The 72,089-nt window shown below is 37.6% G+C and overlaps 1 protein-coding gene across 1 annotated transcript; it reads right to left on the bottom strand.

The window, feature by feature from the left end:
- Positions 1-27,803: 27,803 nt before the first annotated feature.
- LOC139743217 (ATP-sensitive inward rectifier potassium channel 12-like) lies at positions 27,804-47,222 on the bottom strand. The gene is made up of 2 exons (XM_071653714.1): positions 45,780-47,222; positions 27,804-29,835 (listed from the first exon to the last, which is right to left on the bottom strand). The coding sequence occupies exon 1, from the start codon at positions 47,220-47,222 to the stop codon at positions 45,780-45,782; it is 1,443 nt and encodes a 480-aa protein (XP_071509815.1). The 3' UTR covers positions 27,804-29,835.
- Positions 47,223-72,089: the final 24,867 nt, after the last annotated feature.

Here is a 72,089-nt window from a genome sequence, read left to right on the forward strand (position 1 = left end):
TGGATCATCATCACTCTCTCCCCTCCTTTATTGCTCAGTTATCCCCACATAGTTGTACTATTATAGGGCATAGGGATGAGCTATCCACCATTTGTCATCCATTGGACACAAGCACTCTTAAAACTATAATGATGGCAAGCATGCATTAGTCACCCCCATGACTCATGCACTGCATCTGCTCCGACACTGCATGTATGATTGATCCCATGTTGTACTTAACATTTAGAACATAGGTTGCCATGCCACTTACACTTACATGTATTTACAGTGCAAGTGGTTTAAATTTAGAGTCTAACGTACTTGTAAGTAGAGAAATGGTAAACAGTCAAACTCAGACTCAGAGGATTATATTACACTCAGTACATTCCATATCACTAGAGATAGAGATTTTACACTCACATCATCCACAATCCACACACTGACTTACAAATTTCTCACCTTCGTGTATCTTCCCAAAATACTACACTCGTGCAGAACCTACTGATATCCAACAACAATGCACAAAACATAAAATGGGTCACATGGAATTCTACTTGCTGGAACCGACAAAGCCCCTTTAAAGGGAAAAGAACGAGAGGTTTAGGCATCTCGCCTCCTCGAAATTCAAATCACAAATATACATACGAACAGTCGAAAAGGAGGGAGACATCGCCAGTTTATGAATCACGCCCACAGAATTCATGAATGAAATTGGTGCACGTGGTGGAAGCAGCAAGCAGTTCGCGTGTACACAGCTACCGCAGAACAAAGCGATGAGAGCTCGCGAGGAGCGGAAACCGCCCAGTTTTATGCCGGCAACTTCGGCGTAAGGAATCGCACTTCCCATCCCCCGACAAAGCCAGCTTCTCTCACTACGCTGCTGGTTTTAAAAGGAGGAACGTTACGTTACAACCAAAGTACAAATGTACGGTACCAGACGTTACATCGGGTTGTACTTACTTATGAAGTGATGTTTTTGGTATATCCAAGGTATAATAAATATCCAAAGAGAAAATGTCGAATTGATAGTACACTTCCGTATCTCCTGCCCTGGCGGTCCTCTCGTATTAGTCACCACCAGTATATTTCCACCCACGACGCGGCGTCGGTCGGTCGTGGTTGTGTGTGTGCTGTCGATATCCAAACCTCGCTACACCGCCGCGCGCCGGCGGGATTTGATTCGAAGAGGCGCTAGTGGAGGCCCACGGGAGCTGGTAATGGTACGAGCATGAGGTATGTGGCCGTGTTTGCACCGCAATCCGCCCGCCGCCCGCACTATTCAGTCTAACGTCACACCTGCTGTTTCGTGGACCAAGACGTGAGCTGTATCTACTGAAGCAGAACCTGTCTGCTGCATGATACACCAGCGCACCGTACGGCCGGGGCTCTTGGTTGTTTTCTCCATGCATGCACTGACAAAGCATGTGGCTTGTCGTCGCGCGCAAACGACAAACATTGGCGCGAAAAGACTAGTCGATTATTATTTCAAAGAGTGAGCACTATTGTCAATCTTTAATCAATTTTAATGATTCAATCACTAAATCTTATAATCGTCAATATTTTTCTTTGTAAAATGTTTTATCAAATTAAGATCTAAAGGGACGTAAACTAAGATGCTGAGATGTTGTAACAAAAATGCTGTCCCTGTCGTCAATGTTCACGCTGTAATAATGGAACACTCCAAAACTTCTTTCGGCCAACCAACTCTCCTCGTCCTCAGCTCAGACACCGCGCACTCTACAGGTACACGAGTACTAAGTACTACTGAGCTCGTCCTTCGTCGTTCTAAAACGACTGAACTGTATCGAGCTATATCACATACATCTCAATAGAGATGTTTACCATCTATGATCTAACTGTAATAATTACCGTCAACCTCCATGGTAGCTCATTACTGGAGGTTTAAGGGCGTAGGTATTGCAGGCAAAATATCAGGATTTCAATAAGTTTATATAAACGCTTATTAGTACGTTAATTTAGTGAGTTCAGCTAGTATAAAAAGTTAATGAAACTTTTAAATGAAATTGTCACAAATGGAAGAAAGAAGAATAATCTGAACTTGAGGAAAAGGGATAAAGAAAAAAAACACTCATTGAAAATCAGTTCAAATTCGGTGCTCCAAACATTCAACGAGCACTTGACGTAGCTCCGTCATGAGATATAGAGAATCTATTGTACAATTACTGTATTTCCTTCATTTAGCTCAGTAACGTGTCACGTGAACTTTTCATATAAATTTAGGATTTGTAATGTTACTTACATTCTTTTATATACTATATATGCAAGCATAACACGATATACATAATATATTCAAATGGCAACTATCAGTGACATGTGTGTGTGCTTTTTTTTTTTTCAAGTGCTACAGATGAGTGAAATTTCTTTCACACATACTTATCCATTCTACGGTGCCTCACGATTTGTTGTACCGTCCCCGTCTAGAGAGGGCGGCACATTCCGTGATGGAACAGACGGCTCTGTGATGGAATACACTATGACAGTTCACAGTAGGCCTCCATGATGAGTTGCGCTTGTCTGCAGCAGCGACCTCTGGAACTACCAGTCATACTATACGAGTATACGAAAATATGGAATACTCTTTTAGAGGAGCAGTTGGAAACCAGCTAAGCAAGAAGAAGCAATTTACATAAAAGTGCTGCTTGAAAGTCTTCTGTGAATATAGATAGTTGTAAAGACTTCACATTCACCTGCACATTCCAATATGCACCTGGTTCATACATGAATATATTTTTTTATACCATAGTTTTTTAATGAAGACCTTTCCAGTTTTAAAAACACAAGTTACTGGTAAAATTCAACACGGTTCGACATTGACCTTGATCTGCTTAATTATGCACAGAGTGTAACTATGAAGTGGCTTTTTAGCCAAAACCTTACAAAGTTTTAGCTTGTCCAGTCTACTTTTTCCAAACTTTCATTGACCATCTCATTAAACTTTAAAGGGACATTTCAGACGATTTTCATAAGTTCACATCCTGTAGTACATAAATCGACAACTCCATGTATAGATTTGTGGAATTTATTGTGGTTCTTGAGCAGAGAAACAATACTTTGAACAACCTTAAACTAATTACACTGAACAAGGATGATGACATAGGAGGTTCACATATTTCAGATATGTAGCAGTGTAATTCCATTACAATACCGCTTGCTTGCGAATTATTCACTTGTGTATAATCTATGCATGCCTTCTTCTTTTGTTCTGCTTCCTTGAGCCCCAACTCATGCATTCTTATGGTGACTCTGCCATGTCATCATCCTTGTTCATTAGCATAAACAAGAAAACTTAGGGAAGAATCCCCTATGTCTAAAGCTTTAAAAAAAAATGTATTTGCAACTAGGAGGATACTGTAAACCAGATCTGTGTTCAGCTCAGTAATTTTACTGGAACCATTTTAACTATTTCCATGCCACATTAATTACTTGTTCAGAGGTTTGTGTGAAAAAATTTGTGTACAGTGAACTCATTGGCACTGAAAGGGTTGAATGCTCTTGGTAAGCACTATTTGGGCACCCGTCCCGCTTCATCATGAATATTCATCAGGCAGTAAGATATACTGTACTAGTAAATGGCAGAACGCTGGATATGTGCTATATGAATGTAAAAACGTATCGCCGGGAAATGTAAAATTCTCGAAAATTGCATCAACGAGGAACGTAAAAACGTCTCGCCGGGAGATGGAAAAACGTTCAGTTTTGCCGAGAAACTTGAAAACGCTGCCGAGAAACTAAAAAATTATGTATTTCCACGGTATTACGGCTACCTGTTTATAGATGATGAATATTCATGATGAAGCGGGACGGGTGCCCAAATAGTGCTTACCAATGCTCTTACAAAGGGGAGTTGAAAAACAACGATTCAATATGTGTATTGAGTGAATGCAACTATCTAGTAGAACACGTTTGGGTTTCATTCTCCTCTAAAATGGTACAATTCTCAACAGTATAAAGTTCCAATTGTGCAAAATTTTCCCGAATCTTTAGTAATTGTAAAAAAAATGCAAACATCATTAAATAATGGGGAATTTTCTGACCTTGGAAAAGAAAATCTGTAAAATGTAGCTCAGATGTTCAGGGGCAAACAATTATGATACTGGATTCATGAAAATAAACAGGAAAACATTATGTCGAATGTCACTTATATATTGGGTATACATGTACATGTACTAGTATACTAGTATACTAGCTGACTCAATTGCCAACTTAAAAAAAACAAAAAACAAAACTTGCAGTTTAGATCTATACCTCCCTGAGAAATCCATTCTCCATTTTAAGGCCTGTAGATTTACGCGAAAACAAGATTTTGCAGTGAATTTCAAGTTTCCCTCATATACTTTTCCAACTGCGAGTAACACGAAAACGTCGCGTGTAGATGTCCATTTTGACAAGATCCCGTTATCAAAATACTGCCAGCTACGTCAGCGGGAAGAACAGTCATGTTTCTGAACAAACAGTTTTTCTTGTTCTTCTTTTATTTGATGGGCTGTTCATACCATTTCTTACGAGTGATGACATAAACCATTGGCAGAATGTAATACCTTTTTTTTTCAATTATTTCATCAGTATGCCATAATCGATACTGATAGAATTAATATGTGTAAAACTTCGCATGAGAGAGTCATTAGGTCATACATGTACTAAAAAAAGTCAGCATCAGGTTTAAAAAGAGGAAAAACACGATATACAAGCAGCCTAATATACACATAATAGCGAAAAGGGGTCAAATAAAAGACTATGGGAAGGTAGTATCAGTAATGAGATCACCACGCATAACACACCAAATTCCGCTCTCAGAATCTACACTATGTTACCACGTAGAATTAAAATCTATCTTCCGTTTAATTATGGGCTATGTTCACTCAAGTTGCCCTTCTGCCTTGTCTGCGCTGGTGGGAAAAACGCCCTCTATGTACATCCGTCTTTTTAACAAGAACTGGCATGGCCAAAGCAACGGATTGCTTAGTATTTGGGATGTTTGTGAATTTGATCACTTTTTCTTTCCTTTTCTCTGTGATATTTCTACCATTCTCTTTGGGTTCTTTTTTTTTTACATTCCATTTTTTTTTAAATCACATAAAATGGTTGGCATTACACTGTATATGGATACACTATACAGATAAGTAAACAGAGCAGACCAAGAAAAGCAAAAGAACAAACAGAGGACATAAGTGTGATAAATAATGTAATGGATCCGACATTTAAATCCCTATCCTGAAAGATACGTCGGTTATTACCCAAAACGTCTCAATTCATGGTTTATCTGGTTCCCAATGTATAGGTAAACGGTGTTGATGACCGCGGCAGCGCTAACTTCAGTTTAAAAATATTTTAGAATTTGTGCACAAGATTCTTCTAGACTTTTGTAGTTATAGTTGTTGTTGTTGTTGTTGTTTGTTATTGTTGTGTTACATTATTTACCCCTGCTTTATAATCATTAAGAAATGCATGTTTTTCACTCATTTGGTGTTAATTTTGTATTCCTTTCTCTAAAAGTCCCTCTGTGGGTTTTCCCCTTTAATTCCCTCTTTTGTCTTTGCAAGCATTATACAGCGCTATGATTGTACAGAATCAGTCAAGCTTAATAACAAAATTTAATTAGGCTGTTTATGTGCTTGCATTTTGAGGAAGTGTCTGGTAGAAAGATAGGAGATTTTGATAAAGCTTACTGGACATGCAACAATTCCTTTACGCTTCGATGTATAGATGACCCTTGATGACACCGCTCTCTCAAAAGGCATGCATACAATGTGGTGTATATATCAGATCACATATCCTACCAGGATTTCCCTTCCTCATTCAGGGTAAATATACCCTCCTCAAGATGTGCTTCTTTCACTTTCCCTTTCACATTTAGAGAACCATGCACAGAGTATAGGAAAAGTGCGGGACCAACTTTTTTGCGCTCTAAAAAACATTCAATGTGTATACATCTGTGTGGAATCGGTGAAAACGTCATAATACAAGAAGAAAACGGTGAAAACGCGCTTACTTCTTTTTCCAACTGGATGGCATCAAAAGAATGCTATATTTTATCATGAACGCGAGAAGGGCACGCCATCTTTCCACCCTGACCTTGACTTACCAAGTTATCATCCTGGTTGGTTTGGTCACTCTTTCTTCTGGTTCGGGAAATGTCGGTAGGTAAAAGTTGCTTAAAAACTTTGTAATGTATATGAGACGTTATTCAAACAGTATGCTCATATAAAGAGTGATTTAATGTCTTGGTGTATTTCATAATTATCTTTCATGTCTTGGTGTATATTATATCGCGTCAATACATATCTTTAGGAAACTTCTGGATTTTATGCATTGGTTTTAATCATGGATTACTTTCAAAGCCCAGAGACAGAATACTATTCAAAACCAGTATCGCTTTACACGCAGCATGGTTGTTGACCAGATCCACAATGAACATGAACAGAGAAAAAACATAAGCAAAAAGAATAAATAAAGAATTGAATGAGTAAATGAACGAATAAATGAATGAATGAATGAATGAATGAATGAATGAATGAATGAAGGAATGAAGGAATGAATGAATGAACGATTTTTTTTTTTGCCGTACGGCTGGGTAGTAAGGTTGAGTCTCTAGCATTTTCTCCCATAAATAACATTGTGTACTGATGCATAATAGTTTCACAATTGCGGCGTATAACGTTTTCATCTTGTGCCAAAAATGAAGTTCACCCGATTTCAGTATGTACTTATTTGCATATTACACGCAAAGAGTGATTACTGACAGAAACCCAGTACATAAGTATACGATCTGATGGAAAATATTTCGTATATTGATCTTTTCGAATTTTCTGTTAGTCTGGGAAATGTTTTGATGTAGAAATTGTAATACAGTGTACTAGTTTGTATAATCCTTGCAAACTCGAAGAAGTTATGGTCAGTTTTAAAGGTGATTGTCTCTCCAACGAGCATATTATAGACGTTTGTGATGAACATAATATATCGGTTACTCTATTACACATTTTCTTCTCATTTCCCAAGCTGTTAGACTGGGCGGAATAGAAGGAGCATCCGAGGGCCAAGTGGAAATAATGCTTGACGGCAGCCAGTGGAGACCGATATGTATCGCCGAGGATACAGTCTCCTGTCCAGACTTCGGCCCCACCGAATTGACCGTCGTTTGTAGACAACTGGGATTTCCCGGGGCTAACCGTGTAAATCGGGCTCCGCTGTTAAATGAGCAAGCATATTTTCCGAGAGATTTCACTTTCTCATGCCAAAAAAATGGTGAGGACCAAACTAATGTACTACAACATTTGTGCTTATCATCGACTACAGTGATACTACTATTACTACTACTACTACTATTACTACTACAATTACTATTGTTATTGTTGTTGTAGTTGTATACAAATAGTGAATGGTCACGAGTGCAATGCGCCTCATCTTTCACCGAGTGCGAAATCTCGTTCCATTGCACGAGTAAAGACCATACACTATTTGATTTATACAACGTCCAAGAAGATCTTTTTGGTCTAAGTAGGCCTAGAAGTCTATATATGTATGAAAAATATAGCCATACTTACATGTGGATCCAGTGCGATTCTCTTTCTGGCTTGTGCAATCACAGGTCACATTATACCAAAGAGATTATACCACAAGAGGGCGTAGTCCAGTGGGGAGGCAGCCGCGCGAGGGAGCTGCCATTTCGCGTTGTGGGAGCCGCCATTGCACGGATCCTGTACAGTTATTAATCAGTAGATGGCAGCGCACTGTTTGATGCGCTCGACTTCAATATTCGGCGCAGTGACCTTGCGTTGTTTTATTGTGACGTCACAATGGTCATGTTTAAGCGTCATAATGGTGCTGATGTTGTTTGATTTTATGGCGTGAGTGGGAATGTACGCGAAACAAACGTCATAATGCTCAAGTACTGTCTAGTCTGCACCCAAGTTCCCACTGTTTATTTTGCGAACAACAAAAAGGTCTGGACTCTACCAAATGGTTCAAATGATATGATATCATCGTAGAAACTAATATTTAAACAATTAACCACATTGTGATTCTGAAAATGAAAATGTGTAATGAAGAATAACATATCATTCCAGATATGATATGAGAAGATATGACTTGAACGTAGACTTAGATCCAGTGCCAGGAGCTGAGTGTGCGCCACCGAACTAAAACATAGTGGAATGCGTGTTCACCCAGGAAATACGCAGCCACCAAAACTTGCTACCACCGCCATTTTGATAGGTCAATTTTTCCTTATATGGAATGCACGCTATGTGGATCCAACCACTCTCTCATTTTCGATTGTTCATGCACGCGTCATATCGCGCACCCCACCCCAACTTCCTAATCAATCGCGCACACACTGGTAACACGGGAGGTATATGGTATGATCAAGGAGGTATGTTCAATTCGGTGTAACAATGGAATAGATAAAAATGGCAGTGGTAAAAATGGCAGAGGTAAAAATGGCAGAGGTGAAAATGTCAGAGGTAATAATGGCAGAGGTAAATAATTAAGACAGTGGTACAAATGTCAGAGGTAAAGTTGTCAGTGGTCGAAATGTCAGTGGTCAAAATGCCAGAGATAAAAATGTCATTGATAAAAATTTAGTCGTATAAATGCAAGATGACGAGGTAAAAGTGACAGAGATTTTATTTTCCTTCATGTTTATGACCCCTTTCTAGCAATACGCGTTTTTCGTGCCTTCTCCTGAAATAATTAAAGCACGGGGGAGACCGAGGAGAAATGGGACACGGGGAGAAATATAAACTCATGTATATAAGTTGAAAAATGGTCGGCAAGTCAACAATCCAATTATATCTGTATGAGCCTCGGTACACCCGAGAAAGGACATATTGACTACCATACAGCTCTACAGGTATCTTGTCAGTAAAATATCAAACTTAGATCTCGTAGGTCCTATACTATGTTAATAGGTATTTTAATAAGTGTGCAAACTTCTGAAAATAAAATTGCTTGATAACAGACATGCAGGTATGACAAATTGGCAGGGATCTTTTACTGTTTTTGTTATCACTGGGAGAAATTTAATAGGGCATAGTGTTACATTTCTCCCCGCAGCACATGTAAATCCTACTTTGGTCATGATGGTTATCTAATTTCTCTCCAGGTTGTCTCATTTCTCAGCGCTTGATGTCCCATTTCCCCCCAAATTAGGGGTTAAACAAATCATTAATTACACGAAAATGTTATATATATATATATATATATATATATATATATATATATATATAAACATATATATATAACGAAGAATAAACCGGTAATGCAATATTTCGCCAATATAGAGTTTATTGAGCAACTCAAATTTTCGGTGGCTTCCATCCGCCTTCTTCAGGAGTCTCGACGCGGAGACTCCTGAAGAAGGTGGATGGAAGCCACCGAAAACGATGTATGGTTCAAATTTAGATCTTTGATAATGTCATTGTGCTATTCTCACTTTTTCAATTTCCCAGTTTCTAGCTAAAAGTTGGACATAAAGAGATTTCTTCCTCTTTTCTATCTCACTTTTTCCTCCACAAACACTCACACACGTAAACACAGATCTTGAACATTTCAAGGGGTGAGGGAGGGCAACTGACGGGGTAACACCCTAGCAACTCTCCTTTTCCATCTCTCATATCTTCCTTTTGCCATTATCTGGACACCCTAAATAATAATTGGTCTATAGGTGGCGTTGTACATCCTGTCCGCCTTGTGGGCCGTCTTTGCCTATTATCAGTGTTGGTCTCATGAGCCTCTTTCGCTGAGTGTCAGTCTCGTGAGCTTTGTTTGCGTAGTGTCAGTCTCGTGAGCCTTTTAAGCGTACTGTCGGTCTCGACATGGCTTTGGTTGCGAAGTGTCGATCTCGTGAGCCTTTTATAGTGTCGAACTCATGGGCTATTCAACTCGTGGGCATATTTTATTTGATGTCGAACTCGTGGGCTGTATAACTAGTGGGCTGCATGACTTGTGAGCTGTATGACTCGTGGGCTGTATGAGTTGTGGGCTGTATGACTCGTGTGTGTCGGTCTCGTGACCTGCACTAACATGTTTCCTATTTTTGAGTGATGTCATGATAATGGTCTTATATAATTATGAATCATCTTCACCATCTTCGCTGCGGATATCGGTGACTCGTTTAAAAGATAGACCGTATTTATAGTATTGTACGTCAAATTAATACGGCATTATGACTGATTAGAATATAATTATTTTTCTCTATACTGTAAATGTACGAATATGAAATATTGAGTGCGATTTGCCTTTACTCGCAGACTCTCAACTGGACCAATGTCAACTTGAGCAAAACCAATGTGACTGCGAAAACACAGTAAGCGCCAAATGCTTCAGTAGAGGTAAGCTTGGTTTATCAAATAAAAAAAAATATAATGTTGGGCCACCAAATTTCCAAAAAGGCTATCATTGGGTAGCCAAAATTCAAAGTGATTTTTTTGTGCGTTCTTTTATTTCGGGATATTACTCTTTTTCGGGCCAACAAAATTTTAATTGCAAAGATGGTTAGCGGCAGGACTTTATTTACCAAGTGTTGAACTTATGGACTATGACTCGTGGGCCCATTTAACTTGGTGTCGAACTCGTGAGCCTTGTTCAACTCGTGGGCTGTGTGACTATAGTGGTCTATAATATGACTTGTGGGTTGTATGACTTGTGGGCTGTATAACTCGTGGGCCGTTTATGACTCGTGGTTGTCGGTCTAAATGACGTGCACCCATATTGTTGTTCCCCTTGCATTCTGAAAGAGGTGAATCAAAGCTCCTTTATTCATTTGTTATAGAGATATGAAAACATGTAGATTTTTATTTTTATTTTCTTTTAACATACAGCAGGACATACATGACGTCACAAGTGAGAAACGGCGTTTGATGGCCTTTTATATTCACGCGTAGTAATTGGAACATAATGACATCCGTGACAAAGCAGAATTCATTATTTGAATGACGGGGAGATAGTGATATAGTGATAGTGATAGTGATAGTGATATATAACTACAGAAAGGATTATATATCTCTTGTCTCGATATTCATCGTTTCCCTTTTAAACAACAACTGCATGCAAACATGCCAGTTTTTTCTCTTCTTTTTTGTTTTTGTTTTCAGGTATAGCACCTGTTTGTTCATGTTTTCAATAATATCTTCCTTTTTATCTCAAGAGAGTGGCTTCGTAGGCTGTTTCTCCCTGAACGTCACAGGTGTCAGCCCGTTGGCAGCCAGAAGGGTTGGTAGTGGTAGCATGACATACGATGGCTGCAAATACTTTTGTGAGAGGAATGGATACAGATACTATGGATTGGAAGCTGGATTCGTGTGCCGCTTTCTAAATGTAATCGAAGGGCTTACAAAATTCACTGACGAGGGTCTCTGCCAGTCGGTCGCATGTAGTGGTGATCGGTCTTCGAGCTGTGGAGGCCAATACAGTCTGTTAATCTTTGAAGGTAGTTGTTTTTGTGTTTAAAAAAAGAAGAAAGAGAGAAAAAAATGGGGCCCTATACAACAGATAATTTTCCCCAGACAATACCGACACAAATCAAACATGATAAATCTTACAAATATCAAACCAGAATATCAGATATATCATTAAAGGTATTCTTACTCTAGAATGCTTGATATCCTTCAAGTTGTCGATCCATTGCATCACATATTATAAATGCTCAATCTCTATTCTCTATCAAAACAAATATGCAATGCATATTCATTCACAATGTATTAAGCTCATAATTTATAATGATTATGGCCAAAAGAATATCTCAATGATTATATTTAGATATGCCATATGCGTTGAGTTAATTTTCCTTTTTTTCAGATTACCTGGATACACCCACTTTAACCTTCCAAGACAATATTATTTGCTAAAGCGCAGATACAAACGCACGTGCAAAATCAAACACTCACCAAACCACACGCACCAACTGACAAACTCACACACGCACACACATTGACACAATCGCACGACACGCAATCTTACAAGCTATAGCATGTCATGATATGCACATTCTCTTTCTTGCCATATTTTCCAATTCAGTTTCAAGTTTATTTGACCAAGTTGGTCAAGCCGTGCATATATATATATATATATATATATATATATATATACAAAGATATGAACAAAAATAATAATGGTAATAATAAGCAGCTGTATTCTTCTCTCTTTTGCTGCTAATCATTTTTTCCAACATACAGTACAATATATTTTGGGTTTTTTTGTTCAAATCATACCATGTTTATATACGAGAAAGGACATGAAATTCTGCATAACTCACAGAAAAAAAAAAGGTATCTTGATTAACCTAATCAAGCCAATCCATATATAATTGCTCATGCATAATGGCAGTCTCCTATGTTTTCCTATTTTGTTTTATTTTGTTTTGTTTTGTTTTGTTTTGTGCTGTATTTGGCAAGATGCAAGGAGTCTGTCATGATGTGTAATAAAGTACCTTAGAATTAGACCGATGGAGCCGCAAGTCGTACAAGTACATGTTGCATCATGACTATTGTCATTCACATCAATTTGTATGTGTAAGTTAATCGTTATGTTTCCTTCATGTTAATGTTTTTCGAGGAAGAAAAGCAGAAATAAGGCAAAGCAAACAAAGAAACATTGAAACTCTAACTCTTTTCCACCTATGGTATATAAACACATCCCAAACACGCTATACATACATACAAATATGATATATATTATGCAGTGTGACGCTACAATAGAAAACTTTTTTGTAAGATTTTTCATCTTGATAATATTTGGCCATGTTTAATCGCTTATCTAAACTTTCATTCCTTTTCGTTTTTCATTTTCTGTATAAGTTTCTTTTCCAAATTCTTTTCAAATAGTGCAACCAGCAAGTAGTACGCAGGAAACCCCATATTCCCATCGAACCCAATTTCCGACTGTGACAACCTTGCAGCCGTCCAATTCTACTTCTACAACACCAGCAACCATGACCACAGCAGCAGCATTAGCATCGACACCTGAAGGTATAGGACCAGAGTGTTTATGATTGTACTGTAAGTACCCCCCCCCCCCCCTTCCCGGCCTCACATACACACAAACACACACCCACACGCACGCGCACATACTTCTTTTATTATGATATTCTTTATTTGAATTTCATTCAATATCAGGTCCATGTTAACAACGAAATTGATATGAACAAAAACAATGATAATAATAATAATAACAATAATAATAATAAGCAGTATGTGTATTCTTCTCTCTTTGGCTGCTAATTATTATTTTTTAAACATAACAATACAATATATCTTTGAGGGTTTTTCTTTTGTTCAAACCGTTCCATGTTTATGTAAGAAATATGACATGAAATTCTGCATAACTCTCAGAAAAAAAAAACTAGCTTGATTGACCTAGTCAAGCCAATCCATATCTGCCACACACACACACACACACACGCTCGCGCGCGCGCACACGCACCCACACAAACAGACAAACAAATGGAGGCAATGACGAGGAATCTATGCACCATAGGAAGAATATTTGAGTGTCACTTTCACTCATTTACTTATTCGTGTGGACTCTTCAAGAACTTCTCTCCACGGAAATGTATAATTCATTCAGAAAAAAAGAAAATATTATAGCTTATATTGCATGTTAAATACTAGTACAAGAGCAACTATCAGTGAGAATCGGCTACTCGACAATTTAGAACTCAATTCAAATTAATTCAGTTATGCTTTATATCCGCCCCAGCGTTATACATCACATACTGTACATGTACCCCCCCCCCCAAAAAAAAAAAAATGCATTTGAGAATTGATATTGTTTAACAATGAGAAAGAAGCACAAGTCACAAGGTAAAATACAATATGTATGTACGAATGAATATATTATTTATTATTTGTATGTAATGAAATGTAAATAATGTATACTTTGCAATGGTGGCAAAAGTAATATAATACATGACAGAGATGGAAAAGAGTGTTCTACTTAAAAATGGATCTTGCAGATCGTGGATCACTCGAAAAACAATAATTTATGCCAATAACATATTTCAAAAATGTATCCATTATTGTGCAATTAGACCATTAAAATGACTGATTTACACAATGCAATTAAACATTATAAAACAAAAAACATGTTGCAAACAGTACTTGTGGTGCAGTACAGAGGAAGTAGGTACAAAGTTTTTAAATAAGATATCAATTTTACGGCCGAGACACTATTTACTAGGTCGTGTGTATACGCTGTACCAGGAAAACACTCTGTTTTTAAACTATTGCAGTAGGCATGGATATAAGTACACTCTTAGGAATCCAAAGCCCATATGTGGATCAATGCAGTAATATTAATAGAACACATCAGTGAAAGTTTGAGGAAAATCGGATAATTGATTAAAAAGCTGTGAATTTTTAAAGCTTCGGTGCCGTAATTGCTGGTTAAGGAGACTATACTTCGTACATTTCATTACGTCATTTTGGATGGAATACACAGGAAATATATAGACTATTCTATGTATTTTAATTTTGTAGCATTATGAACGAGCACTTGACTTACCTCTTCCTGAAAACAGAGGCAATAATATCACCTTTGATTTGTGTCATGGTATGTGTGCTTTTCAAGAAAATAAAATCTTAAGGAACTCTCCTTATATTTTCCTTCTATTGTTGCCCGAATGACGTCACAATCTGTAGCAGTCTTCTTATCTACTAGTGACGGCACGGATATGCTCTACAATATTTCATATCTTTTTGAATTTGTTCGATCTTCCTCAAACCGTCACCAAGTGATTACTAATGTTTCTGCTTATCTGCTAGCATTGTTGATTTCACTCAATCCACATTATCATACTTGAGATTTGGTTTCTAACGTCTTTCCTTTCCTATTCCAATTCGTAGCATGCACTCGGATTGGGGTTAATACTGGAGCAGCTATAACCGGGGCCGTGATGATTGTCTGCTTTGCGCTCATATTGATCGTGATCATTCTCGTATACAAGAAGTAAGTGATTCCTTGGCAATAGACGGCGCTCATATTGATCGCGATCATTCTCGTATACAAGAAGTAAGTGATTCCTTGGCTATAAACGGTGCTCAGTGAGATAAGATGTACTCAAGACAGTCACTGGTTTTCTTTTTATTTCCTAGAAAAAAAAAACAACTTTCAAACATACATGAACACCTACTGCCCTTAGCTTCCTTAGGAACAATAGAAGAGTTTGTTCGCAAAAACCGATAGGTCCATTTTTGAAGATTTTGAAGTACGGTCTCTGTCAAAAAGTACAAAATAATACCTTTTAAATGATATATTGGTCACTACATAATAAATAAAGGTACATTTTTGAAGTTATGGTAAAAAGAAGCAAAAATTGTCTTATTATTCGTTTTATTTTTCTTGACCTTTAATGGCAAATATCTCCATTTGGCAAATATGGACTTATCGGTTTTTGCGAACAAACTCTTCATATTATGTCATAGGTTGAGACAAAAAAAAAGAAGAAAAAAAGAAGAAGGAGGAGGAGGAGGAGGAGGAGGAGGAGAAAAATAAGTGAATGACAGTGGCAAAAATAGCAGTAATCATGGTAATGCGAACACTCCGTATATCAGTACACTGTATGACATTACTTTTCACGATGACAGTAACTGTAATAGTTTTGTTGAGCACATGGTGTGTCTCAAAGTTAAAGCTTGCTTCCAAAAGGCGCTAAATCCATTAAAAAGAATAATGATGGATTTAGCTCCTTTTGGAAGGAAGCTCTTCATATATATATATTTTGTATATATATATATATATATATATATATATATAAGTGTATATTGTGATTGTATATATTACAAGTGTTACGTTGATCAGGAAATTCTTTGCCTTAAAAGTATACACCAAAATAATTTCGATATGAGATTTGCTTTCATTCCCCCCCCCCCCCCGCCCCCTTGAAACAATGTCTCTATTAAATGAAACAGCTCCACATTCTCCTCCCTCTTTTTTCCCCGTCTTTTACAGGAGAAGAGGGAGACGGGATGTTCCTACTTGGGACACTACCGAAAATCAATGCACGTATTATAAAGAGCTTCAAACTTCGTCTGGTCCCGCGTCAGTCTACAAAGGACTAGAACTGAATGCCGAGTCGAGATCCAATGACAATGCAGTTGCCCACATTTACGCGAATGAGGGCGCTGTGGCTCCGCGCGGGAGAAAAGCTCGCCTTCAAGCAATCCCTGCCAACTGCGGTGATACTGAATATGCAGTTTGTGAATAAATGAATTAGTAAGGTGTGACGTTTTTCTTTTTTTTTCTAACGGTTAAAAGAGCATTAGCCCCTCCCCCTCATTAAAAAACAAAACAAAAAAAAAAACCCGGAAAAAATACGATGCAACTCTAACTTCAGATTATGACCAGCAGAAATTTTCTCTAACTGTTAAAGGCATAATTTACCATTTGCAGATGAAACAAAAACTCAGCATTAGTGCTTCAAAATGGTTCTAAAATGTGAGTTAGGGATAGAAACAACCACTGTAAAAATTTGAATCTGTATTATCAATGTCAAGTATTGTTAAATGCACAAAATGTGAACAATAGTTATAATAAAAATATTTCCAGACTAAACCGTCTACAGTTATGGTTTATTGAGAAAAATACTGATATCTCTTTGTATTTTAGGCTTTATTTTGAAAATTTTATATGGTAGTATGTTTTGTGATACAACAGACCTACACATATGCATCATATGTGATATCTTGAAAAAAATTTTAAATCACTGCTCCCGAAGGTAAACTGGATCTTTAACGTCAGAGGGTTCCGTTGAGACAAACATAGGGCAGATATGATACGATATTGAACAAGTGAGTAAATATGTACAATTTTGCCGTCATACGTCATGCACCTGTCTGGCAACTAAAGTTTGCATATTTTCAGTCAATTCGTGAAATAATATTTTTATTTTCGCTTGCATGTAAACAAAATATCTGTCATGCTCTTAACTGGTATACAGAGAGTGCAATTCTTATATTAGAATTTAATGTATATAGCATTTCTTTTATTGAGTGTGTATTTTTATTGATTTGTTCTATCTGTAGATAAAAGATTAATTCCCGAATTATGCATACAAAAAAAAAAGAGAAATCATAAGCTGTCATTCTATTAACTTTTATCCATATTGGGTATTTCCCTTTTCTGAAATACAGCCCTAACATTAACCAAGGTGGAATGCTAGACTGAATGATATTGGGATACGCACACACTCTGGCATATCGACAAACATAAGTACATAATCGTTGCATGCAAACACACAACTTCACGCACAGACACTGACATACATCCTCGTAGACGTATATTCTTTCATATACTCTGTTTATTATACAGACATCAGAAGGTGTATCGGTCAACACTTTAGCGTGACATATCATAATGTAATGTAATATTTTTCTGTGATTGTTTTTCACTACATGATAAATGTTTTCCTGCTTTTTTTATTGATCAATTTGTTTTCTTCTCTCACCAGCATTTACGTCATACCTGAAGTAAACAATCTATGAAAGTGGACGATATTATTTCTTGCGGTGAATCTGTGCATTTATTTGTTTATGTAATATTTCTAAGTATTTTGTTTCTCATATTCGTCAACAAGAATGTACAATACAGTATGTAACAATAGGCGATTTTTAAAACGAAAAATTCTGTATTTTGTATAATCATATTAGGCCTATACAATGTATGTTATTTTTATGGGAGGAGAGATGGCTCAGTCGGTATAAGTGTGTATCTGCCTTTAAATCGAATGAATCGGGTTCGGGCGCGGGTTGAACAACATTAAAGTGTGCTTTTGTTGCCAGATATACTACATAGGAATGATTTCTACTTAACATTCCTATAATATTGTGAGAGACCGGTTAACTTTCGAGCATTCCATGGTTTCTGCCGAGAAATATCCCATCAGTCGTGCCCTACTCGATTCTTGTTGGCACGATTACAATTTTTTCAAAGTTTGCGTACTGTTATTTTATCTTTTATCACTTCAGTTCTCATGGCAGCGTATTATTACTGCAAGGCTCCACAATTATTTTACACTCTTCTCAGTTTACTTTGTTTTGCTTATAAAACCTTATTCTCTGTTACCAAGGAAAGTGAGCTGTCTAGGCACTATGTTCTTTTCGAAGAATGAAATAATGAAATAGATTTTGAATTCAATTCAACTGAATTACAAACATTGCCGTTATTGACATGATGCAAAGGAGTTGCATGTCGTTATAACCATATACATGATAAAGAATGTTGCACATCTTTGAATACAAATTTAAAGTGAAATCGACCTCGATACCGATCTTCAGATGCAAAAGCGCCAAAGAACCAAGTTAATGAATCTCGTCCTAACCCAAAAATGTTATTGCGCCATCTACGGCAATATGTCCCACACTTTCTGCATAATATTATGGCTTCAGAGATATTACGACTATACAGTCTATTCATGTTTCAGCTTTGTTCGTTTATTTGCTAATGTGTGGATCGATAATCAGAGCGCTTTTTTTTCTTCCAATTTTCTTCCGCCTCTTCTTCAGATGGTTTGTTTTTGTTGGGTGCAGTAACTCCTCGCATAAGGGGTCACCATAGTCTAGATTCTGGCCTGGATTCTGGGACTCTTTTTTTTTCATTCCTTTTTTTCCCCCGCCGAAACAGTTGTTGCTGTTAAAACCTTCTTCAGGCCGATAGGTTTTCGGTATCGCGCCATCACTTGACTTGACGCGTACAGTGAAGTTTTAGAAGCTGATTCGGCGGAAAGAAGACAAAAATGTAGAAACAATGTGAAGAAATAAGTCACTAATGTGGCACCCCGTCATTTCCCCTTCCAGATCACACAGATATCCTTTCCTTTGAACTCAGCCCCTACTGTTACCATTACTATCCATTACTGAATAGAGTACACATAATAAAGGATAAAACAATTTGATATTATGTATGTATGTATGTATGTATGTATGTATGTTCGTATGTATGTATGTATAATTTTTAGTCCACTTATTTGTACTATTGTATGCTGAAAGGAAGAGATTATATTGCATTATTAGCATCTAACAACTTCTAATGGTTGGACCAAATTTTCAAAATGTGATGCATCAGGGTCCAAGACCCTGATGAAAGATCATGTGACATGCTGAAACCATCAAACATTGTTGAATGCTAATGCATTACAAACACTTCATTTTATCAAATAATTATTATCTCAAAGCATTTTTTGCTTGGTTTCAATACCATTATTGTAAAGACTCCTGAAGAAGCCGTGGGACGTCAAAAATTTGAGTCGAATAGATATTTATAATTTATTGGCCAAAAATGCATTTTACCAGTTTGTTTTTTCCTTTCTTTGTGGAACCAATATGTGGAATCTCAACGTATTTATCCCTTTGAGGAGTTTAGTATACCTATTGGTTCCAGTACACATAATGATATGAAAAAGGAGGAAATTACTATGCACAACAATATATTAGCATTTGCTAACTTTCAACGCATACATATAGTATATATATATATATATATATATATATATATATATATATATATGTAAGTGTGTGTGTGTGTGTGTGTGTGTGTGATAAAAACCTAAAATGGCATAGATCTATATAAACACTTTATCCTGGTGAGGAAAGTGCACGTTTTAGAAACAAGACACCAAACAGGTTAGTTATCGCATTCATATATATATATATATATATATATAAATATAAATATATATATATATATATATATATATATATATATATATATATATTTCATATATATATATATATATGTATATGTATACATATATACATACATACATATACATTATATATATATATATATATATATATATAGAGAGAGAGAGAGAGAGAGAGAGAGAGAGAGAGACAGATAGATATGTAATCCCTATTAAAACAGTATTCCGATCTGCCCCTTCTGGATTTGCATACAGCCATAACTCTGTCACCCATTAATGTCTGATGCATTGGTGTGTCTGCTTTTTCTCATATTTCCTTCTTCAGTTTCATCTCCCTTGTGTGTGAGGGTTTGTTTTGAGGTCTTCCTGAAACCTTATAATACATACATGCATGATACATCAATCTTTTGTTTCAATAAGCACCTACCAGGAAATACTATGAGTTGTCGTCGACTTACACCTATCATTCTGCCCCTCCCCCACGCTCACCCGCATGTGTCCTAATACATGTACACTATACCTGTCCATGAGTGTCTATCTTTTTCTTCAATCCCTGTATTTTGTTTTGATCTATGACCTACTGTACGTACCTACATATTCAACTACGTATTATACTTATCAACATTTTAATCTACCCACGTATTTATTCTTTGTATCATTCATCAGTTTTTCCATTCACCAAACTTACATAATGATCAATGTATTGATTTAGATCTCAACTTCCATCAATAATTGGTTGGAGGAATAATTGATATACTTGTACATACACAGCGTTTTAACTATATAGCGTCACTTATTCATAGAACATTCGTACATGCATACATACGTAAATACATGCAAACACACATACATACACACATACTATGTATAATGTGTAAAAAGAGCAGCACAGTTTATCACACATCATGCAAACTCTTACTCACACCACATGAGTAATAAAAAAAAGAAGAAGAACACATTGACACTCCACTACTGATATCTCCACAGCTTCATTCTTTTTATTGTATACACCACGGCAAAGCTCATTAGCATCTTATTTACATTTCTCCACAGTTCATCATTATAGATATGTCCATAATCTTTATAGCATGTGTCATGCCCAGAATATTCTCTAGTTCTCACCCCACACAGTGAGAATGGAATAGAGCAAAAAAAAGAAGAAAAAAAACCAAGAAAATATAGATATATAAATAAATGTAAACATACGAGCATTAAAATATGCCGACTCCTAACAATAAAATGAATTTTCATTTGCCTGAGATACAGGTGAAAATAACAAAATACTCAACACTCACCTATTCTCATCAAAGAATAACAGGGGCTTTCTTTGGCATTAGACTGATACAAAATTCTTTCTTAGTCAATGATGTTACTTCATTTGAAACAGAAAAAATACTATGAATATTCTTTATTTTTTTATGAATCTTTTCAATTCATGACAAATGGACAGATATAATTTGACATGTACTCTGTATTACTTGAATTCAGCAAAGTATATCATAGGATTTATGAACTTGTCACACCCACAATGCAATTTCTCATACATGCTGTGATTGAAATCACGTAACAAGATTGTATCAACAGAATATCAAAATATCAAAGTGAAAAAGTTATTGATCACATATTAGTCCTAAATTAACTCTTATGATATCATTACTTTAACATTTGACAGAACATTGTTATGTAATATTTGACAGACGGAAGCTTTATTCCACACACAGTTAAACTTCATTGCTAAGAAAATATGTGATCTCAGTTTCCAGCAATCTTATTGTTGATTGTACGCTGTGTTTATAGCCAAGGAAGGCAGCAACCTGAAAAAAACAAACAAACAAACAAACAAACAAACTGATATTCGATTATTTTCTTTACATCAGTTTTCATTATCACCCTAATCAATCATAAACTGTAATGGCAAGTTCAGAGGTTTAAAACAAAAGCTGACCTAAATACATGATGATAGTCAAAGAAGTACTATACTGTCCTCTCTCCTGTATACACAATATGAACAATGCAACATCCTAAGTAAAAAGAAAAATGTCATAAAATGCTGAATCATATGTGTACTTGTAATCTTTACAAGGTTGTTGTAGTGACCTGGATTAATTGTCTTTGCCACATGTGGAGGAAATAGAAGGCATCACAAACAAAATTCAAAGCATAGATTCTGAAAAATACTTACATGTACTCCAAAGTTTGAATTACATAATGAAAGAGCAGTAACTTTGGAAATTTACAAACCCAAATCTAAAATGCTCACCACCCCATAATTACATGAAGAAAGACTTTTGCAAGAATGTGTACGAGCGTGGAATGATATGTACCTCATACTGAAGAAGAACAAAGATATGAAATAAGTCTGATGCTTTAACATATAAAATGAGATGAAAGGTAAGTATTTTTTTTTCTTTCCAGATAATGCTCAAAGAAGATGAAGAAGTACTTGTATAATGCATATGAAAGTGTTGCTACAAACAGTATGGAAAGGTTGCATATGATTAAATGTCATCGCTCATCTCAGTTTCCTACATAAGTGAGGGTAATGATGCAACTTTGTCATAATAAACTTGCAAAAAAGGGGGAGAAATTTAATTTGCATGAACTAAGGTTAAGAAAAAATAAAATGGAAACTGTAAATGACCATACATATAACATCATATGATGAGTTTTCACTCCCAGTAGACCACAGTAAATCTCACAAATGAAGCACAGAAGCTACTTCAATTTGCTTTGACGAAGAATATAATAGTTGCACTTGTCATGAATACGCTACTACCATATGTCTCAAATTGATTTGGTATCACCATCCTAACACAATCATCTTTACTGAATACGACTCACATATTTTCGGGGAAGACCTTCATCTGTAGATTCTTTGAAACCACACACACATATAGATACATATAAAAATAAAAAAAAAAAAATTATCAGCCAATGTTACTTTTAACTCACACAGCCACTGTGTGTAAAATTACGACATTCACTTGACATTCCTAATCCTTCAGACTATTCGACCTTACTGTTCACCTGAACCATGACAGTGATCCTTCTTACTGCCGTGGGAAATGAAAAATATTGATACAAGACAGTCGGCAATTGGGGCATAAAATACGTCACGGTCCGTTGTTACGTTTCTTAGCAGATTCATCCAAATACAGGGAGTGACAGAACTGTAATTTGAGTCTACCGGAAAGGTTTAAGGGTAAATTGATTTGATGAAAATCAGATGAAAACTTGAAAGTTATGAAATTACAATGTTCTACTTTTTTTCATGAAAATAGTTCTTTAACAGTCAATATGAAAATGCAAATAGTGAGTTGATGATGTCATTGCCTCTCAACTTGCCATATAGTTGACATAAAATCTTGGCATTTTCATTTTGGGGGTTCACATGTGATTAGGCCACAGCCTCAAATCCTAACATATCTGACAGATCATTTTTTAAAAGTTATTCAGCTAGGAATAACATATTTCACTCTTTTATGGCTGAAAATAATTTGTTACTTTTTTTTTGTATATGACCAATAGAAAATTTATAGGTGATGACATCATACTCTCATTCATTTGTATATATCTTTATCTTTCAGTGATCGTGAATTCGGTAATCTCATTGGTCAATAAACCACTGAATACATCCTGTATTCCGTGATAAGGTAATATTGTGCACATGCGCTAAATCCACCAATGAATATATTCCATATTCCGTGATGTGATGACCATGATATCACATACTAGTAGCTAGCTGCGCGTGAAAGTGCCCGCTAATCCTGTACAAAACAAATGGACAGCGCGAGGTCCTTAAGCGTATTACGCACATCACCTGAGGCCACTCAAAGAAGCTTGATAAACGACAGCAACAACAACAACTTCAAAGGCAACACGTCTTAGGTGATGTGCGTTTTTGCCTGAGATGCGCTGTCTTTGAAGATGTTATCTGGCTACTACAGTATCTTAACACTTTATGGTGTACGTATTGTATGCTCGCATAATCAGCTCGCGAGACGCAAGTCAACATGGCTGACAGCTGGCGATTTCAACATTCACGAGAGGAAATCAGCGAGAAGAAGGTTAGCACAATACACTAAAAGATAAAATCGTTACCCCCTGCTTGTTCTTACGAAATACAGGAAATATCTACGGTCTGGTGCCATATTCCAGTCGGCCTCCGGCCTCATGGAATATGGCAACAGAAGGTAGATATTTGCCCGTATTTCGTGAACAAGCAGGGGGTAACTAATGATATTACATGTCAAGAACTGTTTTGCACAAAAAAAAAAGCAAATCTTTAGTATTTCATAGCTTCCTTACTTTCAATCCGATTTTGATCAAATTTTCAATGTTGTGCTTGTAACATTTTATTCTTTCGAGACTTAACTTATAACTTGCCTGGACTTCCCATTTGAACAGACAATTGGAAGGGGCCCCGAGTGCGAGGCTGGGCATATTTGATCCTTCATTGACTGGAAATGTAGCATAAATGAATACACCTTGATATTTTATATATTATACATAAAATACATGTATATATATCATTTTAAAGGAATACAGAATGAGACAAGGTGTTGAAGAAGAAACTGGGTGCACATTAGATTCTCACACAAGAGGTCATATAGCTACATCAACTCTACTACCTGTGTGGAAGTCACCTGTGAGTGTGCCTGTGTACAATTACTGTATGTTATTGTGGTCTTTGGCTACAAGAATACTGCGAGTGAAGAGAAGAGCTAAAACTTGTACAAGTTACAATGACCCTATCATCATCAAGTCCACTCTATATCCAATGATAGTAGTGGTTACCTTGCATGCACGTTACGACCTCATTTCGGTGAATACTGCTTGTGGCTGTGAGATACGAACAAGTCCACTTTACGGATAAATGGAGGCACAACTGGCCTGGTTCACATGATTTCGTCCCTTGGCGTACCTTTTGACGGACTCACCCGGACTGGCAAAGTGTCATGTTCTGACACAATGACGCCAGTATACAACAGTATCAGATTATTGCTATGTTTCTTGTCATACCAAATATCTCAATATTTGAAAAAAACAAAAACAAAAACAAAACAAAATGAAACATCGAAGGGAAGCACTTCTTCTCTCGTCAATAGTATGCTAATCTTGCTTCAAGCAACATTGTGAATATCCCCCTCCCCTTGCTTTCTCAATGTTTTGGACGGCAGTGACATTAACACAAGTCCCTGCTTTAAAGATACATGTAATATTCATACCTACATTTAGCTCTCCGTGCCCCAAAATAAGTGCCAATAATAAAATGAGCTTTTCTGGGTTTTTTTTTCACAATTATATACGTACAATGCATGTGGCAAATGATGACATTGATACAATACACTATTTACACAACTGTTTTAAAAATCAGTACAAATGTGTCTTCCTTCAACATGCATAGGATATTTTGGTAAATCGGTACATCCCACCTTATGTACATATCTGACAATTCTTGACTGGTACTCTACAATGGTACTATGAAAGGTAGCCAAAACGGAACACCGCTCGTACTGTTAGCCCCAAGTTTCACACAGACCTAGATCCTGGTAAAGGCAATATGGACAAGACTTTTTCCAACATGTCTCTTAAAATTTTGATGGAAAAAAAAAAAATCTCACACATAACACTGACCCTGCCAAGAAGCCTCCATTGGAAAATCTTTCGTGATGATTGAATACTTGGAAGACAAGGTGATCCAAATGAGTCAAATGAATAGAGAAATATTCTGAATCGAGTTTACCTATAGATGCAGGCAAAATAGGCAGCATAAGTGTCATTCTCATTGCAACCAAAACACTTTTTTGGGAGTCGCAATCATGATAGCAATCCAAATTTTGAAACTTTTACAGTGAGAACAGAAATACCATTATTTCGCGGAATTTTGGTCGCGATTAAAAACTGCTCAAGTTTGTGAGATTTTTTTTTTGAAACTTTATATCCCATAATGCACCAAGCTTGTCAGTACAATGTACTCACTATTTTTACCAGCTATGGTGCGCTGTCGGCATGAATTTGCATTGTAACATAGTAAAGATACCATTCATGAACACGTGCAGGTCAGGTTTTCGCTAATAATCTTGACCCAAAAAGTTACGAATTTTTTTACAGTGAGAATGTTAAGTCACAAAGACATGGCCCTGATTGCGACCCAAATTTCGAAATTTTTGCAATGAGAATGGTACTATAGGCACATGTTATTTGTATAATAGTATTGAGTGCAAGTACTTTGCAGTCACGATTGTGGAAGCAAAACATGATAAATGCCACGACTAACAATTTTCCTTGGGTTGTCTCTCTTTGGAGCTACTCATTACATCCAGTATTTCTTTGTAGTGGTGGTAGGAACTACAACAGAACCAGTTTATCTTATTGCCATACACGAAACAAGGTGAGTGGGACTGAAGTGAGGTTTGCTTTGGGGAATTATCCTGTGTGTGAATATAAGCTTCCATTCCTTGAGATGTCAAATCAAGAGGAACACATTAAAGATAAAAGTACCTGACTGAAATCACTACCTGCTGCTTTTGAGGGAAAAACAAATTAAATCCCAGTCCTTTCCGGACAAAATTCTCTCATTATATTCTCTCAAACAAAACTCTCTCACTAAAATCCCCTCCCCCCAAAGAAATGTACCTTCTGACCATGCCATCTTATTAGTTCTCATACAATGTACCCTGTATTTCAGCAAATTTTGACCCGTCAAAGCCCATATTGTGCGACTACAAAATTTCAGTTTCTCTTGCTCCAGAGCAAGTGAGTTTGACCCGGTCATCACGGTTTATCGATGGATCTCGGATGAGATCATCAACCGTGAAATAATTCATCTCATCCCTAAGAAAGTACTACAATGTAATTTTTTTTGTTTGTCTTGTCTCTTATGTCATTTTTCACAAGCATGGATGATTAGTACAGTGAGAAATTATGACCAAAACGAAAAAATAAAAGAGACTTTAATATACAATTAGTACTCAAACACATGTCTATTCCTATACCCACACAAGTTACAGGAACATGATGACCACAGTATCAGGCTTTCATCTTTTGTGTGTTTAACATTGTCAACACAGTGACACAAATCTGACACAAACCTCACTTTTGAAGTAGGGAGAAAATCCCTCCTTTCTAGTAAGAGCATACAAACAAACAGATTATCTCATATAAATTTTCCCAGTCAACCCCTAAAATTAGGGAGAAGCGTCCTCATTTCTGTTCCACTCGAGAGGAAGCGTATGAAAATCTAACACACACACGAGATACAGGATTACAAAAAACAACCCTCATTTGGTTCAGTTTGGAAGGCACACGATAACTTGGTCTTGGACATGTATGAAAAACGACAATACTAGATACATAATTCCACATTATTGCTAGTTACATTCCCAAGATTTCTTTTTGCAGTAGACACAACTCATCAGTGTGTCTGTCTCAAAGAGACATCCTTAATTTCGACAAATGATATGAGGCTTGTTTAGACAACCATTAATAGTCCCCTAGACCTTTCAACATTGTGCAATACTTTGGTTAAGGGAGCATCTCTCATATTATCATAATTTCAACACTGATTTCATGATCAATGAAGAGATGAAGGACGTTGTTTTTTTTATGTATGACGCTGCTGTTGGGGTCTAAATTGCAAAAAAAAAAAAAAAAAAAAAAAGAACATTACTTTTCACACAACAATTCAAAGAGGAGCTATCACCAAAGCATACTGGCACCAACTGACACAAGCAGTACGTGCTGTAGAACAAGTGGAAAAAATTCTGCGATCTCATTGGTCCAGAGCTGTGTGTTGAATATAGCTTGCCGCACGTTGCCTCACCGACGATAGCCACTGTAAACATGTTATCATACACTTGTAGCAAAAGTTTGTGCACTATTGAGGCATTCACACACTTAGTAAGAGATGCCTAATTGGCTGGCTAACTATGCATCAAGTACATTTATCGTGCATCGAGTAATTACTGGATGCATGGTTTGTGTCTATGGCTAGCCAAAAGGAAATGCATCCAGTAAAATGTGCTATCAGGTTACATGGGAGGGGGGGGGGGGGGGGGGGGGGGGAATGCACCCAGTCTATAAAACAGTACTGGATGCATAGTTTGTGTCTATGGCAAAGCCAAAAGGAAATGCATCCAGTAAATGTGCCATCAGGTTATATGCTTTAAAAAAAAAAAATTGATTTCTGACGAAAAAAAAAAATGTACCCATTCTATAAAACAGATGATACACCAGTCTTTTTCTGCATCAGTAGGAATTGTGTGCATAGAGTAACTATGGAATTCAGCCTAAACCCACTCGGTTTTGCCTAATGGGTTAAACATTCCATGCTTAACTTCTGAACGCAATTTCTACCTACAACACCCAGACCTGTGCATCATTTGTATACTGCAATACCAACCTTCTTTTGGAACACCTGTTATTTCTTCAGAAAGCTAGCTGAAATATGAAAATGCCAACTTCTTGTCTTTGAGAGTCTATGGGCAGTTCAGACCTGGTAAACTAACTTCCATATATTCGACATTTACAGATCAGAACGACACAAATGCTCAAATGTGAGTACCTGAATGAGACATAAAACACGAGTGATGTTTGGAGTGGTACTGGAAGTAGAATGGGGGGCGTACACACATTGGAGAAACCCTGCCTTGCTCTTGATTTCCTGAATCAAAGTACCTGTTCAGATTGCAAAAAAATAATCTCATTTGTAACCACATTTGCGAAAATGCACCTCTTGTATTGTGTATCTTCATAGTAACCGGCTGTTCATACACTGAAATCAATCTTTGTAAACCACCATTAATCAAACATGTTTTCAAAACATGATTGCCATAACACAATTCTACTTCATTTTCATAATTTTCACAAAAATACTTTTAGTTGACATGACACCCGTTTCTCAACATGATTACAAACTAGTTATTTTGTTCACTTAAATGAACCCATAGGCATTTTGGAATAAATATTAGTTAACAACCACAACTTTGTTCCTGCCATAAGTGTGGCATCTCATCAAACTGGCAACAGCATTATTACATGACACACCTGATTGGAAGTCTGAGATCTATATGAATTTCACATCATTACCAAATCCTGACAAGCCCCAACCCACCAACAAGAAACCAACGGTAGAGGAGAAACGTTGACATAAAAGAATGACGTGACATTCATCAAACACAGCCCTTTGAAAAGCAAATACGGACATTATTCTTAGGTGGAAATATGATTCAGAAGTAGGTTTTAGTGACATTGCTTACTTATACATGATAGTATTGTGTGGTTTATGCTCAGAACGTGACATGCACAGAAGAAATGTAATGTTTTCTTTCTAGTGCAAGATCTGATCACATTTCTGAGACAATGCATCATTAGCAGATGGATTGGGTTTTATGTGAAATTCAATTCTTTTGTTTTTTATACAGGAAGAATGTTATCTTTAAATAACCATGACACTTTTTCTTCTTCCTGTTCAAGCAGTTCATGGATTAAAAAGTAAGACATGGTCTCCCAAAACACACACCTGCACTCTTGTACTCAGGCAGCAAAGAAGAGCTGTTCCCTGCTGGAAGTCACATTTAACACTTTATAAATGCTGCCGTTGTAATAATGCTTTGATTTCTAATCATAGTTTTGAATGACACTAGCAGTGCTTACTGAAGAACCATCTGAGCTGCAAATATTTACAGCCAGTTTTAATGTCATCAAAATAACAGAAAAATAATGACTCTGATATCCTACTGTGCAGAGGCATTCAATAAGCTGAGCAGGTACAAATTCAATGAATTCAACAGTAGGCATACACAGAATACAACATACTGCCAAAACCACTAGCAGTTACATGACTGCTTCATGTGGCTTCTCAGTTATGACATTTACAAAGAATGTATCTTTACGCAGTGGTTAAATGGCATTTACAAACTTTTCATTCTTATCTTACAAACTAATGGCACCATGCAATTGAAAAATAAAGGAGATAATCATATATTACTTTCTTGATAAACATATACTCTTTTTTTTATGTCCATGCTTGTAAAACATATTTGGTAGCTGCCTTCTTCATTTGAGAGAAATGCTGTCGCACTCTGTGCACGTTGGTGACACAGGCGGTCACTCACTGGACGGTCAGCCCAATGCAGACGACAGCTTAGTTTACTGAAAGTGGATGTGAAGCCCAACATTCCAAAGAGGATGGCTGGAAAATCCTGCAGCAAAAGTTTAAAGAGATAAAAAGAGTGGAAATAAGGTTATCAAACATGCTAAGTATCTTTTTAAAATTATTCACAGAGGTCTTCATAATCACATAATATCACAAAATTAAACTTATCAGTATCAATGATCACATTATTCCTCCTGTGATTATATCCAATAATGAGAGTATGATCTTTGAATGAGTACTTTCTTTTAGATACAACTTCTAGATAAAACACGAATGTGTAATGGAGAAAAAACAATATCTAACATTTAAAAACTACAACATTGAATTACTACATTTTCCCACACCTTCACCACAACAGTTACTCTCTTCTGTGAATTACGAATGTAGCTGTGTGAAGTTTGTATGTCTTACAAGCCACCAAAAGTGAAACAGTAAATGTGTATGCAGGCTTGGCATTACCCTATTCTGAAACTGCGAGAGAAAATATCAAAAAGAAAAGAACACAGTGGTAAATAACTTCTGAGAAGTGGTTTCGATTGATCAGCAAACATCCTGCTTAGTCCATGGGCCAGGCCAGATATTGGTACCATCTGAGGTGGCAAAACCTTTTTGGTGTCATTTTGTTTGTCGGGCATAGATATGCTTATCAACCTATGATAGCATTTTCAAATGAGTAGCTTAGTCATAGTAAATGAATTTTAAACCAATTTGGTTTCGTTGTTATATCCCTATACTTCTGAATCGAAACTAACCTCTATACAAAGAAGAGCACTGTCTTCTGCATGTTCCATAGAGCTGTAAAATGCAGCTCTATGGTATGTTCACAGGTGTTCTGTTGTAAACGCGGTGCGCTTAGTCTTTATTCAAGGCAGCGAAGGGAATGTCCAAAGGTTATAATGTCCACGGCGCTTAGTCTTTATTCTAGACGGCGAAGGGAATATCCAAAGCGTATGATACAGTGTATATCCTTTTATCTAAAAACAACAACAACAGCAAAAGCAATTCCTCGTGAATTTTACCGTATCTTTCAATTATTTATCATTTTCCGGCAAAAACGCTACGGTGAAAACGCTGATACCACACCAATGTCGCTTTATTTCCCTCCAACAATATAAGATAATGCAAAAACAATGTACCAGTACACTACGATACATTATAATGAATGATATTGTAAATGAACAGAGTGAGTTTTGTTTAAAACTGATGTATTTGTTGATAGGGTAGTATAAAAACAGTATAGATAATCCCTTTTATGAGGAACTTTAGATATGATAAGGGTACATTGGTCTAGATAAAGACTACGTGCACCGCGTGACAGCTGTGGACATCATAACCCTTTGGATATTCCCTTCGCTGCCTTGAATAAAGACTAAGCGCACCGCATTTACAACAGAACACCTGCGGACATACAGAAGGCAGTGCTCTTCTTTGTATAGCGGTTTAGTTTCGATTCAGAAGTATAGGGATATAAAAACGAGACCAAATTGGTTAAAAATTCATTTATTATGACTAAGCTACTCATTTGGAAATGCTATCATAGCTTGATAAGCATATCTATGCCCGACAAACAAACTGACACCAAAAAGGTTGTGCCACCTCAGATGGTACCAACAACCCACTTTTCGGGTCTTGGCCCATGGACTAGCTTGCTCGTATTTATCTAAAATTTGATGACGTTACAACAATCTTCAGATCAATCCTACGGAAACCCATGAAAAGGAAAGCTTATCAAAGTAATTTAAGGTGAACAATAACCCACATGTGTGAATTCAAACAGAACATTCATTGCTTGAAGTTAGATCAGAACTTCATGGAAGAGAGACATAAATGAGAACATGTGACGACCAATCACTTTGCCTTTTCGTGTTCCAATTTCATTTGAAGAGACTATGAAGGAAGATGTGTAAATGTGTATGGGCAGGCCACTACAGGACCAACAGCGTCAAGTCCCCTAATAAGAATTATGCAATGAGGATAGGGATAGGCCCAAAGGGTACAACCACTGCAGTGCTGCTAGTGGACTTGAACCAGTGGCCTCAGTATTGAGACTGCGGTCTTACCCACAGGGCCATAACTACTTGTAGGCACTGCAATGACAAATTTTTTGAAGGATACTGTAAAAGCGGAAATTTTTTGCGGTGTTAAAATTTTTGCCCATTTCGCGCAACCAGAAACCAGCGCAAAAATAAAAGCCCGCAAATATTTTTGCTTGCCATATGTTCCCGTGCGTGACGTCTTGGTTCCGCGGAATTAAAAACACGCGAAACTCTTCTGACGCGGCCAAGCGCAAAAAATTAGTAGCGCAAAAATATCCACTTTTACAGTACTTTATATGGAATAGTCAAGCGAGTCTAATTTTTGTGAATCAAGATGCTGTTCTATAGTAATGGATATAATGCCTAATCTTCTTCATTGATTTATAAGTTTTCTGGCATGAAAAAAAAAAAAAAAATGTGTTTGTGCAACCACACATCCTAATTCATAACTGGTAAATTCCTTCCTGTTTCATTTATGAGAAGTGAAAGTTCATTGTTATTTCTCTAGCTAGTGAAAGTTCATTCTAATATCTCTAGCTAGACCAGCTCCCAATATTAAAGTTGATCCATACGCCTATGCTCATCGTGGCATCCGGCATTCTGCAATGGCGCCAACAACTTGCAGTTAGCCCTCCCTCTATAGGTTTTAATATAAAACATACCTCCATGCTTGAAACAAAGCAAGAAACAAGAATCTCCAAAACAATGGCTCATATGGGTTTGGCAGCGCATCAGTGTTTCATATGCCTGTTGGTGGGCCATCTGTTAAACCCAAGGATTAATACACGTAGTCTGGCAGGAATTTGGGGGTTTGTTGTGTGTCTGTTCTAATTTTTTGTTTGTCTGTTGTTGTTTTGTTTTGTTTTTCTCCTTTTCGCTGCACTCTCACACAATTATCCTTTTGACTAATGTTGGGTGGAGTGAAAGATGAATCAGTAGAAGGAAAAAAAGGCTAATAGAGAAGGAAAGATGGGAAAAATTATCCTAATAAATGCAATTATGAATTACATAAACACACATATACATACATACAGATCGATAAGACCACATTTCTACTTCCTCCTCTTCCACCACTTACAACATAAATGCCAAACCACCCCTCAAGCGTACATCCGACAACTTTTACTTTTACTTTTGAGTAGGCCCCATGCCTTTCTACTGCTGTAGCAAACCTTAGCAGCTTTGTGATTACACATTGCTCATAGTGAATCTTCCCTACAGATAAATTGTCACATCCATTGGAAAGCTTAAATATAGATACATGGGCTCTGACTGCTAGAGTGGACTCTTGTAGGTAAAACAAATAACTGTCACATCCTTGACAGGAGACTACCGGCCCTATGTTATGCTATTCATTCAAATTGAAGGATGATGCCATTCGAACCAACAACAGCTACAAGTTAAGTGAACACTCATAAACAGTTTAGAGGGAAAATGAAAAAAGAAAAGACATCTCCTTCGTCCTTTTGAAAAGTATTGCTTGATTCATCACACAATCTACAGTTCAACCATTCTGTCCTTGATTGATAGAAAATCAGCCAGCTGACCTGACACAGCACAACGGCCCAATTCTTTGTGCTAATTTCAGATTTATGGTCTGATTATTGTGCCCTTTTGTGTCCCGACTGGACAACGTACTTAAACCCACTCCATAGGAGGGGGGTGTGTACATACAAGTGCATTCCTGTTATCCCAGTATCATTTTCATTCCTGGTTATGATGGTTTCAGTGTTACCAAAAAGACTCAGCACTGCAATGTACTCTTAGCACAAGAAAATACACATAATCTGCATGGAACAGAAAAAAAAAAAGCAATAACAAACCATAACACCGGTCTCTTTCCATATAATATATACTGCGCTCTTTTCACAAGATTCAAAATACATGTATTCTACATGGAATAGACAAAAAGAAAAATACCAGCCTTCCTTCATATAAATTCCATGACTGTGACGACAATGGGGATTCAACAAAACATGAAATCCATATAAAGTGAATCCAAATGACATCACAGAGTCTAATCTTCAATTTTACAACACCTCAGCCCTTTCTCTCAATGGGCCAAAGAAATAAACACAGCTCTGGGTCTAAATACTGGCTGCAACAACAATACAGGTGTAAATATTGTGATTGAAGGTTGTGCATTGTTGTACCAGAGAAGCAAAAATATTTGGGAAAGGGAGCCATGAAATAGATGTCACAGACATCTATAAATATGTACACCAGCCACAGTTTATTTAGGCAATATTGTATGCATGAAGCTACAGGTACAATATGGCAAACTGGCATTGTTATGGTTGACTGATACCAACACATTATCTTGAAAAAGGGCCAAGGTTGAGTTTTGAGTATGCTGCTATATACTCCAAACTCAATCATCTGGTCCGTCTAACCTGCTGATCAATAAAATGAGGACAAGTTGATTTTGCTATAACACATATTTTCAAAAGATGCCTGCCCGAGCGCACTTGGGACACATCTTGGACGAATTATGATTGTAGGATGAAACTAAAATCCTTAGAGGACTTGCGACGTACACTCCTAGAAACTAATTGCCAGCCATATCACAGTATACAGTCAGGGTGGAATAAACTACCTCAGTCTACATTCAATTCAACAAGCAAAACTTGTAACAGCGTACAAAGTTAATCATAACTATTGTTCACATTTTGCACATTTAACTATACTTAACACTGATTATACTGATTTGACTTTTATACACTGGTTGTTTTTATCCCTAACTCACATTTCATAACTATTTTGAAGCACTAAAGCTGGGTTTTTGTTTCATCTGCAAATGGTGAACAATGCCTTTAAAGTGACACTGCTATTTCTTTTCTTCTTCTTCTTCTTTTTTTTTTTGTATTCTATTGAAGTTGATGGGATCCATAATTCTCATGACATCATGGCCCTAGAAACATTTTTATCAAGCATCACCTCAGCTTGAAAAGGCAGGTAGAACCAACAACAATTCTTCACCCCTCGAGATAAGAATTCAAAACTTTGAGAACACAGGCAGGTCCTAAAAGAGACAAAAATCACAATAATTCCAGCAGTGTTCCAAAAGTTATATACCAGCCTTTCAATACACAGATGCATCAATTCATCCATCAAGGAAATTGCTCCCTTCCAAATGAAATGTAGGCTGTGTGGTCGTTTCCCATACAGCCCTTTGTATAGGGCTCCTGAAGTGAGTTTTTTTTTTCTCTCTCTCTCCTACTAACACACAATGACTATGTTGTTTGCAATCCAGAATAGCTGCCTTGGGCCTTTAAGATTTTCTTTACAGTCTTGCAGAAGTCTTTAAAAAAAAAGAGCCTGAAATGATGGAAAAAACCCAAAGTCTGGTGATCTTGATATGAATAAAGTTAATTTTATGTGTTGACCCCCATGCTCCTGCACTACAGTACAGTTCTTTCAGACCGCAGGCTCTGAAACATGTGGTATTGTCGCTTTTCTCAAACCTAATAGCACGCAATCCATCCTTCATGTGGACTTGCTGGCAAGTTCAGCACAGAAAAGAAAGGAGTGGGGAGGGAAAAAAACATAAAGAAGAAAGAATCACAAATAAAAAAAAGTTGGTTTACTCCACACATAGGCGCTTTTGGTGAAGGGTCTGTTAACATTACACTTCATTTCATTTATTTCAGCATGGCACATGAGTCAGCCAGCATGGCTGTTTTTTCTTCATGACATATATTGTCCAAGTCTGGTGATAATGATTTAGGGTGCGTTTATCTATTAAGAACTTTCTGAGGCAGAGTCGTGATCATACACACGTTTGAGGCATTTTCGGGCTATAGATACACATAATCATGTTTTCAAATGCGTTTGAGAAACGCTAATTTGAAACACCATTCAAAGGGCAATTTGAAACGTGTTTGAGACCACCATTGCCTTTCTGAGAGTAGATAAACGCATTGCCAAGGTCAACTTCCATGCAGTATACAACCTGCAGGTTACAACAAGGGCCTCAGTTGACCTCTGCTTTCCAGGTCGAATTGCACAAAGTACATGTAGCTGCACATTGACAACAGTTAAATCGTGATTCGATGATGATTAGATAAACGCGGCACCCTGAAAATTGTGTTTCAAACCACGTTCGCAAATGCCATTCCAAATGCATTTTGATACGCGATTCTCTCTTTCGAGTTAGATACAATTTGTACCTGCAGCCGTAGACTTCTCTTGCATTTTCCCAACCAGGAGCTCACATGGCACATTAATGAGTAAAACTGAAATTAATGTTACTGTATTCATAAAACAGTCAATACTGATAATGTATGTCTTACAAATACTTCCCTGTTTAAATAGTTAATTGATTAATTACTGTTGTGTATAGTGCGTGACACCCAAGATTTTTTGTTCTCATTTCTGGTCACTGGACAGGTATAGTATGTTGTCCTACATGTTTTCCTGGCAGTGGACACATACAATATCAACTGTAGAAATATCTATAACTGATAAGAGATCGATCCCACTACAAGAAACAGTTTTACAGTACCATTTAGGACACAATTTTAAGTCACAGCCAATGAACTGATCCAAGTTAGTAGTGTCATCTATAATTCCACAAACTTCACATTTCTCAACCTCATCATCATCGCTTTGATTTTCACTTTCACTGAGAACAAGTGCCTTTGGTTCATCAGCAACACTTTCCCCCTGTCTACCCTTCTTCTGTTTCTGGTTTTTCTTGGTCTGTCTCTCCTGCTTCTTTGCTTTTTTACTTTCTTTTCTCTTCTTGTCCGATTTACGTAACTTGTAATTGAGCATGATGTTGCTCGGTTGTTGGCCGGCGTTAAAATTTTGCCGGGAAAGATAACACACCCTGAAATCAAGAAAAATGACAGTACTTGTTTCAATTTGTGATTGATTACATTAATTACTACTAAATTAACATCTAGTAAGTACAATTTTATACATGAATTAGGTGCACAGGTAAAACTACATTCATCAAAAACAGTCATCATAGAGCTTTTTGTACAGGGGGCCTCTTTTGCCCCGTTGGTAGTCCTACAGTCATCCACCCCCAGTCCGAAAATAAAATAAAATTCCATTAGATTAAATATCATGCTAGCATGGGCAATAGTAGCTTTATAAAATACATAGAAAAAATATATGATATTCAGTAGTGTGTAGGTACAGTACTCACTAATCCAAAGTGGACAAGCCACTTTTCGAATTTCAGTTTGGAGATGCCTGTAGTTAACAGCTTACTCTGAACCAAAGGCAACAATGTACCAGCACCTTCATCAATCAACTTCGCATTTTATAAATTGATATTTTTTTTTCTTTTTAAAGGGAAAAATGTATTGGGACTCTACCACTTGACCTTATGATATCATGCTTCTTACTCAGAATACACATTTAAATCAGCACTTTCATTTCATTGAATGTTTCACAGTTAACCCCATTATATTCTGCAAACACAGTATGTCATAACAAGGACTGTAAAGACAATTTGGCAAGTGGTTAAGCTCGTGACAGAGAATACACATCAAAGGAATGAGAAATTTATAAGTATAAACCCTTTTCAAGAGAGAAGTTGCAATTTCTCACCTTGGACACTATTACATTGCTTTTGCACTTAAGAAAACAATATTTTTGTGAAATTAAACAAATAAAAAATCTGTCAACTATATGGTGGATACAGGAGTTATGATTCCCTTTTATGTCAAGATGAGGTTGGTCTTATATGCTCAGTAAAAGTAAAACAAAGCAAAAGTCACCCCTCGCACTGGATTCTTTTGTTTGTTCCATCTGTATTTGGTTGTTTAAACTTTTCATCACTGTATGCAAAATTTTAAGAGTATGAGGTAATCAATGTAACATTTCAGAAATATATTTCATAGTTCTGTTTATGTATCTTACAGGCTAAAGATTGAATGAGTCTGAGAAATATATTGAGTGAAAGTAATAAGGCCATGTGTTTGTGGCAAATTATGGAGATGATGTCTTAAGTTTATTCTTGCATATCTCAAGAGCTTGAGAGAGTTAGATATAAACTTCATTAATCACAATCATCATCTTCTTCATTATTTCAGACATAAAACAAACAAATATAGAAAACAAAAAAATTCACCACTTACTAAACATGATTTATACGATTGGTGTTACAATCCCATCTAAGCAGTGGCAAAAATCAACAGAGCTTGCTAGCACCGCCATCTTTGAGAGTAGGAGAAAGTGAAACAATGTTATATCGACCTTTTTATGGCGGCATTAAACAGAGATGCTACATGTAGGTGTGAATTCTTGGCAAAGGCCCCGCCTATAATAGCTGCCTGCACAAAGGGGAAATCATAGCCACAGTGTGGTGGACTTCCAACTGAAAGAGCTCTAGAAAATGTTGGCAGGAAATCAAAACGCTGGTCACATTCACTTTGATACAGGGCGCATCACGGAGTAATTAGTCAACTAATGTCTTGGTTTTGATTGTATGTATAACCTCACCATAGTGCGTCACAAACAATCTAATACCCTTGTATCATGTTTCGAGGAAGTGCGTAATTATACCTCGTTGGCTCTATTGCTGTATGCATGATACAATCAAGCCAAGTACGTATGAAATATGTATATTAATGCCCTTTATTCTCAACAACAAAGAAAGACAACAAGCACATGTATACACAGATATCATGTGGGACCAGTTTTCAGTATAAGTAGGGAAACTTAAGTTCAACATCACTTTGTTTTTTAATTCTTTTTAAAAATCCCTTCGATGATAGGTAGGGCCTAATATGTGAGGTTTTCCACACTTAATGGGACTCATTTGTAAACCCGATTTTAAACAAGTTTCATGGAGATCAAGTTATGTTACTTTTTATATATACACAAGTCTGTGGCCAATCATGGCTATAGGGATATTTTCCAATAAAGGTTTTAATTTTGTACAAATTTGATAAACTGGATATTTTGACCTCTCTCACAAACTTGAGTAGGTGGGGACTAGTTTAAAGGACAAGTTCACCTTCATAAACATAAGGATTGAGAAAATGCAACAATATTAGTAGAACACATCAGTGAAAGTTTGAGGAAAATTGGACAATCGATGCAAAAGTTATGATTTTTTTAAAATTTTTGTGTTGGAACCGCTGGATGAGGAGACTACTACAGCTTGTGAGTCATATGCGTACAACAGTATAAAGAAAATGTAAAAGAAAATTCAACATATTTTCACTTTTTTCGCATAATAAAAGAGCACTTGACTTGCCTCTTTCTAAAGGCAGGGGGAATAATATTACCCATAACATTTGTCGGTAAGGAGTCAGGGGAATGTGTACTTTTTTCAAAAGATGGAATTTTGTGAAATTCTCTTTATATTTTCCTTATATTGTTGTACGCATGTGACATCTAAGTTATTCATACACTGCAGTAGTCTTCTCATCCAGCGGATACTGCACAAAAACTTCAAAAATTCATAACTTTTGAACGGATTGTCTGATTTTCCTCAAACTTTCAATGATATGTTCTACTAATATTGCTTCATTCTCTCAATCCTTATGTTTATGAAGGTGAACTTGTCCTTTAACTTCATTTTCACTTCAATGATGCAAAGATTTAATGCTTTTGAAAGTGGGTAGGGCCTATAGCATTCCCTAGTAGAGTTGCAAGTTTCACGACGCTTGCTCACAGACATATGAATCTTTGCTGCATACATGATGTAAAACTTACATTCTATTTAAACAAAAATCACAATTACAAAAATGATATTTCTTTGAGGGGGGTGTCATGAGCAAACACTATCTAGTAAAATTGATGTTTGTGTCACAAACCAAAAACCAATCATTCTTGTATGTAAATGGGCCTTATAACAAGGTCATGGTGTTTGTGACCTCATACCCTCTTGTATGAAATGAAATGTCATTTGCAGTTGGTGGCAAAGTGCACTAAAATCTGTGCCCAAACATTCAGTAGAAACTTTAGACATGACTAAAAGCAAGTTTGAAGATGCATGATTACTAATTGAGTTCCTCTTGAAATGCGAAACCTCTCAAAACCCTTTTCCATCTCTCTTTTCTCTCAAGGTTTGAAGAGCTCTGTAAAAACATTGACCTATAAACCCAAGGTTGAAAACATTGCAGAAAAAAACAACACACTTCATTCTACCAAACCATGGCACTGAAACAATTATAGTAATATGGGACAATCAGCTATTCCCTAAGAGTTCACATCATATGCTATAATTCTAAAACTTTATCTCTCAACTTGATAAATAACCACATAAAACACCAGCTACCAGAATAAAATACCAGTATCATTCAAAACAAGATCCTTGTAGCCATACTTAAATGAGTAGGTCTCATGCATTGGAGCTAGCCAGGGAAAATTTTTGCCCAAGGTCTTCCACTTTGCAGGGAGACAAACACACTTAATATGTTTAGCTGTTTGCGCAGGGATGAGTAAACTAGCGAGTGAGTACAAATAGTTTCTATTTTGGCCCTGGACCGCTTTGGTAAAGGGTCTGCTAAAACCTCACACACTGATGATTACCAATGCCTTTGGCACACCGTTATATTTATTATCATGCATAAGACTTGTTGACCTCAGGCTAAGAGAACAGGCACCAAACGAGAGAGCAGTGTACAGGGAAATACCGATACTGGGGAATGATAAGGGAGGACTCTGCTCTTTGAAGAGGATCAGTTTAGGGGGGAATTGTCAAGTCCACAACAACATTGTCAAGACCAAATTGTCGTGTTGAATGTCCTGAAGACTGATGGTTCCTTTAACCCGTGGAGGATGAGTCCCGAGTATACTTGGGCAGGTGTCTATGGAAAATGTGTGTTGTAGCAAAATTAGTCCATCCTTAGTGGGTTAACTCACCCTGCACTCCTCCAGTAAAGACATTCAAATAGCCTGTAAGGCTTACAAAATTTTGTAAACGATACATACGTTTCTATGAATCATGACTATTCAACTTCGACATGAAAGAAGCAAAAATACATTAATTCAATCACTATTCAATACTCTCGGTAGACTGGCGTGATTTGCACACTTGTTTTGAAAAAGTAATGTTGAGGACAAGAGCCAAGTATACTTGTGCAGGTGTCTATGGGATATCTCCAGATTCTATGTTGTAGCAATATCAGTCCGTCCTCAATGGGTTAAAAGTAGTAGTGCTCACGTCCAGCCATTAAACTTGAGGAAACTACTGTAAAACGAGAAATTTTCGCGTGCATTTTAATTTCGCGAATTTCGCGAGCGCCAAAATTCGCGAAATTAAAATGCACGCGAAAGCTTTTGTCTACACTACATGCATTGAATGCCAGTAGCAATTCGCGAAAATTTCATGCCACGAAAAAGGCTTTCGGCTCCAATTCGCGAAAATTTCATGCCGCGAATATTTCATGTTTTACAGTACCAGGCAAACAAAACTTATTGCCTTTAGTTTTGGCTTCAATACAATGTAAGAATTACTAGAAAATCTACAGATGAGGATTACCACAAAATATCATATTTACCACAACAGTTTTCATCATCTTATTATAAAATATAGATGGTGAGAAAATGAAATAAACTCCTTTTTCTTACATCAAACTGCCATACACATTAAAAAGAAAAGATCTGCATTTTTTCTCTTCCTCATGAATTTCAGAAAGTTTCTTTGAGAGAAATGCCATTTAATCAACAAAATCTACTTCGGACTGCTCCGAATGTGTGATGATTCAATAGGCCTAACTCTGCCAACAAGACCTCATCGACATGTTCAATTAAGGACTGAAACTGCGCATTACAAAAGACCTCCCACTTGTCCTGAGAGGCATTTCTAGCAAGGGAATCCTACTATCAATAGACAAAATATATCCATAATGGACATGACTTGCCCAAGATGGAATCCTACTTGACCCAGCACAGGCACGAGGGCAGGTGGATTTAAGAATAGCAGCACCATGTGACAATTAATCCTTTAAATTGATCTGGAGCTTAACAGGAACATATTTTGCCTCTGGCTCTACGTCTTCAGCCGCATTCACATACGTTCAAAATAAACATATTTATGAAAATATATCTATATCAATATGGGAATATTTACATATTTGCAACAGGATGCAAAATCGCTGCTTGACACTGCACATGTAGTTCATGGATACCAAACAATAGTTAGATCTCACATAAATCAGTGATACATGATTTGTAACGCTTGATTTGTTTTGAAACTCTTTATGCAGTTCTGAGTGTAAAAGGTACGGCACTATAACTTTAATTTTGTTTGATCCCACACGGCAACTTGCCATAGTATGTCTGTGCACTTGGATAAATGCAGTCACATTACGGGGTCATCGTTGATGCATGAAGACAATCTAGAGATACTTTGTAAGTGCTTCATTTACAACCATGTGATTTTTTTTTTCATACCAGCTTGATTTCTTTTGTTACTCTCAAAGTAATTTGCCGAGCATGATGTGTGTGAAAGGCAGCAATTATATCCATTCTTCCTTCATAATGAAAAAAAAAAAAAATACCCAGCAATTTTAATCTGACATCATCAGAAAGTGACGCGTAGCAGTGTTTAATTTTCAGTATTTTTCTTTGTTTCCACTGTATTGATATTGTGTTACTAGATGTATGGATATGAGATAGAATAAACCCATTGAGGATGGGCTGATTTTGCTACAACACGCATTTCCCATAGACACTTGCCCGATTATACTCGGGACTCGTCCTCAACGGGTTACATAATTATTTAAACACCAATAACTCCTGTATATATGAATATGGAATCTGTGTCAAAATAATCACAGTATATAACAGTCAAGGAGAAATGTGGTCCCAAACTGGGTAAGGTCCATCTTCAATAGCAACAATTATGACATAACTAATGGGATAGATATTGCATTAAATCGAGTGGAGGTAGCACTAACTGTCACTATTGTGTACAGAATTAATCATTAACAAAGTAAGCAGCCCAGAAACTGAATGTCCCCAGTTAAAGCGATATGAAACTGATATGGTATCACCATTACCACTCAAGACAAACGAGATAAGAAACTATCAAACTCTGCGCACTTATTGTTCCGTTATCTCGCAGAAGCACAACGCATACACCATCATTCCACAGGTATTTGGCGGAGTCATACCTTTGGCCTCAGTGTCTAAGAATACCGCTATGTGAAGATATACACACAGGTGGAAATATTCCACACAGATCGTCTGATGCCAGAAAATTCTGTTCCAGTAACCCATCCAATTCACCAGAGTCACTCTGACTAATCTAGATTTTTTTTTCCCAACTTTTTTCCCACCACATAAGGCTGCTTATTTCTAGCCTTAGCCTTTAGGAAGCACCACGCTGGCACTGTAATAGTCAATGTTCAGTGCAGATCTCTGACCTCTGAACCTACAACCTTGCCACGCCAGTACTTGTTGTTGTTGTTGTTGATACTTTTTCAAAGGCAGAATTATACTCGGAATGGCTATATCTCTTACCCCACTGCCAGATGTTCTCAAAACTGAGGGATTTGACACAGGATGTTACAAAATGAGAACAAAACAATATCTGTACAAATTGGCTAGCATTGTTTCTCCTAATACAGATCATTGCTCACTCTATTAGTACTACAAATCATCTTTTTTTTTCTGATTCATATTCTCATTTCTATTGTTAATCTTACCTTCTTCTTCATCAGATTATCATCACACTTACAATTGTTGTTATTACAATTTATTCAACCATTACCACCACTATCAAAATATCTACTACAATCTTTCTACTTGGATTTGTTTTGTTCTGTTATTCTTCGTCATCATTCTTAGCTCTACAGCAAAATGCTTAGGTGCCTACTTCTTTTTGTGTGGGACTTGTTTATAGGAAATGCCATTCACTAAAGTCAAGAATGCATGATTTTGATTATCAACTACAGGTTTGTTGGGTCCTGCTGAGACAAGATAATGTCTAGAAAGCAAGAAAAATGTAATCAAATTTTAAACCTTAAATCAGGAAAAGTCATACTTCAGCACCTTCCCCAATGAACTTGTGAAGAGTGAGAAAATCTTGAACTTGGAAGGAATGCAGAATGCATTTTTGATAGTTTTAGCCATCTTTATCAGAATAGTGACATATCTATTCATCTATTCATTCTGGTGCTCAACAGATTTTAAGTCCTTGCAATGCAGGCCCTACTTTACATTGAGTTTAACCACTGAATGTCCCATTGACCACAAATGTAATATTTGATCTTGGATAAAGACAAGTCTACATTAGTAGTGCAATTTGATCACATGCTGAAATGTACAAAATCTAAAAATGTAAACGAGCCTATACACATATAGGCCAACTATATCAAATCATGTATAAGGCAGATCTACGCATTCATATGAAAGAAATTTTCCTACATTCATACCACACTTACATATTTTCCATCAGCGCCATCAAGAAAAAATAACAGTGCTGTAGCAAACACCAGATACAGAAATGATCAAATATTTGAAGTACCAGCTAACTACGGTAAAAAAAATAGTTCTACATAATGAGTTTTCTTTTTCTGATATATGTTGAACAAACAAAATGTGTAAAGAAATCTGTTTCAATGTTTGAACTAAACATCAACCATGACCTTTTCATGATAAAGTCCACACTTTTCAGATTCTCTCACATTCAACCTTGAAGTATATATGTCACACCTGAAACAGATATTTGTGGTGGGGGTTCAACTCTCATGAATACAATAAACTACCATTTTTTTAAAGAAAGTAATGAGGCATTGTAATGAGATTCACTGATTTTACTGTATAATATCACAATTCTGATTGAGAAACTGCAGCATTATGGAGAGGAACATGCATTTTCCCTGCTATTGAACCTGAAAAAAGGGAAATGGGAAAAAATGAAGCATCAATTTTAACCTCTTCCTTTGCGCATTGTCTCCCAGAAACAATTTCAAACCACAAAATCTGACCGGGTAAATTCAAAAGCGATAGGTCAGTGGAATATAAACATTCCTCACCTGAATAGTCAAAACCACTCCTGCACAACAACGTGAATAACAACTGATCACTTTGCTGAGAATAACAGATTCCTAGGTTACCTCGTAAACTGCTCAAAAGTGTATATCACGTTTCACTCTCTCGTGCCAATTGGGGATATTTTCCTTGTTTGGCAGACGCACACAAAATCTGCTGGTGGGTGTGTTAGATCACATTGGCGCCAGCATGGACCAGCAAAACAATGTCTACTTGACGAACTGTCCATTGTACAAGAGTTAGTTGATACTTTCGAGAAAACTCACACATGAAAAACTGCATAGCCAACATTCAAAACTAGATCACCAAAGTACAACGTCAACAGAAAAGTATATAATTATGCGCTGATGTGTATGATATCAAATAAGCACCTGGCTCTGTCCATTTTCAACTCAGCATGAATGAATATTAAGCGAAAGAATGAAAGGACTTTTGCGACGATTTTCTGTTCCACTGAATCATATCAAAAAGGTTCATATAAACCTTGAAAATGCTGACAAAAATAACAAGACATCTCCAGAGTATGAAGATCAGTAAATGCAGATCTTGCCAAAAAAAAAAAAATACTAGAGAAAATTTCAAAATATCAATCAAAAAAGTTTTGTTGAAAATTCTACATTTCAGCAGATATGGCAGTGGGGAAGAAAGTCTGCTTTTCTAGAAATTGATATAGATATCATAAACATTAAATATCTCAGATTGCATTTGTTTGTCCTTTTTTGTGTTTCTTTTCCTCTACATCTAGCCCATCATCTATATCTATGACATGTTGCTTTCTATAATACATGGTTAGTTCATCTGCATTGTCTTTGTTTTTTTCCTGTTCACTCCTTTTTTGTGTAAGTATATTATGATGTCCTCTTTTTCACAGAAGCTCTGAACATTTCCCATTTCTTTATCTGGTAGGTTACAGATTTTGCACCAGTCTTTAAAAATCTGCTTTTGTCACGCCAAGAATTATCACTCCCGAGCATGAGGTTTTCCTTACCTATACAGGCGATTCTCTGGACGGTGATCGCTTCATGCCCACACCATTCATCATCGGAACATTGCTAAGAGATTCTATGGATGCCGTAACCGGGTCCTTCACATATTCATCATCCTCATCGGCAAAGCGGATCCTCCCGTTCCCGTTGTAGGCACCGTTGGTTGATTTAGGCAAGTTTGATTGAAAGCAGTTTTTCGGAGGAGGTACTTTCACCGTTGGCGACTTAATGGGCTTGGTGTCCATTATGAAGTCTGAGTCCGGCTCTCTCATGCGATCCAGCTCTACTGCGCTGCACCTCGGCATGTTCTGAATGGGATAGGTGCTGTTGAACTCGCGATAGTCCACTTTAAACTGCTCGCTGTTTTTGATGCTGATGAGATGACTGCTAAAGCGGTGTCCCCACAAAATTTCGGAAGGCAAGTATGAAGTACGCGCCTGGGTGACCAGACCGGTCTGCTCTAGGACTCCCTCTAGGCACACAATGATCTCAAAGTTATTTTCGAGCAGATCGTCCGCTGAGACCGTGTAGAGCGGGCTTTTCTCATCGATGACGTGGCAGATGATGATGGGCCAGACGAGAAAGATGCGGTCTTCACCGGTGTCGTTACCAAAGTTCATGTGGTAGCTGTGGAGGGGGATGCATTCCCCCTCGTCCGTTACCTTAGGTCCTATAAGCTGCCCTCTTATATGGGCCTCGTATATGTGTGACTGGCGGATGTCGCCGAGCCTGAACATCAGGCACAGTTTGCCGTCCCGCTCGGCAATGACCGCATGCCGACTGAACTTTATTGTTGCTGCGCGCTTCTTCGGTCGCGCAATTTTGGCAAATATGCATCCAATCATCACAGCATCAACCAGGCAACTGAAGACTGACTGCAGAACCACAAGGGTCCCTCCAAGCCAACACTCCTCTGTCACTCCTCTGTAACCGTATCCGATTGTCGTTTGTGTCTCCACAGAGAAGAGAAAGGCACCAATGAAGTTCTCAACATTATAAACGCATGGTTCCCAGTTTTCATACAAGGTGTCATTGTTGGACAAGTACCCAATATCACCATGGTACCAGATCAGCCCATACCACGGTACAGTGAAGCCAACCCATCCTCCAATGTAGGCTAGTGAAAACATCAAGAGCACCCACCTCCACTTGAGGTCCACAAGCGTGGTGAAAATGTCAGCCAGAAAGTCCAGGCCTCTGGAGGGCACGTGTGTGTGGACCACATTGCACATGCCATTCTTGTTGACAAGTCGCTGGAGTTTCTGCTTGCGCCGCAGGCTCAATTGCCGCGCAATGTTGTGGATGGAGTGTCTGCGCTTGATGGGACCCTTCATGTTCAAGTGTGAGACCATGCCATCCATGGAATCCGAGAGACTACCTGTTCCACTACCACCAACCACATCACCATTTTGTGCCTCCTTCTCCTTCCAGTTTTTGGTACTCATACTGGTGTCAGTGCCAGCCTCCCTCCACAGGGGGAATTGCAGAAGAGAAAAAAAAGTCTGTCAAATACACACACACTCACAAGACACACACACACACACCTGGACTGCCTTGATTATATATACACTGGGCGCAATGCTGGCTTCCCACCACACAGAAACCACCAGCCAGTCCAAGAAAAGAGATCTGATTACTCTACTGCTTCCCAAACTCCCTAACTCTGCTTCAGCCAATCAGGGGACGAGTTGAGCTTACTGCCAACATGTGAGTTTACATACACAAGTCACACATCAAACACTGGTCTGTCTTTCAGTGCTGCCTATGAGTTTCTCAGCTTTTTGGGCCTCTGTACTCTGGGCAAAGTTCACGCAAATTCTTCCCTTTTCTCTACCCCTCCCTCTCAAGAAGGTAGATACCAACAGCTGAGGGAGCTTGGGGTCAATGCCAGCAGAAGTAGTTGTGGTATGAATTTGAAGTGTTCTCCTGAGCAGGTTAATGTTCCTGATGAGAAACAAGGGAAACCACCTGTTGTTCTTGGGGGGGGGGGGGGGGGGGGGAAATGAGGCTTTTGAATTCTTGTGGTGTAAATTCCTTAAATTGCTTTACATACTAAGAACTAGAAGGAATGTGGCCAGTGATTGCATTCTTTGCTGAGAAATCTCTGGTAGGTGCTCCAAAGCGATGTTGTTGCAGAGGCATCACATGCATTCAGCTTGCACCTGTGAATACTAGCAGTCCAATGTCAATGGAGACCAGAGTTCTGGGGGTCCCCCTTCTGAATACAAAGATCCACCACTCAGCCAGCAAGTTCCCTCTTTTAGGCAAATGCTCCGCGAATATGATAAAGATATAACTGTCACCTTTTGGAGCACACACTGGGTGCACGCTGTCTTCCAACAAAGAAAAACTTTGATGGCAATGCACAGTAGATTTTGCCGATATTTTCCACAGACAAACAATGCTCACGGCAGACAGGCCAAGTTCTCACTGTCTGAGCGCTGCACTTATGAACCGCAGATGAAAAGAAAACTTGCAAAAGAAGTGTGATTTTCTTGTTGAAATGCCACGCTTCAATGGCTCCACATTCGATGCTGCGCAAATCTCACAGATTGTCTCTTTGCAGTGTGATGCAGCCGATTGTGATGAACTGACCAAAAAAATGTCTCGCCTCACTGCAATTCAAATATTACAAGTGACTGAAAGTCCACAAAAGTGTGATGAAAGTTGTCGAGTAATCATAAACAAGTCTTTCTCAAACTGCACTGAAAAGCATCCAAATATAGATAAGCAGATTAGCAGCCCTGTATGCACCGTGAGGAATAACATTAAAACAATGGGTATGGGGAGAAAGAACAGTACAGGTTGCTTTCTTGGCAAAAGTAGTGAAAACTCCAGACTTGGAAAAAGTTTGGCACTGCGATCTTCTGAAGTTCAGCCACCTCAGCATGAGTAAGTGAGCCGAATGATCCGAAAAAGTCGGAGTCTGTCGCTTTTGTGCCGTGACATCCTGCGCTAGGACCTATACGCTATGTATAGGCGCACAGAGAGCCAAGAGTGGGGAGAAGTGAGTAAGGGGTGAGGGGCATTACTTTTAAGACTACCCCCCTCCCCAACCCCTTCCTCTTCGAATGAGTGAGCGCTTTGGTGCAAACTTTCCACAGCCCTGCGTCATGCTCTTGGACCAGAGATCAGACACGGTAACTGACGTCATTGTCGTGTATCCTCCATGAATTGTATCAGAACTTTCTGTAACAATTTGGCTTGAGTGACTTTTTTTTGGAATAAATTAGGTGGCGGGAGGTTATTTGTGCCAAGAAAGGGAAAAGTGTATAAACTGCTGCCTTTGAAATGTAAGCACATAAATTATTTGTCTTGAGCCAGGACATGGGTGGAAATATAGGGCCTACATACTATATATTAATATCGTGTATATGCTATTCATGATTAGCTACTGTAACATGCAATGAATGAAAACTGATTTTTTTTCCATAACACTGGAAGGTTACATGATACAACATTGATATAGGCCTATTGGATTTGGCCTGGAGAAATTTTTGGGAAACTACAAAATTTATATTTAAAAAAATAAACATTTTCAAAAAAGTGGCTTACCAGGAAGTGATGCCCAAAATATGTGATTTGAAATATCTATATTCAAGGGGGGAGGGGTAGTCTCCAATGTGTCCTTACCACACCCTCCCCCCCCCCCCCCCCCCCCCCCATGGTCGATGCGCCCAGTATAACAGGAAGAAACTCGTCATAATCATGTGAGGGTGTCAGAGCTCACCACACTGACCTCAAGCTGTCTGGGGAAGGGGGGATATCCCAATTAGGCCAGAGAGCTACTGTGTATTCTGCCAGGAGGAGAAAGAGAAAGGACGACCCTTATGCCCCTCCCTCTTGGCACCATGCCCTCCCCATCTCCTATTCTTGGCCCCCTAGGTCTAAAGATGGCAACAGGAATATCCACAAGCCTGCATATTGACTATCATGATATATATTTTGGGCACAGCGAAAGAACGATCATACTGATGGTAGCATTAGACAATTTTTTTATTGGCATGGATGGGGGAGGGGTGGGAGGAGGTTCCCGCCATCTTTGCTAAGGCGATGTGAGCCCCTATTCCACTGCTTTCCCCCACTGCCACATCCCCCATGACCCTCCCGAGGTGCATCAATTCTGTTTTATTTGGTGTCCCTATGCCTGTCCCTGTCTCGCATCTGTGAAGTCATACCTGTTTGTGGTTTTGCTAGGCAAGGCAAGGCCAATGCAGCTACTGTTTCGTTTCCCCCCCCCCCCCACTTTCTTTTTCAACTGTCACTGAAACACCTGCAAGTGTAAGATTGGTCTTGTGCTCTCTTCAACACATGAGTAACATTCAGGATCTCACTGTTATCTGAAGTTCCTGCTCCTTTGCCATCAAACTACCAGTCCTCACACCCTTTCTACCCCCCCCCCCCCCTTCAACACACAGACAGGTGGGTCAACCATTTGACAGAGAACATTGAAGGCAGCAAGTTTTCCTTGACCTGTGGCCAAAGTGCTCTTATCCATAACTCTGGCAATCAAATAATAGTGGTAGGGATCAGTTGTTAACCGTCAATAAATGAAAATATGTGGGTAGCACTAAAGATATGATCTTTTTACTTATAACTAACTACAGGAGCTGCAGAACACTTGTGGCAAAAAACAAAACACTAACACTAACACTAACACTAACTTTTTGTTTCTGTTGTTTTTGGTGAGGGTTTATCATCACTCTGCGTGTTCACTTCACTTTTTCTTTCTGTCGTCGATCGGCTATATTAAGTGGGAATTTCAGATGACGTGATACAATAAAACATGTTACCTGATTTCAACTACGAAGAATAGCATGTATATGTGGCATTTTTGCCATTATTGCCATTTTGTAGAATGTCACAACGACTTGAAGAATTATTACATTATTAAAATATTAAAATAAAATCATCACGGAATGCTCTGATGTTAATATACATGAAAGACTTGGTCAGGCTACAACTGTAGATTAGATGATGATTTTCTGAGGATAGTACTTACTTCTAGATTGTATCACAGTGTGCATTGTGTTAGAGCCAAGGTGTAGGTACCTACCCCACAGCGATACAATTCAAAAGCCATAACTCAACTTCAAGTCAAGGATTACATGAAGTGAAAGATCATGGCAAACAATCATTAATCCTGATTTCCAAAGAGAGCTGTCATACATCTCCAATCTACAAAGCCACTCGTAGTTGGCTCACCAACATCCATTCATAACCCAGTTGTGGTTTTGTTTTGTTTTTGGCACATATACGTAGCTATCGATCATGCTCGGAAAACTCAATTTGTTGCCGCAATCTAGGACACATATTAGAGTCAAGAGCCCTTTCTGTATTTTACCAACTCCAGTTAGCATAGAGCACACTGCTGCAAAACTAAACAAGTCCTAAAATCTTCAAATGCAAGAGGTTCTATGAAATGAAATAATTCTATTGAGTGCCCTCTGATAGAACTGACTCTAAAAGGAGGACAAGTCTATAAAACTGTTAAGCCCTAAGTATTCTTTTACAGTCTCTTATCAGTAACTATACCAACAGTAAAGGTTCATGGATAATGTGAAAACCTTAATAGCTCTGATAAGAAGTCATGAACACCCTACCCGATTCATTGATGGGGTCAAAGGTCATGGTAATAATTCTTAAAAGTCCAGGGTAGCTTTCTTACTAGTTTTATATGTAGGTCATTTTGAAAAAATATAATCATACTACAAACAATGTATCAATATATCACAAGAACAATTCTGCTGACATTAAGACTTTTACAGTAAAATACAAATATGAATTGAACCATAGTACCAAGAAACTGGAGTGAAGTTATCAGTGTCTATGCCAACAGTAAGGGTCATGAATAGTGTGAAAACCTTAATAGCTCTGATAAGAAGTCATGAACACCCTGGCCGATTCATTAATGGGGTCAAATGTCATGGTGATAATTCTTAAAAGCCCAGGGACAGGGTAGCTTTCTTACTGGTTATTCATATGTAGGTCATTTTGAAAAAAAAAAAAATTATAATCATACTACAAACAATGTATCAATATATCACAAGAACAATTCTGCTAACATTAAGACTGTCACAGTATATTACAAATATGAATTGAACCATAGTAACAAGAAACTGGAGTGGAGTTATCAGTGTCTATGCCAACAGTAAGGGTCATGAATAGTGTGAAAACCTTAATAGCTCTGATAAGTAGTCATGAACACCCTGGCCGATTCATTAATGGGGTCAAATGTCATGGTAATAATTCTTAAAAGTCCAGGGACAGGGTAGCTTTCTTACTGGTTATATATGTAGGTCATTTTGAAAAAAAAAAATGATAATCATACTACAAACAATATATCAATATATCACAAGAATTATTCTGCTGACATTAAGACTGTCACAGTATAAGATATCAATTAAAGTAACAAGAAACTAGGGTGAAGTTGAAGGATGTTGCAACCAATCATTTTGGGAACTGAAGAATGGTAGCAGTTACATGCATTTCCAAGCCATCTTGCAGGCTTTATAACATTTCAGAAAAAAGGAAGACATGCCATCAAAAGACCTCAAACATTATGAAGGTACCAAAATTGCTCCTTTATAAAGAGATTTATATCATAAAATACCACAGACTTCACATTTGTTCATATGAAACATTTGGGGCAAAACCCTTCTGTGGTCATATATCATATCATAATGGACATTGTGAATGCTGAATATTCCAAGACATGTAATTTTTCATTTGTTCAAATAGAAACATAAAAATATCCTACAGAAATTGAATACATAAATTACATCACAATACATAATAAAAGATAAGTTTACAGAATATTTGAAGTATACGGAAATGCTGGAAATGGAAAGGAATGCTAAAAAGCAGTACTTTTGTAGAGTGCATTCCCCCCACACGAAATCCCCCCCCCCCCCCACACACACACACACACACACAAACACGTAAAGACAGAAGCAATCCATTCCTTCTGTCAGGAAAACACAAATTATACACCAAACTTAACACACACATACACCCAACAATCACTTTTTTGTGAGGTACACTGTACATGTGACTACAACCCAAAAGAGAATTCAGTGTGGAATGTTATTTGCCACTTGATCAGGGTAAATCCTTTCATTTCCTCCTTGTATTATTTTTCTTTTTCTGTTGATGTATTCTCACTTGCATTTCCCTGTTTCCAAATCAGGAAAATCAGCACTTGCTGTGATCAAACAAACAAAGGGTGGTATTCTACTGCCACATCTCTGGTGAGAAAAGCACTGGTGTATTGTGGTATGCAGTTTCATAATTAGCAGGAAGTCGTGACGTTAACATTTTGATACCTAAAGACATGGATGAATATTAATGGATTGGTAGACAGATATCTAATAACAAAAATGAATGGATAGTGACACATAATCCATAACGAGAATGATAGAAAATTAGACTGAGATGATAAAAGGTATAAACACATGAATACATTTATATACATATACTGTATATGTGATTGGACTATATACATCTGTTCTTAGCACTATTAAGTCCACTTTGACATGTGTTCTCGTAAGTAACTTTCTGTATTCTTGTTTTGTTTTTGTAACTGCAATTATGGACTCAATTGTAACTTGTGCTTGAAAATTCACATAGGCATATATAGAAAGAGAGAGACAGACAGAGAGGGAAAAAAAATGTGTGGCAATTTGATTTATCAACAGCCTGGCATGTATGTAAATAATACACCCATCTCCCTTTCAATTCCCAATTTTCTTCAACAAACATGTCATGCAGCCATAAAAGTTTGAGAACTCTCATGTCCCACTAACCTCTTGCAATATATCATCAAGATCATGGATTCCAGTTTTATGTAGGTCTAGTTCATCTGGGGGGCATTTCATGAAGCGTTTTATCGGACAATCTTTTTTTTTCTGACAGATTTGCTCTCAGCCAATCAGATGCAAGAACTTCAGTAGCTTATAACAATTTGTCAGATAAAAACATCTGACAAAGCACTTCATGGAACGCCCCCAGATAAATCACATGTGACTCCACAAGTAGTTGCTACACCTACTAACAATTATTGTTTGCTTCATTTTATCAGTGTTTCAAAGAAAGATTATATCATTCTTGTCCACTGCTTTGAGTTAATTGAGGACACAAATAAGTCATTTTCCTCCTTTATTATCAGTATCATTACCTTGATAATAGTGGGTTGGAGTTAAACCCTCTGTGTGTCTAGAGTGCAGATTGGCACAGAAAAACCCACTAATTACTCCCTTTTGATTTTTTTTTTCACAACCTACATGTATAACACAGTGAAATTCACCCTACAAGGAGTTTAACTCTTTGCGTGTCATGGTATAAACCCCTGTGTGCCACATTTATATTCTGAGATCGCAATGCACAACCACTCTTGATAAACGTTCTGTTTTTTCAAAACTATAATGCAACTTTTTAATGAAACATTTATCATAGACACGAACTGAGCCAAGTTGGAGAGAAAACTCCAAGTTCTGCTGCAATGCACATTTCATGACAAAGCTATGATTGTGTTTCTCTACCAAAATTGCCAGTACAGAAGTATCTATGCCGTGTTCTTTTCCGGGTCTGGGAGGCATGACTTTTGCAGACACAACCGCAACAGAAAAGTACAATTTACTCTCAAACCATTTCAAATCACCGCTACCTATTCAAACACCAGGAAATTCAAGCTACATCCTTGTGAAATGGAATGGCAGGTAAAGCCTTAATTGTCCTGAGGCATTTGGCGATTTATCGAACGGTTTGAGCGGGATTGTGCATTTGAGCAAAATATGCAAACTTGGCATGCAGTCAACTGAGTCAGACGTGTGAATGTGTCTCATCAAGAGTTGAAGCCCAGAGACACACATTGTAATCCGCTATAAAAACAAGTTTTTTTTTTCTTCTTTCAAGATCATGAAATGTGATATCAGAAACACATGGATGACTATAGAGTTCAATGTGAAGAATTTGATTTGAGGCAGCAATTCCGACATTAAAAGTGGATATCAGATTCAATGTTTGTTAGCAGAAATTAAAAGACAGTCGAACAACACGCTTACCTCAATTTTAAGCATTTTGTGTCTGATATCACTGTCTCATACAACATTTAGTCACGTTTCTCTCAACATTACTCACTAGGTACTGCAACTAAAAACATGAAAACTGGTTGAACTGACAGAGTGCTTCTTGCACTATCCCTTTGCCCTACTTGGCGATTCCTTTGTACCACAAAACTGAGTAGACCAACAAACACATTACAGTCGGGTGGTACTCTACGAGAGATATTTGATACAAATTTCGGCTGACATTTCTGCATACCAATCATTTTCAGCTACCATCACGACACAACAGTGAAGGGGGAGGAGCAGCGAACTGGACATAGCCCTCTCCACTAATATGATTTGTGACCCTGCACCTCAAAACAAACAAAAAGTCGCCAGACATGAATTTTTAGTTAAGACCATATTCTGAAAGAGCAGACTTTAAGCTTTAAAATGATGTATAACTCAAATCAAATGGACTCTCCTAACCTATCTAAATATTGGAAAGAAAGCACAAACTCAGGAAAAGTGTGAACTGAGAAAAGAGGCTCTTAAGTACAGTGTCTATTCAAGCGCTTAATCTTTACCAAACCGTGCTGGCTGTGCAATGAATGGGACAAAAAACAGGAAGTAAACCACCAGAGTAACAACAATGAAGGGATTATCAGATTAAATTGAAATTAAGCATGCCTCATTAACACATTCTGTCCATAATTAATGCCAACTTTCAAAGTAGTAGCACTATCTTTTAAAAAGTTATTAGAGTTGAAAGTTAAGAGTGTGGACAAGGTTTTTCAGAAATGAAAAAGGGATTCTAAAGACACACCTAATCACACTATTCTACCAAAAATGTTCGAGATAAACTGCTAAAAAACACGCTTTCCTGCCCGTTTTATGGTACCAAATTTTAGCATAATGTTAAAAAAGACCCGCTCTTTCAGAAAATATGAAAAAGTTTGGCTAGGTTAACCCATTTCACTTATTTTTCAGTCCTCACGCAAAATCAGTGTGTGCGACTTTATGTTCATTTTGAGGTGCACGGTCACATTTGATAGTTTGCTTCATCACGTGCAAAGTCAACAGGTAACTGCACAAGTCAGCTGACCACGCTGTCATGTGAATCGACAGCCACCATGCAAAGGCTGATTAGCGCCGCACTGTGAACTTAGCGATGCCCTCCTGGGCATCCCCTACTTTCAGATCGGCCAACAATGAATGAGGGCATAGATGCTGCGGCTGACAAAAAGAGGGGAAGGACAATAATTGGCGATAATTCTCTTACGACAAACCTGTGACGTCAAAAGGGGTTAACAACATGGCTGAGAGGATGTTCAGTTTAATCTTCAATTTTCCAAGGTTGCACTTAGAGCTGCCTTCTACCACCACCACCCCCATCATCCCCCCCCCCCCACCATGAGAGCAAGAGAGAGAGAGAGAGAGAGAGAGAGAGAAAGTAAGATCATATTCATAGTTACTCGCTGTCAAAACCATTTTTCTTTCCTCACAACCGTCAAGACACTCAGCTGAGAAGTTTCCTTCATTCAACACCACAACAACTGCTTCTCTGCCTGTCCAAGGGTTCATACAATTTGTTTTTGGGGGAAATTGTGTGATTACTTCGACTATCCTGGTATCTTATCCAAAGCTATAGTTCTATTTTCAAACTATTTTGCTTCCTTTGAAACTATTGTTGGCATTCTCTTTCAGGGATATCAAACTGCATAGTCACTGTTACTGGTCAACCTCTAGAGGGCGCTGTCTATAATTTTTGACATTCCTGCTGCTCCAAGTCAACTGTTAACAACATGTACTTTAAAAAGTAGTAAACAAATTACAGTTTTAGCAACTTTTTTATTTAAATGTTTGCTTCATGTAATTGTGCAATATCAAAGGGATTTCTAAAATAGTGTGTCATGAATCATTTTTTTTTTTTTTTTTTTTTTTGGGGGGGGGGGGGGGAGATATGCTCTGGGATGAAATATCATGGAATGAACCAAGCATATTGAATTGCACCAGACTAGCTACCATATTATGGAATTATAATGAGAACTATTGCTTCGATTCATTTGGAAAGAGCCTTCTCATGGAGATGAATTTGATTATTGCCCCCTGCATTGTCAAAGGAACCAGCTGTACCATTGATCAGCCCACCAGAATTTAAGTATCTCAGTTGCACAGGGCTATGTTAACCAGGGTTTATTTTTTGCTCGGTGAATTGTAATGAAAGTTTCTTTATATCTGGCAAATGTCTGGGAACACACACAGTGTTCACGCTGTGATATAACTCTTGCAAAAAAGAGTTGGATAGAATTTCAGATTTGTAGCAACAAATAAACTTAGGAGAGTGAAGTGATATTTCAAGGTGAAGTCTTAAAGCCTTGTTTTGTATTTTAATTGTATAGTGCATAGAGAAACACGTGCTTATAATGCACTTTGTAAATGAAGTATCATCATCATTTTAATCTTATGAGAAAACCACTATCAAAATGTCTTTTGAGAAAACCACTATCAAAATGTCTTTTGACAGGGGTCACTAAAATGCCTAATAGTATTGAAGAAAAAAGAATTATATCTTAATACACACCACTTCCCTGACATGGCATTTGTTTTGAATGCACCAATCTTCATGAATTTATAAGAACAAAAATGATAACTGATTACATTGTCAAAAAATTTTGAGACTGAATTATGTTTCTTATCAGATTCTTACTTTTAAACTGATCTATATCTATAACATTTCCAAACCGGGGAGCTTACCAACATAAATCTTTGTGCTCCGTCAGAGTTGATATTCCACAATTCTTTTGAAAATCTTGAACTGCCATGCACGCTGCAAAACATAGCTGACAAGGAACAAAATCCTTTTATATCCTCTTTTATTCCCCCCCCCCCCCCTCTTTCAATATCTTAGTGCATATTGATATCTGCTCGATGCTTTGTTAAAGGGAATTTACCCAAAACATATTTGCAGATTCAGAGAATGCACAAATAGTAGCAGAACACATGAGTGAAGTTTGAGGAAAATGGGACTTAAAGCCATTTAAAAGTTAAAAAAAAATACACTTTTTAAAGTTCTGATCAAATTCATGTGCCATTGTTTCTCCATATGAAGGCTACAGTTGTCCATGATGTAACAATAATAGAATGATAAAGAAACTATAGACCAAACTCCAGAAAATTGTATATATTTATTAAAAAGTGTACACTCTCTTTACTAGTATTTGCTATTGACGTATGTTCAGGGCTCTATATCATCGCTGCTGCCTTCTGAAGGAAGGAAGTCAATTGATTTTTCATTGTGCTAAAAGAAATTTTATAATTTGTAGAATTCTCTTCAGTTTCTTCATACATCTTTCCACAACTGTAACATCACCAAGTCATCGATTCATAACTTTGAATCCCTTATCTGATTTTCCACAAGCTTCACTGAAAAGTTTCACTAAACTTTTCTGCACTCATTTAGAATCTACACATGAAGGTAAATTTCACTTTAAATGAGCAAAACTAAGGTACTGATAAACACTCCCTGTCCTATTGAAATATTGCTGAATACCTAATCTTTCAAAATTGCATAAATGTGCAGAGGTATCAAGAGCCATGTGAACAACAATACATCAAATTCCTTTTCAGGAAATGAAAAAATCATGGCAGAAAAATCACCAAACTTATTCATCTTTGTCTCTTTCTTTCATTCTCCAGGCAGGTGTGTGAAGATAATGATTCCTTGGAACATTCCTGCAGGCAGAAACTGACCCCCCCCCCCCCCCAAAAAAAAAAAAAAAAAAAAAAAAAAAATGTGCTCCTTTTTTGCATTAAAGTCTACCCCCTCCAGACATTCTCACATAGCAATGGCACTCAATAGGAGGGGTGCCTGGGCTGTTGCATTATTGAAGCTGAATGGACTACGCATCATCTTAACCCTTAGCACACATGCCAGAGTGCTTTCTTTACTGATTGAGATTGGCATGTATGTCTGGAAACTAACTGTCAATGAATAGAGATTACCTAATCCCCCTAATCTCTATTACAATTGTACAGTCACCATGAGCACACTGTATAGACCTGACTGGGCTTGCTAAATTATCTACATCTAGGTCAATTTTCGATGGATTAACGAATAAAAGGCCTGGCCTGCTGAGCTACAATTCTAGATGCCTGGACACATACAATAATGTACATGTACACAATAAAGGGTTAATATCACATTGTGCTGCTTCATGTAATTTATATTTTTTGTCAATATTTTTTTTTTTCTCAACCTTAACTGTACTCATCATTTATGTGTAGTTAAAGAGATCGATCCCGGAAGGAAAGGAAATGATTAGAGAGCAAATTCACAAAAAGAGAGAAAATGGATGATGCTGCTTTGAAGTTACTGACATCAAGACATATGGCGTCAAGTTAACTGGGGTTGAGAAAAGAGTTTGACAAAACATTGATCACATCAAAGTGAACAAGTCATTTAACAGACACTTTGAATGACAATGTGTAAAGGATATAATGGGGCACTGTCAGGCACTTTAAACAACCATTTCTTTTCTTTTCTTCTTTTTTTTTTTGGCCAAAAAAGGCATCATTTGGTTGCTTGCTTCTTTGTGTTGGATTTTTTTTTTACAGATTAGAAGACCACTATGTGATTTTTTTTTCTCCTCTGTATTTGCAATGAGAAAGAAACTGCCTCTACTTTGGAAAATGTCTTGGGGCAACATTTTCTCAACATTCGTCTTCAGCTTGGTAAAGAAGAACCAACACATGCACACATTAAAAAAAAAACCATTAAATAAATGTATGCCTACAAGATATGAAGAGATAAGTCCATTTTTGAAGATCTTGAAGCACGGTCTCTGTCATAAAGTACAAAATAATACCTTTTAAATGATATATTGGTCACTACATATAAAGGTACATTTTTGAAGTTATGGTCAAAAGAAGCAAAAATTTTCTTATCATTCTCTCTATTTTTCTTGACCTTTAATCGCAAATATCTCCATTTGGCAAATATGGACTTATCGGTTTTTGCAAACAAACTCTTCATATCTAAAACTGTAAGGATCATCATTAACAAAAGACGTTACAATCACATGACAAAAATTACCAATAAAATGTACTATTTAATAAATGGCATATTTGATGATGTTCAAATTCAAATGGACATTAGTAATATTTTTTATACCATTTGAAATTTGCCGATGTGTGGCATTAGTCTCACTATGTATATAAAATTCACTTCATCATTTTCCTTCTTCTTATGTTTTCTAAATAGTCTTTCATTCACCCTAACACCCCCCATTCAATGTGTATCAATCATATTATTGCGCAATGATATCCTGTCAAAGTTTGTACTACAAAAAAAAATTTTATCTGACATTGCTATCGGCCATGATCAAGGCAACAAGTCTACGTTGTTTATCAATATGGAGACAGAATTTTCGGCAAAGTTTTTCCAGCCTCTTGTCTGTGTCCGTAATCTATTAAGCGCGAAACTCTTGTCTCTCGCAAACAAGGCTGTTGTCAGACAGATTAGGGACACCTTGAAGTCTCTTCCTCCGATCACTTCCAACCCCCTTCCCCTTTTAAAACGTGTCACGAGACATGCCCACCACTTTCGCAGGGAAATTCGTAAACAGTTTAAGCGGCCAAGTCTCCGCGGAAAATCCCCATCTTCCCTCCGATGGACTTAGGAAGTGTGGAAAGGGGCAAGCGGGGAGAGATGAGGGAGATTACAGAGTTTGTGAGCAGTGGGATAAGAAATGGATGTTTTGAAGTGCTCCACGCGATTCCTCCATGAGAAACAGGCGACAATGATTTTAAGCTTTTTTCCTTCTTCAATCGCAGAAACTATTAAAACAGCCATCAATTTTTACTGAGCGTTTTGGAACAAAACAGTACAATGAGACTGGTGGTGCATATTAGTTTCCAAATCGTTATCAAAATACACATTTTGAACTACAATTTCACCAGCTGTGGATAAGAACACACAAAAACCTCCAAATGCTTACAATCTTTTTTTTTCCAACAAAAGCCATGCAATTCCTTGAAATTATGGTTGGAACTGTAGAAAGGCAAACTTTAAAAGTTTATTGAATAATGTGGTTTGATGATAAAAACATTTGCAGATCATTCTTTCTAATGTTTTAACTTGATTCTCGTAATTCTGGCAATCATCTGGATTTCCCAGACTTAAAAAAAAACAAAAACAAAAATGAGAAAAAACACACCAAAAAACCCTTCTTACCTTTAGACCTTAATACATTCCTATATTAGTCATTTCCATCCCATTTCTGTATGTTTTTCTGGAAGAAGATAGGGCAGATAAAACTGAGCTCACAAATCTTATTTTCGATATGGGATAAAAGGATTCAAGCAGAACTCTTCTTAATCTGACCAGAATAAGATATGTCAACAAGCCGTAAACAGACCCCACGTCATGAGCTACAGATGATACGTGTGAAGTCAGCGAAATACAGCGTATCAATTATCTAGATTACAGAAATCTGTGGCTGTCATGGCTCGCCCATGTGAGGACCATCTATGACCTGCACATGCATCGACAAGTGATACCCAGGTACTTTCAGTTACAATGTGATCGTCTCCTGCTCATTATACCTTCATGACAGATTCAAGTAATTAGTCACGGTGACAAAAATATTCACCTGTTGTAAATGCATCACACGATCACTTAACCAATCGAGTCCTAAAAACCATATTTTTGTGTTTTTTTTTGCTCAATAGTATTGTTTGACAATTTCAATTATTTGTTTTTAATGTTTCATAACGTGAAGTTTTTTTTTTTTTTTCATGAGGTGCAGCATGTGCACGAGCCTTTTAATTCTTAAATCCAGTGATCGAGTTTACAATTGGCCACTCATTTTCTCAGTGTAAAGTTTCCATTTCCCTTTCGAATTGATATGCAGTTTGCTTGTTTGTTTGTTCTTTATTTACTGATTGCGTTCAGATATTACAAATGTACTGTAAAACCAGAAATGTTCGCATACATTTTAATTTTGCGAAATTTCATGTGAGCTGGTGGTAAGATTCATAAATTTAAAATGCGCATGAAAGTACACTATAAAGGACACTATATGCATTGAAGGAGAAAGAGGAAGCCTCCCATCTTTGTAAGTACATGGAAGTTGACAATGAGGTATCACATCGCTTCACACGACCCCAGCCTTGTAATAAAGAGTTCATAAGATTAGTAATTCCGCAATCGCAATCGTAACCAAATTACATGCACGCAGATTCTGGTCGCAGGCCCATAGAAGTCCATTCATAACATGCGCTGTGGTCAAATGGGTCCCATTACTGCAGTGACTTCTTCACTCACTCTTATTACAATCACTCTCACTTTGCAATTCACCATTTTTTTTTCTGCATACAGGACACTCCAGCTGTTTAATACAAGCAACACAGTTATAATGAAATTTTGTTACAACAAAGCAAAAATTCAGGTCCCAAAATTATCATCCCCAACATCTGGGGTGCAAAATTTCCCCTAGTTGTAACAAAATTTTGATGTAACAAAAGAAAAACTGATGGCTCAAATGACTTTGTTATAAGGCCAAAAAAAAAATCGTTGTATTGGCGTAACCCGCCCGACCCTAAAAAACCCCCGACCCTGAACTTTTCAACAAAAAAAAGGAAATACATCGTTTTTTACCGAGAGAGGGCGCGATACGGGTTTGCAAATTATCAAAAACAACAACAACAACAACAGCTGGTGTCGGAAAATGGCCGTGCAGTACAGCGTGTTGGCAACCGGCAAGTCTGGTTCGAAGATTTTATTTAATATTATTCGGAGAATCGATTTGTCTGTGGCGCTGGGTGATTTAGCCCAGGAATTTGTTTGTTCATATTCTGACCGGTATGTCGTGACGGCTTTTAAACCGGTGATATAACAAACTTTGGATGCAACAGACCCTCTCTATCGAATGGGGTTTTGTTAAATATGAGTTTTACACATAAAATACAGGTAGCAAAAAAAAAAATTAAATAAAAAAAAAAAAAAAAATCTGCCCGCCCGACCCTATTTGAAAATCTCATGTTACGCCAATACAACATTTTTTTTTTTGGCCTAATGGGAGTCACCTGTACAATGATTCATTTGTTTCACTGCTTTGCATGTCACTGATTTGGATTGCAGAAGGGTGTAACTCTGCATAGACATTGTTATTAAAGGATAAACACCCCTTCCTTCAACAACCAGCAGTTTACTGGTCTAATCAGTAAAAGAATTAACAAGCTCAATGCAGACTTTGCTTTTGGTAAACAAAGAAAAGGGGCATTTAAGCTGTGGACAACAAATCAGAAGTTTAGCATTCCCTCTCTTTACAACAGACAACATTTTAAATAATTCATTCTTAATGATATCAGGATAGCAAATGTGCAGCCTCATCGTAGGCTTCATTCCTTGTGTATAGACAGACAGAGAAGGGCATTCTAAAGCTGAAGACTTTGCCAGAATGTCACCAACATTCCTTGGGTTCACAGTTCAGATGATATTTAATCACTCTTATCAGAAACAGAGAGTCTGCAAGCTCATTAGCTGGCCTCTATCAGCCTCCCATTATCATGTCGTCTAATAAGTGAAAAATCTTTTACAGGAAAGGACCCATTGGAAAGGGGAAAGGGCCAGGGGATGGGGTTAATAACTGTGACGTGGCAGCTACTGTTCATTTCATCTCAGAGAGCTTACAACAGTTGGAGAAAGTTGATCAATTCGACGATAAAGCACAGTGAAACGGAAAAGGGAAATCTTATCCAGCTAGACTCGGCACGTCAGGAATTCAAGAAGTTAATGGACAATGGGAACTTTAAGAAAGTGAGGAAGAATCTACAAAGGCATCTCGCATGAAAGCGAAAACATATCTAATTTATGTACGTATGTACCGTATGTATGTATTTATGTAGTATGAAATCTTTTCAGAGTGCTTGTTCCCTCCCCCCCCCCCCAAAAAAAAAGATATATTGAACAAGCATCCTCTAGTGATAATACTATTTGTCTATCATTTATATCAGTAGGCAGTTATCATTAGGTTAATATCTAGCCAATATCCAGAATAAATTTTAACAGGATAGAAAATAAGACAGTGCTGCCAGCCAGAGAAGATTGAAAGATCCTCATAGCTTGTGCATAGTTTAACCTGTTGAGGACTAGTCCCGAGTATATTCGGGCAACTGTCCATGGGAATTGTGTGTTGTAGCAAAATCAGCCTGTCCTTAATGGGTTATTGTGCATAGCCTAATTGTGCAATTCATGTTTTGAGCAAGTTTGCTAATCCCAATGACAGCTTTACTTAGAAAACAACATTTCACCAAAACACACACCCATACATACAGTATGTGGTACTGTAGTAATTGCTTAAATTAAATGAACACTTTTAACAAAAGACCAGGGATAAGATCCTGGACTGTCATTCACAAGGTCCCTGGTTTAAGTCTCCTGGCTACAGCAGCTGTGCCCCTGGGCAAGGGGCTTTATCCTGGTTGCCTATTGTCCTTCAGAGGGGACCTTAAGCCCTTGTTCATGTGGTTGCTTGATTATACAAGCATTGATCGATCAATTCTTTAGCAATTTCGAATCAACTCATTTATTATGATAACCAAAAGACAAGGAAATATTAAGGAAAAAAGTATTGTGCAGTGAAGTGATCTTTACTGACACAAGGCACACAGGCCTACTTTGAATCCCCGATACACCAACAACAAACAAGATGAATGTTGCTTACCTTTATACTGTCTTTGGACTCCTTGGCACTCTACTCCAAGTCCCACATCCCTGCAATGGGAGTTCCTGCATCCTGAGACCACTGGGGGCAGACCAGTTGTCATGGAGACCCCTCTGTCTAGTCTGTAGATGTACAGAAAACTCATCCATCTTTAAGATTCCAGCTATACTGGTCATGACAGATACCAATAGGGGGCCTAAGTGGCTTCCAAGTATGCAGTCTTCCAGGACATCTCTGATCAGTTTGGTGTTTTGTTTTGTTTTGTTTTTGTTTCAGAACTTCTGGTTACAAGATGAATGGCTGATGCATTGTTGATGGTTCATCCTCCACACATCTTTCTTCTTCTGCAAATATGTATTTATCTCATCTTGACTCATATTGAATGATGTATCCATTTTTCCCTGTAAGTGGTCTCAATGCAAAGGATGATACTCATGTTAAACATCCCTTTCCTCCTTTGGAATCAGAACAAAGTGAATTGTTGGTTCCATCCTTGAAAATATGACTGCAAGGAAAAGGGATGCAGAACCTCGCTTCAAACGACACATCCGCTCCATTTTGTTTCTGCTCTCTCCTCAGGAAATCTGACATGTTCCGCTGCGATGTCCACTGGCGCTAGCTGAGTTTGTAGAGTCGGCATGATCTAGGATGTTGGAGGTGCTGGCTACATTATCAGGAGATGTGAGATGGAGGTAAAGTCACCAGAGTACCTCTTTATCATCACCCCTACTTTCGGGAGAGTTGAGAGGAGGGGGCTGAATCACGGACAGTAGTACCTCCTCATCAGCTACTCCGCTGTCATCTCATGTTATCCCACTGTGGTGGACATCATCCACGGGCACTTTGGGGTCATGTTGCTGTGGAGATAACCCCACAATGGAACATACGTTTTCTTCATTTATGAGAAAGCACCATTGACAAACGATTTCTATTGTCCTGTTCAATATTTACACAAAAATCACAGCAATCTATGATTGCAGAGTCATCAGCCTCTACAAAATCTAGAGAGACGAAGAAGTTCAATAGAAATTGTCATTTGCTGCAAAATATCTACAAGGAGAGTTTATTCTCTGAGAGGTGCGACTGTACAAAAGAGATGTCAAAATTTTGCTACATGCGTTACGGTGATCAGAGTCGTAGAGGATTAATGCACTTCCATCATCCTGGCATAATATGAAATCCAAGAGTCATAGGATAGTGATTATTTTGGAGCACTTCCACACTTTGGAGACTTCTGTTTGCCACCAGAAAAGTTGTCATTACAGGAGGTGAATTTGCCAGATTGTCTCACTTTATTCTCTGACATTACAAAAATCCAGTCCTCCATTTGTGCTTGTCCTCCAACATGGCTGTTGTAAGGTTGAAGTCCAGAGCCTCAGTGATGACACATTTCAGAAATTCCACAGCAAAGCCACCACTGGCTCCTCTTGGAGGGTTCTTTGGACTTGCACGAACACCTGTGTGGATGAGAATGATGGAGTAAGATAATTGTGTGTGAGGTTAACAGAGTAAAGGCTGAGAGATCATACTTTTCATTTCAAGGTGAAACACAGAAAGGCTATTCCCCCATGATGCTCCCTTATGATGTCCTTATCCCATGACATTGTTTCATGTACCATGTTGAAGACTGCAGAAAATTTGTGGGTGAATCAAATCTAAGATTAGAACTACAAGAGGACTTCAAAGAAGAGATACAAAAAAAAAGTATGAATAAAAAGTATGGGTCAGGGCTTCAGAGCCCTATATCAATGCTATATTGATTTTGTTAATGATGCATTTCAATGCTGCTTTTGTAACCACAATGACAAGCAGGGATGCCAAGTTCAAAAAAAATTTATGAGTGAGATTTTCATGACTCGGCAACTCGGCATGCGAATGTGCGCAGCGAGCGAGGGTATGGGAGGGGTTTTTCCCCCCTGTGGCCTCCCACGGTAGGGGGCTTTTTTCAATTTTTAGCTCTTAATGGTGCGATCAGGTGCATATTTAAGTAACTATTTTTTACTTATTTTGAAAGACAAAAGGGAAATATATCTTCATTTGCAACTATCACTTTAATATTTTGAGCTATGCTCATTATTATAGGCCCAAGTTGCAGACTTCGCCCGATGCGTGAGAAAAATGGGTGCCATGCGTGAGATCGTGAGATGGCCCCTAAATGCTTGAGTCTCACGCAGAATGCGTGAAACTTGGTAGCTCTGGACAAGAAAAGTCAATGTTATGTGTAGAGCTTTGAGTAAAGTTAGATTTATGAATGAGGGAGAGGAAAGATGTTTGAAAACTTGTAGAAAGCATGGAGCAGATGAAAGTAAAACAGAAGTAACAAAGAATATTGTTTACAAGAAATCAATGGAATTCCACAAGAGAAAATGCAAACTTAAAGGACAAGTCCACCTTCATATACATAAGGATTGAGAGAATGCAGCAATATTAGTAGAACACATCAGTAAAAGTTTGAGGAAAATGGACAATCCGTTCAAAAGTTACGAATATCTTAAGTATCTGCGCAGTCACTGCTGGAAGAGAAGACTACTACAGTGTATGATGTCACATGCGTACAACTTTATAAGGAAAATAAAAAGAGAATTTCACAAAACTATACTTTTTGAAAAAAGTGCACATTTCTTCGACTTGCTACTGACGTATGTTAAGGGTAATATCATTCCCCCTGCCTTCTGAAAGAGAGAAGTCGAATGTTCTTTTGTTATGCGAGAAAAATGGAAATATGTTGAATTTTCTTTATTCTTTCTTTATATCGTTGTACTCGTGTGACATCACAAGCTACAGTAGTCTTTACATCCAGCTGTGACTGAGCAGAAACTTCAAAAATTCATAACTTTTTAACGGATTGTCCGATTCTGCTCAAACTCTCACTGATGTGTTCTACTAATATTGCTGCATTCACTCGACCCACATGTCTATGAAGGTGAACTTGTCCTTTAATACAGTTAATTTTACAGGCAATTTGCATTTGGATGGTCAAGTTATCAAACCATGGCTCTGTGTTATTGCAGCTGATTGTATAAAGATATAAAACATCGCTCATACCTTGATAGCAGACTAGGTATAAAAACTATTTCTAAAATGTTATTGAAGCTAATTGTCTGTTATATTTTGTCAAATACCATCACATATTTTGGAATCCCTGGTAATTCTCATTGCAGTGTAAACTATTAGCATGTCATCTCCAGTTTAACTCTTTCTTGTTCAGTGTTGTAGCCAGATCATCAATTGCAGCTTTTCATCAACAAAGTTCTGGCTCATGACTCGAACTCATTTCCTCCCCCCCACATTCCAGAACATTCCGTGTTGACCATGCAAGCTTCTGGCACTTTGCCAACCCTAACACAAACAAACACAATAAACACAAGGTGAGGGCATTTTTAGTTGTGCAACTGGAAGAAAGAAAAGTTTGAGGAGTTCGCCCCTCGAGAGAAGAAAGGAATATTGATTTGTGGAAAATTGAATGATGCCCATCTCGCTTTCTCTCACCCAGCCTATTGTCATGCCTGTCCGTTAGAGGGTGTGCCTGTCTGACCAATAAGAATACGGGATGCAATGACCCAATGGTACACTGATGGTACTATTTTGAGTAAAACCACCCCCTGTCCAGCAAAACAGTGTGTAGTGAGTCTATGAGAACATGTGTGTATGCATAAGTGTGTGTCAAATCAATAGCACCTGAACGTCTATGAATATTCAAGGCTGTTTGAGGATAGAGATTGAAGTTTTATGGAGAAATCATATCCCTGTGATAATCATATTACCATATTCAATTAAACCCTTATTAAAGTAGTTAATGCCAGAATTATTATACACATAATATGGGCCTGGTTTGCTTTACTCTTTTTATTACTAGGCAACAAACTTAAAAGGCTAAATGCTTGCATAGAAATTGAAATTTATATGACTTCCTGTAATGACTGATTGTCCCATTGAGCATATCATCCATAAGTTTGTTTTTTCTCAGACTTCATGACTCTCTAAATCATACACTGTATTATATGACAAGCATTATTGCATCTGCTTGTACAAGTGCAATCCCAATGCATTTCTTACCAACACTGACATCAATAGATTTTATCAAATTGAATTAAGATCGGAGTACCAGAAATTTATAAGATTCAATTTAATCTACAATCAGGGGAACCAAAGATTCTCTGTCAATTTTCTTTAAATTCTATTATTTCTTCTTTCTTTTTTTTTTCACTTCTCTCTTTTGCACATAAAACAATGTTACTGCTGTAGAAACAGGTACAAAGTTACAATGTACGTAATGCACCAATAAGTAATGCTGTTATTTTGTCTTTCAACATTACACCTTTTTTTTTTTTTTTTTTTTTTGGGGGGGGGGGGGTAAAGCCTCATTATTTTGCTATTTTCACATTGTTTAAAACCTTATATTTAGAAAATCAGTACAGCTATCTAGGCCCACACACACACATACACACACACACACACAAAAAGAATGACATGTTGACATGAACCTGACGGTTTTTCATCTTATACCAACTTGATGATTCCAAACGCAGAGCTAGAACAATTTGTATTTGAAATATGGGCGTTTCTTCTGTTTCATTGTGGCATCTGCAGATCCCAACATTGAACATGTGATGATAAATGTATTCAATTGGGAGCTGCTGGCTTTGAAAAAGAAGATGACAATTCCTTGCAACCCCCATCCACCTTGCTGCTTATTTCTGAACCTCGGCTGACCCTACGAAGGATAGACAGTTTCCCATCCAGTGAGATTACGAGAACTTTCCCAATTAACAACACGGATCACATGTGCTGACAAGTCGCAAACATTCGTTCATTGTAACAGTGTGGCAGACAGTCTGTGTCGCATCATTCCATTTTTCTCTATCACTTTGCAGCGCACGGTAATTAGATTTACAGAATTTGGTGATTCAGAAGTTGCTTTTAACCAGCAGGTCCCAGAAGAATGATGTATGAAAAAAAGGGGAAAAAAGACGGTTTGAAAAAGAACAGGTGATTCAACGAAGTATGAAACGGATGGCACTGATCAACTTTGTAAGAACTCACTAAACTTAAGATCAATTCACACTCAATAGACCATATGTTTCACAGTGTTTCTATTCTAGCAAACTGCCTTATCAAGTGATGATACCTACAGAATTGGTAACCCACGAAGATATTGCCTCCGCAAGAAAAATGCTATGATCATAAAGGCTGAAAATCACAGTCTTTTCTATAAAAAAAAGGAATAATACTCATTTAATCGTTGTGGTTCTTAACCCATTAAATACAGGCTGATTTTGCTACAACACGCATTCTCCATAGACCCCTGCCCGAGTATACTCAGGACTTGTCCTCAACGGGTTAATTGCATATTTAGCCACTCATACAATTGCCTCATAAGTACTGATTTGCAAAATATCATGTTCCTTTTATGTGGTATATACAGTTACTGTAAGTCAGAAACATTCATGGCAGGAAATTCTGCAAATTGGAGCTGAGGTCCTTTTCCATGGCATGAAATTTTCATGAACTGCTAGTGGCATTCCATGCATTGTGTAGACTAAGACTTTCACATGCATTTTACTTGTACTTCCACGAATTTGGGTTGCTAACATATTCAAGAAAGTGTCATGCAAACAGATAATTTCTGGCTTTACTTTTTATACTCGTCTGACTCCGACCTTGGGGGTGGGGGGGGGGGGGGGATGACACCATACAGAACATGACACCAATATGACAGAACACCAAAATTCTCAATGATATCTTTCCAGCAATTCTTATTTCAATGCATTCATGAAATTCACACAGCTCACATGATTACTCTTTAACATAATGATTATGACACAATACTGATGGTAATAAAGACAGAAAAAAAGAGAAAGTCAACAAGCAGCTTGTAAGGTTCAGAACCCTAATCCCTAGACTTTTCCCAGGTCCTGAAAAAAAAAAAACTAAGTAAAATCCTCACAAACTGACTGACCGTCTGACTGATTGACAGCCAGAAGATGGCGGTCAATTTGCGGACCGGACCGCGTTAAACAAGTGCGTGATGAAACAATCCAATTAATGTCCCTACTAATTTCTCTACATCCTGGTCGTGAGTAATTTGACAAGGAGAGTCACGCTCCCTCCCGTATGGGGCGGTGGATCCATAAACGCCATCGTTCCCTCGCTCTTTCCCGAAAAAAGCGGCAAATCTCACACGCTTGGAGACATGTGACAATGCAGCACCCGGCAATGGCTACCACATTGTAATGTTGACAGCCTGTCTTTAAAATCATGTCTCCGATCTCAACTCTTCATCCCTCCATTTTCTCCCCATCTCTCTATCTTTCTGTCCTTCTCCACTACTATTGATCTTTCTTTTCTTTTATACTCAGAGAACTTATTACATCGTAATAACTCACTGCAAGATTTCGTGTAGCTATAATTTCATAGATCTGCCCCTTGATTGGGAAGGCTGAGAGATTAATTAAAAATTGATTACACATTGTCTTTCGAGTTATTGATAAGAGATATTGCCAGGATTGGCATGCATGTCTCTGTTATGATATTTTGGGCAAGGGTGCAAGGGCTAAATTTTAACTGGGCTGCATTCATCTCAAAGTCCCTCTCTCATTCATTCTTCTCTCTTTCTGCGTACCTTCCCCCCCCCCCCCTTCCCACTTCTCTCGCTTTAAAGCACTGTGGTATAATTGCTTTTAGCATTCAATGACTATACTTCACTTAATACCGGTCCAGGTATCACTATCTGCTCTTGTTTTCCAATTAGTGATGGGCAGCGGGTTTTAAAAATAGGAGAAGGCTCTTTTGTTTGTTAAAACTATACCATTCATCTACCAGTAGTTTGTATACAATACCATCCCCAATTATAGTCAACATAGAAGGCTTCACATGAGAAAAAAGCAATCATTTCACTTCCAGATACCACAACAAGCAAAAATATAGCTTTTATTTTGCCTGAAAATAAATAAATGAGTATTCATATCTATATCTAATCCCAATCTGCCACAGTAGACAACATTATGATTGAAATTTGACACAAATGCTCTCTAGAGAACAATCTCTCCTTTCTCGCACTCTTTGTAAAATCTAAAGGTATACACACTTACAAACATAATTATGCTATTATCACCTGGAATAAACATACTCTACAGGTAAATATCAGAATGTTCTATGGCAGTAATTGTAGATAATTGAAATTTATGGGTTCAAATAACCAATAACTTTATGAAGAACCTCTCTGATGTGATGTACATGCTGTCATTTTTCATCTTCATGAATGAAAAGAAAGAATTTTGTGAGATACGAAAAAAGAGATTGATAAAAAGAGACAGTTGTTGTGAATCTCTCCATCAATTTTCATGGAGGTAAAAACTAAAAGTAAGGAAAAAAACACCTTTGTGATATTCCATGAAGGGGGCTTATACTAAAATTAGCCATAAAAAAGAGTGTTTCACCTAAAAAGACCAACAGAAATTATTGATAAGAGAGCTTCTGTGTGCAAAAGAATCCAGCATGCTCCACAGTGACCTTGACTGCTCCAAATGTGGAAATATCT

This window comes from Diadema antillarum, unplaced genomic scaffold (genome assembly GCF_040938485.1).
Source record: "Diadema antillarum isolate AM-2024a unplaced genomic scaffold, OU_Dant_1.0 seq00001058_RagTag, whole genome shotgun sequence".
Classification (NCBI taxonomy): Eukaryota; Metazoa; Echinodermata; class Echinoidea; order Diadematoida; family Diadematidae; genus Diadema; species Diadema antillarum.

Excerpts from the sequence above, each read along its gene's own strand:
- LOC139743217 (XM_071653714.1), bottom strand. The coding sequence starts at position 47,222 with ATGAGTACCAAAAACTGGAAGGAGAAGGAGGCACAAAATGGTGATGTG.